Source organism: Mchenga conophoros, linkage group LG19 (assembly GCF_057382185.1).
Source record: "Mchenga conophoros isolate Kocher_MC1m ecotype Shallow Benthic linkage group LG19, M_conophoros_male_GT1.1, whole genome shotgun sequence".
Lineage (NCBI taxonomy): Eukaryota > Metazoa > Chordata > Actinopteri > Cichliformes > Cichlidae > Mchenga > Mchenga conophoros.
In genome coordinates this window covers 31327453-31399541 of record NC_140544.1, presented here as the reverse complement: position 1 = coordinate 31399541, position 72089 = coordinate 31327453, and the positions used below count along the sequence as shown (strand labels likewise).

The 72089-nt window shown below is 41.9% G+C and overlaps 3 protein-coding genes and 1 pseudogene across 3 annotated transcripts; all 4 read right to left on the bottom strand.

Annotated features, from left to right (window-relative positions):
* Nucleotides 1–27393: 27393 nt before the first annotated feature.
* On the bottom strand, nt 27394–30516 carry LOC146552656 (cytochrome P450 1B1 pseudogene; annotated as a pseudogene).
* A 957-nt stretch (nt 30517–31473) lies between these two features.
* cyp1c1 (cytochrome P450, family 1, subfamily C, polypeptide 1) lies at nt 31474–34391 on the bottom strand. The gene has a single exon (XM_085256309.1). The coding sequence runs from the start codon at nt 34178–34180 to the stop codon at nt 32600–32602; it is 1581 nt and encodes a 526-aa protein (XP_085112435.1). The 5' UTR covers nt 34181–34391; the 3' UTR covers nt 31474–32599.
* A 31329-nt stretch (nt 34392–65720) lies between these two features.
* On the bottom strand, nt 65721–68009 carry LOC146552654 (adhesion G protein-coupled receptor G2-like). The gene is made up of 8 exons (XM_085257051.1): nt 67879–68009; nt 67738–67792; nt 67475–67572; nt 67279–67400; nt 66938–67203; nt 66758–66848; nt 66393–66673; nt 65721–66311 (listed from the first exon to the last, which is right to left on the bottom strand). The coding sequence occupies exons 1-8, from the start codon at nt 67939–67941 to the stop codon at nt 66193–66195; spliced, it is 1095 nt and encodes a 364-aa protein (XP_085113177.1). The 5' UTR covers nt 67942–68009; the 3' UTR covers nt 65721–66192.
* Nucleotides 68010–68718: 709 nt separating this feature from the next.
* LOC146552653 (uncharacterized) lies at nt 68719–69930 on the bottom strand. The gene is made up of 7 exons (XM_085256737.1): nt 69861–69930; nt 69703–69780; nt 69551–69619; nt 69263–69439; nt 69117–69152; nt 68957–69019; nt 68719–68840 (listed from the first exon to the last, which is right to left on the bottom strand). The coding sequence occupies exons 1-7, from the start codon at nt 69928–69930 to the stop codon at nt 68719–68721; spliced, it is 615 nt and encodes a 204-aa protein (XP_085112863.1).
* Between the last annotated feature and the right edge of the window lie 2159 nt (nt 69931–72089).

The following is a 72089-nucleotide window of genomic DNA, read 5'->3' as shown; positions in this document are numbered from 1 at the left end:
CTACAGAAAGGCCGGTTAAGTACCCAGACTCTTGTAATAAATGCATGGTTAAGCATTATCTTGCTGAAATAAAGCCTGGCCTGAAAAGTATATCAACTGGATGGGAGCACATGTTGCTCTAAAACCTGTTTATACCGTTCACTTGCCTTTTCAGATATGTAAGTTGCCAGTTCCATAGGCACTAATGCGCCCCTATGCTATCAGGATCCTGTCATGTTTCGGCTGTGTGGCAGGCAGGGACTGGACCCAAACGCAAACTCACTGGAGACAGGATTGAACTCAAAAGGGCAGCTTTTATTGCTGAACACAAAAACGCTACAAAATCTAAACTGGGAAGACTAACAAAACACACAGCATGAGGGAGACTACAACACTGACAAAGCGCAACACAGGGCTTAAATACACAGAGGGATAACGAGGGAACGAGACACAGAAGGAGAGCACAGCTGGGAGTAATCAGGCTGGACGAGACAAGGGAAGCAAAACTAGAAACACTGACATGAGACACGGACCTTCAAAGTAAAACAGGAAACACACTGACTGAATTCTAAACATGCAAACTTAACAGCAACTGGGGAGACAGAACATAGGAACCTGAAACATGGTACAAAAACGTCACAGTGGACATAACATGGAACACAGGGAAGCCATATGACAAAGCCAAAGAACTAAACCTATGATAAGCATAACTGAAATCTAGGGAAACAAGAAACAGTACAACAAAGGACTCAAAACATAATCCATAATATAAAAACGAGATCTCTTCAAAATAAAATAGGAAACATAATGAGACGCAGACATGACAACCAGAACTTGACAACGTAAGACACAGACATGAAACACATGAAGAGCAGGGGAGACTTAACATGGGTTGGAAACACAAGGGGGAACTAATAAGCAAATGAACATAGGAGGCCTAATGAGCTTAAACATACTATAAACATCAAAATGAACTAAAACTCAAAACACTGTGTAACAGTAGCTATTGTAATGCAGTGTATCACCACATGGCGGCGCCTCCTGTCTCACGACTGGTGTCACCCCCTTTTTGTTCTTCTTCGCACTCCTCCTGTAATGGATGCTCCCGTGTGTACGCGGACTAGTGTGCTCTTTAGTAATGTGTGGTAGAGGTAGCACTTTTATTTTTGATATTGTAAATAAATGAGTACTTTTTGGAAAGTCAGAAGCTGTTGCTCATTCGCTATCCACCTGCACACCTCCGCGGCTGGCTTCATCTCCACCGCACGTTACAACTGGGTCATAAGACCCAGGATCGTGACAGATCCAAGCTTTTGAACTGCAACTTCTGACCACAGAACAGTTTTCTACTTTGCGTCAGCACATTTTAAATGAGCTTTGGCCCAGAGAAGACAGAAAGGCCTCTGGATTCAAATGTGGCTTTCTCTTTGCAATGATAAAACTTGCATTTGTGCATGGCATGGCAAATTGTGTTTACCATGCCATCGGAGCTCATACAGTAATTTCTGTGACAGACTCTTATCTGTTTTTAATGGAGTACCCCCTGAGGGCCCAAAGATCACGGGTATGCAATATTGATTTTTGGCCCATGCTCACAGACATTTCTCCAGGTTCTCCAAATATTTTGATCATATTATGTCCTTAAGAAACTCTTCTATTCTACAATGCTCTTTAGATACTTAATCGTCAATGTACTGACCTGTTACCATTTAACCAAAGTAGCTGAAAAATGTTTCTGCAACTGTTTCTTTTTGCTTCTTTTTGCTTATCCTACCTTTTGTTTTTCACCCTGCCCCAACTTTGCTAAGATGCGTTGGTGCAATTAATTTCAAAACAGGCAAAAACTTTCATGAAATGGTAAAATGTCTCTCTTTAAACATTTGATTGGTTTTCTTTGCTCTGCTGTGGTAGATACTAAAGTAGTCTTTAATATTATAGTCTGCGATCAACATTACAATAAGAGAACAACTTAAATAGATGTGTCCTCTACTTGCCCTGGCTACACAGGAAGAAAGACAACGCCAGACAATGAGAGAAGATGATGTGACAATGATGTCATGGTATTTCTCATTCTGATCAAGGCCAAACGTCTTAAGGGATTTTCTTGCTGTACGTGATGTCCATCATCCTTCACATGAGAAACAAAATTTTCAGATGTGGAGCTGCAGGTGTGGAATTCAAATCATGTAAAAAATAAAAACAAAAAACCCCACAAACGCAAACTCCACCAGCAACTAGCTATTACCAGGATCATTGCAAAACACCACTTTGCCACACAATGACAATAAATTACCATCTGGCACCATGATTTTATTGTCTTGTTTTGACAGATTACAAGTAAAATCCATTGATAGATCACATCCTGGGTCCCATCATTTAACACGTTTACTGGGTTTGGGGTACTTTAAAGCTGATCTGACTATCGTGAGTAAGTCAGTGGGATTTCTTGGAAACAGACAGAATGTAGACACACACATACAGGCACACACACAGACTGTCATGGTTTTACAAGATGATAGATGAAGCTGAAGGCAGAAAGTCACATTCTTAAATGTAGTGTGGTTGTGATGGTTGCTGTGGTCCCAGACCAATAGCTCACTGACACTTATCTAATTCATAATTTGCTGCTTTATTGCAACCTTCAGCTGAAGCACAAAGTCACAAGGGAAACAGGGACAGCAAAAACACACACACACACTCACATGAAAAAATATACTGTGTGGCTCGTATGTTCTGTCTCCGTCTCTCACTTGATTAAACTGAGTGGGAGGTTGAGTAATGAGGCTTGACATGTAATCCAGGCCTCTTTTTCTTATCTTTGGTTGTTCCCTCATACTCCTTCATCCCACCTCTAACCACTTCAGGGAAAAGTCTGGTTTGTCTTCAGCACTCCTTTGTGCACTTTAAACCACACACTGCATTCCACAACAGTCAGCTCTTCCTCAAGTCTGACCAGCAGTGTCTGTCATTTTATCTTAGTGCTGAGATTGAGATTGAGAGAAAGCGTCTGCTACACAATGAAATTCCACAGTGGAACGGGAAATATAGTGCACATGGCAAAGGCAGTTTTTAAATACCTATTAAAATGGGAGCAGTGAGTGAACAAGAGGGGATTTGGCAAAACCACTGGTGTCGTAAACGTCTGATAGCTTCTATGCTGAGGAGCAAGTGAACATTTTGTACTTGAAGTTGATGTGTTAGAAGCAGAAAAAATGGGCACGCATGAGGATTTGAGCAAGTTTGACAAGGGCCAAACTGTGATGGCTAGATGACTGAGTCAGTGCACCTCCAAAACTGCAGCTCTTGTGGAGTGTTCCTGATCTGCAGTGGTCGAGATCTTTCAAAAGTGGTCCAAAGAAGGAACAGCCCATATAGCAACTGACTTCTGGCATGGTAAGTGGGATATCATCCAGATATGGCCCAGATCTGGCCCACACAATGTGCTTACACATGGTCCACATACCGCAAAGAATGACGGCCCTTTGGTGGCCCAGATCTGGTTTGCCAGAGGTGGCCCACACATGGGCCAGCACAAGGCCAGTTGCAGACACACTGCTGGCCCAGAACAGTTTCAGGTCTGGCCTCAGATGCCAGCCTAATGTGTACCTTAATCAAGCCATGTAACAACATTCTTTGTGCTCCGCGCGGACAGAACGGCAGAGTCGAACAAAACCAAAGGTGGGGGAGTGTGTTTCATGATAAACAGAAAGTGGTGTGATGCCAGGAGCATTTCTACTCTCTCCAGCGGCTGCTCGCCACATCTGGAGTTCCTGAGCATTAAGTGCCGCCCTTTCTATCTGCCCCGTGAGTTCACCTCAGTCATCGCCACGGCGGTCTACATCCCACCCCAAGCGGACACAGGTATGGCTTTGTCCGAATTACATGATGTGCTGAGCTCGCTTCAAAACAAGGACCCGGGCGCAGCCCTCATTGTAGCAGGAGACTTTAACAAAGCGAACCTCAGACAAGTCATGCCAAACTTTTACCAGCATGTCTCGTGTCCAACGAGAGGGGATCGGATTTTGGATCACTGCTACACGCCATACAAGCAGGGCTACAAAGCGGTCTCACACCCGGCTTTTGGGAAGTCTGACCACAACGCCATCTTCCTCATCCCCCAGTATAAACAAAGCATACGGAGGGAAGACGTGACCACGAGGGAGGTAAAACGGTGGACTGCCCAATCAGAAGCTACGCTACAGGACGCACTCAACGACGTAGACTGGGACATGTTCAGAGCATGCGCAGTCGACATCAACGAGTTTACGGAAGTAGCAGTATGCTTCGTCAACATGCTAGCGGAGGAGATTATCCCCACTGCGAGAGTCACCACATTCCCAAACCAGAAACCGTGGATGGACAGATCGATCCGCACTGCAGTAAACGCCAGGACCGCCTCCTACAACGCGGGTCTCGCCACTGGCGATATGAGCGCCTACAAAGTGGCCTCATACGGCGTGCGGCGCGCGGTGAGAGATGCCAAACGCAGGTACCGGGAACGTGTGGAGTCCCGCTTCCACCAGGGCGACACACGGAGTATGTGGCACGGACTACGCACCATTACGGACTACAAAGCCAGGGACACTGCGCCGATCAACGCCGACTCTGCATTCACCAACGAGCTGAATCGGTTCTACGCCCGTTTCGAGGTTAGCCAGGCGGCTAATGCTATCTACCGCCTGACTACCGAGGACAGTGACGTCATCAGCGAGAGACCGGTGACCAGCATCGCGGAGCATGACGTCCGAGCGGCACTGAGGAGAGTGAACACAAGGAAAGCGGCGGGGCCAGACGGCATCACCGGCCGTCTGCTGCGCTGCTGTGCTGACCAGCTAGCAGGTGTGTTCACTTACATCTTCAACGAGTCCCTGGCGAAGTCTGTGGTCCCCACATGCTTCAAAAGATCCACCATCATCCCTGTGCCCAAGAACAGTAAACCCTCATCCCTGAACGATTACCGGCCAGTTGCACTGACCTCGGTAGTAATGAAGGTGTTTGAGAGGCTGCTGAAGAACATCATCTCCTCCTCCATCCCAGACACCACAGATCCGCTGCAGTTCGCCTACAGATCCAACAGATCCACAGAGGATGCCATCGCCCACGTCCTACACACCACTCTCAGCCACGTGGACAAGAAACAGGGTAACTATGTGCGAATGCTGTTTGTTGATTACAGTTCAGCGTTTAACACAATAGTGCCCTGCAGACTGTTCACAAAGCTGAGGGATCTGGGACTTAACAGCCGTCTGTGTGCATGGGTGTTGGACTTCCTCACTGGCAGAACTCAGGTGGTGAGGGTGGGCAGGTGCTTCTCCAACAGCATCACCATCAACACAGGAGCACCTCAGGGATGTGTCCTCTCGCCACTGCTCTACTCCCTCTACGCTTCAGACTGTGTGGCCACCCACGGCTCCAACACCATTGTGAAGTTTGCTGACGACACAGTGGTGTTGGGTGCCATCTCCAACAACGATGAGGCGGCCTACATGGATGAAGTGAAGAATCTGGCATCGTGGTGCCAGGACAACCACCTCCAGCTGAACGTCAGCAAGACCAAGGAGCTGGTGGTGGACTTCAGAAGGAGTCAGCACAGAGACTACAAGCCCATCATCATCAATGGAGCTCCAGTGGAGAGGGTGCAGTCCTTCAAGTATCTTGGTGTCCACATCTCCTCAGACCTGACATGGGCTGCCCACATTCAGGTCCAGACCAAAAAGGCTAGGCAGCGCCTGTATCACCTACGACAACTGAGGAAGTTCAGGGTCTCTCCAAAGATCCTCAGGATTTTCTATACAGGCGCTGTGGAGAGCATCCTCACACAGAACATGACATCGTGGTTTGGGAACAGCTGTGTGAAGGACAAAAAAGCTCTCCAGAGAGTGATCCGTACAGCAGAACGCTGCTGCAGGATTGCTCTCCCCCCGCTTCAGGACACCTACACCAGGAGATGCCGGACTAGAGCAGCGCAGATACTGAAGGACCCGTTCCATCCTGGCAACAAACTGTTGCAACTTCTGCAATCTGGTAGAAGGTTCCGCATCTTCCAGGCAAGGACAGAGAGACTCAAGAGGAGCTTCTATCCCCAAGCCATCCGTGCCCTAAACACACACACCCGCCCTCTCACATCATCTATAATTGACTGAGACAGGGCTCTTCCAGACACTAAACCAAGGCACAATGTACATTTCAATTCCTTTAATTTTAAATATGTTTATATTGTCTATCCTGTAAAATAGTCAGATGTCTATTCATATTAATGTACAGAATTCACCTGCTTGCTGCTACTACTGCACATTCACCCAGTGTATATACTATATATATATATATATATATATATATATAATGTTCTTCCTCTACCCCCCCCCCCCAATTTTTGCACATGTCGAGGAGCGTGTCAGGCTACATTTCACTGTATGTTATACTTGTATAACTATGCATGTGACAAATAAAGAACCTTGAACATGTGCCGGAACAGGACGAAACTCTGTTGAGCCAGTGAAGGGACTGATTCTTATGCAGCACTTTTCTGCTCTCCCAAATCACTCTATACAACATTCGCCCAATCACACAGTTTCTCTAAACTCAGCGCTTCCTAACTACATTCATACACTCTTGCAGACTGGAGGAGCCAGGGATCGAACCACTAACCGTCCGATCAGTAGGCGACCTGCTCTACCTCCTGTGCTACAGCCACCTGGTGGTAAATATGAGTAAACCCTCAAAAGGTTTTGGATAAAGTGTACACTCACAAACCTGTCAAGCCTGCATTTGAAACGTTGGCTACCATAGCAGTATAACTAAACTAAAGTAGAAAAATAGGAACATAAATAGTGCCATCACTGCCAGACCTGACATCGGGTTGACACACACCCTGTCATGACACCAGTCGGTCAGAAGTGCCAGCTTGATGCCGGATCTGGGCCAGACCTGTTTTCTGTGAGCTTGGGCCACATAAACCAAACCAAAACCGAGCCAGATATGGCATGCCATCACATAAACTGTACCATCCTTCAACAGGCCTGGCCCATATCTGGATGACATACCACTTAGCATGCCAGAAGTCAGCCAGCAGTGCCGGCTTGACAGCAGATCAGGGCCAGACCCGTCTGCTATGTGGGAGTGATGAACCATTGACAGAGTCATGGGCTGCCATTGTCACTGATGCCTCCTGTCCACTGTCGAAAGGACCAACAATGGGTGCGTGAGCATCAGAACTGGAACATGGAGCATTGTAGGCAATGGAAGAAGAACCTGCATGGATAGCCGGATGATTTGCCGAAAAGCAGAAATGGTTCAGGAACGGTTTGAGGAACTCCACAACGAGTTTGAGGTGGCCCAGCTCTCAATCCAATTAAGCATCTAAGAAAAGCTCTGGACAAACAAGATCAATCCATGGAGGACCTACCTTGCAACTTACAGGACTTTAAGGATCTATTGCTAACGTGCCAGATACCACAGGACATCTTCAGGGGTGTACGGGGGTCCATGCCTCGATGGGTTAGGGATGTTCTGGCAGCAGAAAGGGGACCAGCAAAAAATAAGGAGGGGCTCATAATGTGTAAATTAGCATATTTGATCCCAAACCAGATCGTCACCTTAAAGAAATACTTTTAAGTGCATAAAACTAATCAGTGGGATAAAGTGAAAGTAACAAAAACAAGTGCCACAGTTGGACGCTTGTGTGTATCTCTATGACAACAGAAACAGCATCTGATGGATAATCGGTATTTGACACCATGGGAGGACAGATTAAAGAATCATAGCGAGTCACTTGAGGTGGTTCATTGCTTTATTCATTTTTCCTATAATCAGAGAGTCATTTATTACACTTAGACAGCAACTTTGTTAGCACTCACAGCTGTGGACATCACATGGGTGTTCCTTCTACGCTGGGACACAGGGGATGACAGAGGTAGGAGGATAGAAAATCCGCCTAATTATTTCCAGTATCAGACTTTAAATGAGGCACATTGTGGTATCTGAGTTTCTGTTTAGCAACTCTAGTCATCTGGCCAAGATATAGACTTTTTGCAGTTTGCCAAGCTGAACATGTCATGCACTGTAAAGTAAAACCAGTCAAATTGTCCCGTTTAATCAGAGAAATTGGGAAAAATAATTCAACATATACCTGCTCTGTCATCTAACCACAGTCTGGGGATGTCTTTCTGCTTAGTCGAACCACGATTTACTCATCTGTATATATTGCTTTGGCATTGATTTCCCCAGTGCCTCAGTGCCAAGACAGGATACTAAAACAGTTGACAAAGATGTGTTCAAGATGACCTCAGAAAGATTAGTACACTGTGTTATTCTCTTTCGTGCTGAGTTTTCCTGTGGAGTTCCAGGAAAGAGGAGCTTGTCTGGGAGCAGTTGTACCGCTGACTCAAAGCCACAGAGGCTCCCCTTTCCCCTCTCTGCGTCCCTCCATCCCATTGCCTCCCTGCCTTCATTCAATCCTTCCTCTCCTTCTAACCCGACTCTCCATTTCTCTGCCTGCATCCATTCTTGCCATTTTTAATCCCCCTCCCTCACATCACTGCTTTCATGGGCTGCTTCCCATCTCCCCCCTTTTGTCTCAGTGCGCACTCCAAATGCACCAGCCTGGGGTGAGGAGCTGTTTCTTATTCCATGTCAGAGTGATTCCAACTGGGCCACAGCCTAATGAATCATTTCCTGAAAGATACAGTGAGAAAATCACTTTCAGAGTTTGGAGAGAGAGCAATCGATGCAACATGAATCTCATATGCCCCGCTCCTTTCTTTATCCCCATGACTCTGTGGTGGAACCAGGCACAGTCTGCACACACGTGTGCGCACAATGGGTCACACACGCACACAGCACACGCAGGGCCGCTGTGCGCCTCTTGCTTTATTCTTTATTTTACAGGCCGCTACTTAGGCTCCACGAAGCCACAAGCTTGATTAAAATGGTTTTAGCCAAATGAACATATGGATATCAGATGCTCTGCCCTCTGCGTCTCACTGCATCGTCTTTCCCATCCTTCCCCTGTTCCACAGGAACAAACTCATTCGCATAATTAATTCTCAATCCGCACTGCCACTCATCATATATTTGTATACCTTTATGCAAGCTTGCAGACCTTTTCAAGAGTGTTCACACGCACACACACTACGCATAAAATCTACTTTGGCTGCTCCAGTCTGATACACATTCGTACATAGCCTGCTCTCTGTCACGTACCATCTCCCTGTGGGTTTCTGGACCTCCTTGCTGCTCAAGCTGTGCGACTTGGCAGCAAATACCGCTGCACAGAAAATGGCACCCAGGAGGCTGAGTGTGTGTCTATAAGCGAGAAAGAGGAGAAAGGCAGCAACAGATGTAACGCATGCACTGCCGGACGCCGTGTATACAGTATGTTTTCACACAAGGGTGAATGCGGGAGCATGTTTTCTTTTTTCAAGAAGATGGTAAGCACCATTAAACAGGATGCTTAATATCCCTGTGCAACCAGACTCTGATCCCCTGCTCAAAGGAAACACTCCTACAACTCAAATGTTCCCTCTTGGCTTTTCAGATTTTCATTTCTGTGCTGCATGGCACGTCTCGCCTTGTCTCATCTACCTTCTATATACTTCATTTGACCCTCTTTCCCCTCTGCTACTATGGTTTCCCCTTTGCCCCCTTGGGTTGTTTGGCTTGGCCGCTCGCCCAGATTAGTACACATTCTGTCCCTCAGCCATCACAGTCATTTGGAAGGACTATTTTCCTTCATGCATGTTCAGCGTTCCCCTCTAAAGTGTTTACTCCCCCTTCTACTCCTTGTACCACTCCATTAAACAGAGGTCTCTGGCAGCTTGGAAAAGGAATGAGCCAAAAAAAGAACATGCCACATGGAAAGCTTTATCTGTATACTCCCAACACTTATCTGAGGGGGATGTCACAAGCTCATCCAGAAAACTGGGAAAGAGCGGCAGCTCCCTCCTTTCCCACATCAGTGACATTTAGGATAAAGCAGTGGTTCTGTTTTGTTTTGGCCCAAAATTCCTATTTTAAATGCTAATGTTGGATAATTGCACACAATATTTTCATTTTGAGCTATTTGACCACATCAGATGGCATGTGATAGCTAAGAGCGCCATCCAAGAGATCCTGAATCTCAGGCCAAATGCAAAGAAAATGCCAGAAAAAGAAAATCTTGTCGACTTCAGTGCCAGATTCTTGAAAACCATGCACATTTTTCTGCTGGTTTGTCATTTTAATTTTACCAAGGTGAGGAGATGCCAAACTGAAATATGCCTCACCATTTATCTTTTCTCGCTTCACCCGTTCCTGTGAGTTACTCCCGTGTCCTATTCCAGTGACTCCTGCCCACTCAATCAACATTTTTGGCTGCACATATTCTTGCACTGGCATCGAGCTGCTGTTGTGTTTAGCTGTTTCTACATACAGTGATGAATGTCCTTGGCCTTTGTGGAATTTCATCAGTCCAGCTTGGCCATTTCTTCTGTGTGAGAGTGCCATTTTCTCCATGTTATAGTTGGCGTACGGACCAACGTGGTCTGCTTACATCTAATTAGTGCTCTGACAAATTAACACTCCTTGTGCTAAACAAATGTCTGCTTTATTTCCAATCACAGCACGAATGAGCACAATTCCCCGAAATGCACTGTGCTCAGAACAGTGCTGGCACTCCCAACACGTATCCTCTCTTCGTTCTAGCCTTTTCTCTGGAAAAATGCACAGTCATAAAAGACTGCATTATCTCCACCAAATACATCCAGCTTTGACAGATGTGCTCTACAGATCCAAGTGTCCTGAAGCAAGCAGGCTGTTTGTAATCCAGCAGAGTGTTAGTAAAGACAGTTGATCCTGGTCATCAGCCAATTACATCTGATCTCAGTGCCATCCCAAGTCAGCTGATAGCTTGGGTGGTAAGCTTCTGTGGAGAGTGCACTATTGGAGTTTCTGCTACTCCTGAAAGCCACTTTGCAACCCTCCTGCACTCAAGCTCCACCTTTTTATGCTGTTCCTGACAGATCGGTGTCATGTCTGCTCTCTTTTGCTATCATTGCCTCAGGCTTTCAGTGTATTCTCGAGTGCTGGGAGTAGAGAGCAAATACAAAATTATACTCTGATTACTGTTTAGTAGTTAGAGAGTAACACAAATTCCCCAGAGTATGGTTTGAAAAACAGTGAATGTTTTTCCCATTTACACACTTATTATTTCTAAAGGCTTGACTGCATTTATATTTAAAAAAACAAACATTGATCAAGACCTTTATTTAGTTACATGATTACAGTTTGTTGCTGATTTAGTGCATTTGCATTGCATTAGACTATAGTGTAAGCATTTATGCAGTGCTTTAAGAGCATATTAACAATGTCTGAAAAAATGCTGAAGTTTATTATACTTATTATTATACTTATCCTGTTCTTAACGCATGTCTTTGACTACATAATAGAGTGTTTCACAAGAGCACTCTCAGCTTTAATGTCAGTGACCATTTATAAAGGCAAATCACCATAAAAATCGCCTCGAGACATTTTTTATTGCCAGGCAAAGATCTACAATAATACAGATTGAGAACTCCAACAATCAGATGAACCCTTGTAAGCAACTGCTTGGTGACAGTGGGAAGAAAAAACTCCAGCAGAACCAGGCTCAGCCATCTGCTATGACCAGTTGGGGATGAGTGGATCCCCAACTGGGTGAGGGTGTCTCTTCCGAATCCAAACTGGGAGCTGGTTCCACAGAAGAGGGGCCTGAAAGCTGAAGGCTCTGCCTCCCATTCTATGTTTGAATATAGAAACCACGAGTAAACCAGCAGTCTGAGAGTGAAGTGCTCTATTGGGATGATGCAATACTATGGGGTCTTCACAGGGCACCAGTGAAGAGAAGCCAATATGGGAGAAAAATGTTTTAGCCCTTGTTAGTATTCTCGCTGCTATCAGGTCTAGCTAATCCCCATTTGCTTTGCATCAACACTTCCCGTCCTGGAAACAGGGCTGATGAGAGCAGTGAGACTAAACCAAAAAGTACATTTGTGGGTGGGAAAGAAATGCTGTGCGCAGCTGAAGGGGGCCCGTGGAGCCAGGTGATAAGTCTCTACTCACCAAATGACTAAATTCATATTGAACATACTGTACACATGTCATCATAGTTATTGTAACTGCATTGATAGGTGCAGCTTTGTGTATTTAATATTTACTTATTCACTGTTGTTCAAAGTTAGCAGAGCATAAAATAATAACTTGGAGTGGTATAAGATCCAGCACACAAGTTTCTTCCGTCATGTTCTCCTGAGTTTTCAAAAGCTCATGCTTGTTGTACTTTATGTACACCAAAAAGCATTTCCCATGCTATCCATTTACATGATGGAATTAAATAGGACTGAGTTGTGCTAAGTATGCTTTTCCCTGTGAAATCGCCTGATAATCCATGTCTGTGATTGATTGATTGCTTTTTTTTCAAGTGCTGTGGAGTGTGTAGCGACAAGTGTTTTCTCAGCTGGTCCCCTCAGGAGGATGCAGTCAGCCATCCATTTGCACTCAAGTGTCGTCACGTTTGCACTGGACCTAAAATGCAGATGTGGCCATTACAGTCAGTGAACATTTGTGCTTCAGTACATTTAGGTTCATCTGCCCCAGTATTAGTGACCTATACCACAAGTACAAAGACAGATGTCATTTACTCGTACGTCTGTAAGCAAGCACCAGTTTGCTTTATGTCCTGACTTCATAGAAGCTGTCAAATATGTAGGAGCTTTTAGATCTTTTATTAGAAGCCCTCATGTAAAAGTTTTGCAGACATTTAAAGACATGATGTTGTGCTAATTATAGGTTAGGGCTAGATGATATAATGTTTTAAAAGCTAAAATGATGAACCGTTAGCATTGCAGGCCATCCAGCTTTTTCCTTACAGCAAATCCCGTGGACAGTAATGACATTACCGTGGTCAAAGGAGCTTGCAAAGAAAAGCGTCTGGACTTCTTTAAGTTACTTGAAGACGTTTCATCCGAGAAGCTTCGTCAGTTCTAAGGTCAAATGGTGGAGAGTCCCAGATATAAACCTAGTGGGAGTGACCCCCCACAGAGGGACAAAAGGACCCCCTGATGATCCTCTAATCGCCTGAGCCAAGGTTTAGAGGATCATCAGGGGGTCCTTTTGTGCTGTTTTTGTTCTTTTGAAACCCTTGTAATGATTCCTAAAAAGAGTAGAGCCAATACTGAAAAGAATTAGAAAATCCTGTTGTTATTTTAAAAAGAGGTGGCTTAGGGTTTGGGGGATTTGGAACAGTGTTAAAAATAGACTTGAGTTAAGATTAGGGTAAGGATTTCTGTAGAGTTTCTGAGTTTTATGGTTACGGTTTGCACCCGGGGTTGCAGCAAGAGCATCTGCCAAGAGAATAAGACTCGGAGTCCAAGTACTTTTTATGCAAATATTTTTGTTTGCTTTACTCTTTTTTTAATGAACTATGCCCCAGATATTGGCTGGTTCTCTTTTGAAAGTGCAATCCTGGGCTGGCTCTTAAACACGGACAAGTCCAGATGCTCTACAGACCATATAATCCTCAATTTCCAACCGAAGAACAATAAACGCAACAAGATGTTTGCTCCAGTTTGTACATAGAAACCTATCTGAGGCAGCAGACTTTACCTTTCTATCTGGCACGTCCATACTTCCATAAATTGCTCTGAGCAAGTTTCATTTAGAGCCACTGGGGGAAAAGGGGCCAAAGCAGAGTGTAGCTGTTGGCAGCAGCTCCAGGCGAGGAGACGGGATGGGGAGGTGGGATGAAGAGAAGACAAGAGGGAGAGAGCAGAATGTCTTATTTTTGCTGGCAGTTAGAGAAGTGCTACCTTGGAGGCGTTTCTCTGCAAAGGGCTATGCATCTTAGTTCCTGGCAGCTAGCAGGGGGTGGGAGTGCGCGTGGGAGGAGTAAAAGGAAGAGTTGATGTGGGTTATGTGTGGGGGGTGGTGGTAGAGTATGATGAGGGGGCCTGTGCTTCTGGGGAGTCATCCAAAGTCCAGACTTGTTTAATGGATTCTCCTCCATTATGTGATTGTAGTTCGGAGAATTGAAGCAGACACCCAGGCTCCTGCCTCCCTTTCTCTGCCTACTGCAGCGGGGCTTGACTGCGGATGGTGGTGGACGGGTGTTTGAGCTGAACGCTGGTGGATACTCATCTCGCTCTTAGTCACAGAAAAGGAACTGGTTGGCAAAACTGTGCCCTCCTGTGTGCGTGCACAATAATCTGAGTCACCGTCTGTCAGTCCTGCCACAAACCCCTCATTCCTCTGAGTCATCAAATGGCACTCTATAGATTTCATCTCAAGTCTGACTGCATTTCCAGCAAGACGAAAGTGCTTTTGATTCAGTTTTAGATCAGACATTTCATAGTTGGTTAAACAGATTCCTGTCTAAAAATGTATTACTGTAGATTTTTATTTTATAGGTCTTTATTTCCATAGCTTTCTACTTTTTCTTATATTTTGCTACTCCTTTGCTAGTTAACAATCGTTTACCACTAAAGTAAATAATATTTATTATCAAACTCTTCTCCAATCCCCAATTAAGACATAGGATGATAAAGTATTCATCCCCTGCCTGATTGTCTCCTCAAAGGGAAGGCGTATGCAGCCAGTTATGTTTGTTTGTTCATCTGTCAGTATTAACAGTCTAGCATCAAAAGTATTCACATTTTGTGTAATGATGTATCCTAGTAACAGCTCAAGCTGATTTAATTTTGGTGAGAATCAGGTCGGTAAAACTTCAAAATGTACAATATTAAACTAGGCCTTGGGGAACACGAGCACCTGGCTAAGTATTTGACCTTGGCATGGGGAGAGCTGTCATTGGTTTCATTTTGCAAAAGAATGACCTAGGATGTCCCAGTAACACACAAACATTGTGATAAAAAAGGGTAATTTTAGCATTTTGTAAGAAAAACATCATAAAACCTCAAAGTTTTCATATGACCCTTGTCCTTTTGGAGGGAGTTGCGCTCTATTAGTTCTTGTGTTTCCTATTTTTTGCATATTTGTCACACTGACATAGTTCAGCTCATCAAACACATTTTAATATTAATCAGAGATAACCTGTTTATGTCATGGTGAAGCTTATTTTTCTTTGTTTCTCTAACTTTTGTACTGTTAGTCTCAGGTGGAGATGCGGGCTGGGTCCTCTCGCTAAGACTGGCAAACATTAGGCCACCTTTGTTTCCCGTGTTTTGTGATTCCTTGCCATACAATTCCCATCTTTTTATTAAATGCTGTGTTAGTTTTATTCCAGATGTAAAGGGACTGAAACCTTTTGCCTCATTAGTCCACTGAATATTTTCCCCAAAGTTTTGAGAGTCATCCAGAAGTTTTTTTTTTGGCAAATGCGAGAGGAAGCTTAGCGTTCTGTTTTTGGTTTTCACCTTGGAATTCTCCCATGGATGATATTTTTTGCTCATTTTCCCTCTGACCTTCTGGGGTCTTTTGTGACCTCCTGGATAAGTCTTTGATGCGATCTTGGAGTAATTTTAGTAAACTGGCCACTACTGGAAAGGTGTTCCAAGTTTTCTTCATTGTGGTTTGCTGGAATCCCAAAGCCCTAGAAATGGCTTTGCAACCATTTCCGGACTAATGTCTATGAGTTTTTTTTCAGCTGTCCATAAATATTTTTTTAGATCGTGGTATCATTTGTTGCTTTTTGAGATCTTTTAGCCTACTTAACTTTGTTCTGTTTAAGCGAACAATTCTGTGTTCAAGAAATTGAAGTCAGATTTCTAAAAATATGGATAATCGCAGTAAATTAATGATTATAAGGGGGTCAATAACTTTTTCTAATATTGCCTTGCCATTTGAAAAAAAAATCACGAGAAGCGAACAAATACTTTTTCACAGTACTGTACATTTTAAGATTTAAGTGTCAGTATCAGATATTTCTGAAGTTATATTTATCAAGTATAAATAATATACTACTTAGAATAATAAATAAAGTTGGATATAGGGAGTCCACCAACCAGTTTTTTGTAGGATCATCTATGTTAAAATTCATGGACATATTCTAAAACTTTAGAAATGATATATCGTGTGATGAAAAAGAATATTCCAATTTGTATTTTAAGGATGTTTCATCTAAGAGATGGAAAATATGATTTGAGGGGGTCTTATAAGTTTGAAATGCCTAAAGTGTGAACCAATGTTAAGTATGTGTGTCAGTTTTGGGAGTGAAATTATGGAACGGACTTAATGATGAACTGAAGATGTGTTTTTCTTTGTCATTCTTCAGGAAGATTTTAAAAATTAGTATTATACAAGGTTATAGAAATTTGGTTTGTTAACATTTTTTTGTGTTGATTTAATTTCTTGATTTATCATTGATTTCTTTTCAAACTGTTATACAACTTATTTATCAATGCTATTTATTTTCTTGGTTAAGGATTTGATTATTTCTATGGGGGTGAGGGATAGGATAAGTATAAGCCATAAGGCTTCAGCCTATTCCTTTTTCGGTTTCTGTTTGAGTACTTTTGTGTAAAATTAGAATCTGTTGTTGTTGACTGAAATAAAAATTTCAATTCCAAGTAAGACAGTGGGCACACTTGCATGGACCTCTTATTGTATCTGAAGTTGAACTGCAGGCCCGCACAGCCAGTAAAGTTCAAACAGAGTTACCTCACTGCATATGTATTAACTCCTTCTGCTCTCGATTTATGTAATGAACAGGAGCTGCTGTGACAATGCAGAAGTTTAATCTTTTAACCTGCTTACGTTTTGTTGTCCCATCAGCATAAAAAACTGCAAATATTTCAAAAACAGTTACTACCAGCCAGCCACTTTTAAAAGGCTTGGCTCGGGATTGTTCCCGGAGAAATCAACTTCAGCAAGTTCAACCAACTATTTCCAAGTATGGCAGGCAGAGTAGGGAGCTGCGTGCTCAGCTGCATGCACCTGAATCTCTCCTCTGCACTCTGCTTTGGGGTCTGGCACAGGCGCCGCCGTCTTACATAATGCTCTGAGATCACTCGCCAAACGTTTAATGGTGTAACACATATTTGTTGACAACAGTTTACTTTACTTTACTTTGCACGCCAGTTAGCTTAACAGCTTTCCCCAAATACCTATTCATGTGTGATTTAGTAATGATGCACTGGTATGCAGAATGTTATCGCATTTTTGCTAAAAATCTAAAATGCTGCCAAACCATGACACTGACATCTAGGCAGATTAATATCTCTCTGGAAATCAGCATTTACACAAACAGCCTGGACGCAGTTGGCTCCTGTGTTTCTTCTGGTTTTTCCTCTCTGTTAGATCAAACATGGCTGCTCACCCTGGAGACGGAGATGAACGGCTTGCCAAGTTGTCTAATGCTGGCAGGCTGAGTAAACGGTGTCTCCGGAACTTTGTGTTAGCCGCAGCATTTCAATAAGCGCCCATCATCCTCTCTCTTTTACTCTTCATAATTCAGACCTCCACTGCAGCTAAGCCAGTCTTCCGGGACCTCTCTTGCACCCATGCTGCCCGTATGACGCTTTGAATATGGGCCGCAGAGACAATTGCGCTCAAGCCTCCAGCAGATGCATTGTCCTGCACACTAGCATGATGAAAACCTTACGTAGTTAAAACATCAGCACTCACACATGTGACAGCCTGTGGACATCTGTCTTCTAGGAAATGTTGGACGCTCATCCAGCTGAATATCGGTGACGCTTGTTGTGCGTCCCTAAGAACTAGGCTTTAGACGGTCAGTGAAATTATCAAAATCTGTTTGGCTCTGATTAAAGTGTTATGCTTAATTTCCAGCTCCAGTTTTTTGCAGGAATAAATGCCCACCAACACTGACAGTGAGGAAGAGAGCAGCTTCAGGGAGAAAGGAAAAGATGTAGGTATGACACACAGATAGGCAGGAGATGAAAATTGTCCGCTGCAATCGTCCAGAAACTGTGCACAACACCTTGGTAGCTTGTGTGCTCTAGGAAAACTATTGAGTGATGAATAAAGCACCGGGCATGCCGCACATCTATGCACCGATATGAACTTCAGGTAGTTACTCCTATGGATTTGCCAGCTACATCATTTATTGTCATTTGCAGAAGTTTTCATCCAATTGTCCAATTCTGGGCTGAGCTTGGGCCCATCCCAGCTGTTGTAGGGCAAGATGCCTCCCTGGACAGATCATCAGTCAGGCCAACACACAGAAATAGCTCATGGGCAATTTCAGTATCACTAATTAACCTAACCCGTGTTTTTGGATCGCAGGAGGAAGCATGCAAACTCCACACAGAAAGGCCCTCTGCTAGATTTGAACCCAGCACCTTAGGCATCTTAGGCAACAGTGCTAAACACCACACCACGGTGCTGATGAAAGGGCGCGAAACCAAAAAGTGAAAAAATACTGCTTGTCTAAGACCAAGTAGCATTCCTAAAAATGTCAAAATGTTGATTTAAAATAAGCTTTCTGTTGATTGTGCAGTGCACATTTTTCAGCCAATAATTACCATCGAAATTGGCACCGCACATAGGCTGTGTGAAATTGTCATTTAGGATAACAGGAACTGAAATATAACATCTCACACTGTTAACAAGCCTGCACGTTCCAAGCGCAGAGCGTTCCAAGTCTTATTAGAGCTATGTATTTCCAGTGTAGTGGTCGGCTCCAGGAAACCGTTTGCTCTTTCAGTGAGTGGGGACACTCTGACAGGCAATCAAAGCCCACTACAAAAAAGGGAATGTAAAAACAACTGAAAATGAATCCCTATGAACACAAATAGCGTGTTGCTAAATTGTTTTGGTCTGGCATTAAGCATTGCCAAAAAGCAGGCTTGAAGTGGGATGGCATGAAAGCCGGGGATGGAGGGGGGGGGGCTCCACAACAGCAGCAGCAGCAAAGAGAGGAATTCTGGGTAGCTTGTTTGACACGGGACGATGTGACATGTTTTTATTTTTATTTTTTTTCAGTGGGATGATTAAAATATTATTTCAATGAGTTAGACTTTCTCATGTAGACACCATAAAACCCCAGATCATGGTAAATGGACTGGTACTTACATAACACTTCTTAACACAAACTGAGCACTCAAAGCACCTTTTTACTACAAGCCTCACTCACCTAATCACACACACACATTTATACAAGGCGCTTGTCTAACATTGACACTCGGGGACACTCGGGGTTCAGTATCTTGACCTCCTTATCGGTTGATGACCCTTGCCCCAAAATGATGACAGCACAAGGCTCATTGCTCCTTCCTCATTCACCTTAAATCATAATTACAGAAATATTTTTTCTGATTCTTCCATTATATTCTAATCTATTCTCTCAGGTTTAGCATCATTATGTAATATTACACACTCACTCTGGATTCTGTAGCTACAGGACCTTTATGTTTGACAGATTAGTCCATCTTCGAACAGTAGGACCTGGAGTCCATTCTTTTCCACATTAAGTGCTGTGTAGAGAATGTGACAGTGACTAAAACCATCTGGGTTTTTCCTAAACGAAAACCTTGGATGACAAATAAAGTACAGGTGCTGATCAGAACTGAGTCATCAGGCTGAGGGACAGTTCTCAGCACTGCCATGGCCACCCTGAGGAGGGCCATCAAACAGGCCAAGTAGGCCTACAGGAGGAGGATATAGCCCTTTTCCATTAGTACCTACTTGGATCGACTCAACTTGGATAGAATGGTTTTCCATCACAAAACAGTACTGTGAGTGGCTGTCGTCATAGCAACACGTCCAAGCATCCCGTGATGTAATTAATATGTGATACGAACAACAAAGGTCGACTTCGAGGCAGGAATATGCCCGCTGCTCGCATTTTGTCAGACAGGGCGTTGTTTTGTAGCCATTTCTGTCATTTCCAGGTTTCAAAAATGGTGGTTTTGATCTTTGTGAACGAGACGCTCTCATGATTCATCAAGTGACACTACTGACCAGCCAATCTGCAGCCAATGCAGTCTGATGATGTCAAATCTTAGTACCTGTTTGGATTGCTTGGAACTGGTACCAGGTACGATGACCTAATGGAAACCGTGAAAACTGTGGCGAACCTTACCGAGTTGATCTGAGTAGGTACTAATGGAAAAGGGGCTATAGAGAGCTTACTGTCCACCCCCCTCCCTCGACCCGCGCCAGTTTGCTTACAGGGCAAATCGGTCCACGGTGGATGCCCTCAACATCACCCTTCACAGAGAGCTGAGCCATCTGGAGAACAGGAAGAGCTATATGAGGATGATGTTTGTGGACTACAGTTCAGCATTTAACACCATAATTCCAGAAATCCTCACCACCAAACTGGACCTCCATCACATCCCCCCTGCAGGGCTGCACTCTCAGACCCCTACTGTACAGCCTGCACACCTATGACTTCAGACCAACCCACCTAACCAAAGTCTCTGTGAAGTATTCTGCTGACATCACTGTTAAGACAGCGTACAGAGCAGAGGTAGAGAACTTGTCCTACTGATGCTCAGAAATTAACCTGAAGCTGAACATCCTGAACTTGAGGAGGTGTAGACAGAGCCAACCCTCACTCATTATAAATGGTGAACAGCTGGATTGTGTCTCCACCTCCAGGTTTCTGGCACCCACATTTCCACCAATCTCACCTGAACCCACAACAACAACGCCCTGGTAAAGGAGGGGACTTCCTCTGTGTCCTGAGGAAGAATAACCTGGACCAGAAGCTGCTGCTACATGCAGCAAGTCTTTTCTTTGCACTACTTCCAAGCACTTTACAACTTTTTCCAATTTTTTATTTTTTTCCTACACAGTTAGTGTGGAGCACCCACAACTTCATTGTATATGTACAATGACAATGAAGGGCTATTCTATTCTTATTCTATTCTATTGTATTCTATTCAGATGATTGCTGAGACATGCTGGCACAGGCTAATGATGTTGATTTTGTGTTACACAACATACAGCCAGCAGTCTCTGCCTACTTGTATTTATTCCTGCGTTGGGGCTGAAATAAATGGAAATCTTAACGCTATAACATGGAGGGATTTTAGAATTTGTGGCAATGGATTGGAGCCTTTTCTTTCCCCCGTTTTCCTTTCCAATATGACAAAGTAAGTCCTAAGTACATTTCTGAGTTTGATGTTGAAGAACTTGACGTTCGTGCACAGTGCCTCACACTCTGTCCAAAACCTTTGAGCCAAAGATCTCTTTGCCAGGGTCCAAAGTCTTGTGAACAGCCTCTCTGTGGTGTGTAGGTGTCCGCATCAAATTTCCCCCTTTTCACTGCGGTTATTGCAATTGTGGGTGCCTGTCACAATCACGTCGTCCGTCATGAATTCAAGAAAAGGTTAAGTATGCTTCATATTATAATAAGTTCACTTAAAGAAAAATTTTGACATTTTAAGTGATTCATTTATTTGCTTTGTGGTGAAGATTTAAGTGGGGCAGCCTTTGCTCTCTGGAAACAGAAATTCAGCTAACTTTAGTTTTCTCATATGTTTTCAGCAGAACCAGGCATGGGGTCACCTTATCCAGCCATAACTCTGAGCTACATCATAAAGGAAAGTTTGAAGCCTAATCTTAAAAGTAGAGAGAGTGTTTTTCTCCCCATCAGAGTTTGGTGGATTTTGTTTGTTTCCTTTCCATTTTGATTGTCTGTCCCATCCATCTTTGGTTTGATTTCCATGTAGTTTCCAAGTTTGAACAGTTTTTCTGCTCGTCCACTTGTGGTTTTCTGTGTTTATGCCCTGTGTTTGCTGCCAGCTCCAGTGCCAAGGTTCCTCATCCCTACTTTGGTTGTCTTGTGGTACACCTCACTGAGTTCTGTGTTTTCTTGGACTCCTTGCCTCCCTGCCACTTTGCCCTGCATTTGGGTAATCCTTTGAACTCTAACATGTCACTTTTTTACAAATCTTCTGCATTTGCAGTAACACTCTGTGTCTCTCCGAGCACAGGCAAGAGTCTGATTGGTATCATATATGTTACTAGAAAGTGTTTTGATTGTAGATTAGACAGCATTTGGAGACCTGGAGATTTAACCTACCACTGGCTTATTATACCTCTGCTAATTAAAACTTTAAGGTTAAATATAATTTAAACAGGCAACCTTTATGAAAATCTAAACCCTACAAGGTTGTAATGAAAGGGGAAATTATGTTTAGAGAGCTAAAACATTTTTGTTCCATGCTGTAACACGTTCATTTCTTCTGTAAATTTGGGAGTTTTAATATTTACTTACTTGTGATGCGAGCTTTAAGTGGCCATTAAAAGAACTGCAGTTTTTTGGCACCTATGCACTGGTGCTTTGCCAAGATGTGGCGAAAATATGCCTCATCCCGGCTGCTTTATCTCTTTTCTTTACCCACAGACAACATTAAGCAACATAAAGATCTGTTTAAGAAAAAATCTTTATAGTAAAAAATCTTCAGAGTGAGTTTAAGCCAACAAAAGAAAGACAGTTCAAGTGAATAACAGTGATCAAGACACCAAAGTGCTGTAACAATAGCAGTCAATGTGGGTTCTGTTCTGGTGCCTAACTCAAGGAATAACCCAGTGTTGTGTCTACACATGACAGACAATTGAGCAAAGAACCAGTTTTAAATTAGATCCTTAGGTACATTTTACAGGCAGACGGTGACAAAAACTCCTAATTTGTTTCCCTTTCTTTAGTTGAATCTAAAAAAAAAAAGGATTTTGACAGGCAAAAAATTGTATTTTTGCAACAAGAAGGTGATTCCCAAAAAACTGAAAACTTGGCAAATGTCAGCATCGTGTGCAAAAGACAGGAAAAGAAATACCCCCCAAAGACCGGACACAGGACCTGAGAGACGCATCTGGCTCTTCAGCGGACCATTTACTGTTAAAAAAGGGTCTCAGTGGAAGGGTGGCTGTCAAGAAGCCATTCTTAAGGAGGGGAAACGGGGAGAAAAGGCTGAGGTGTGCCAAATTACACAAGAACTGGACTGAAAATCAGTGAGAGAGCGATGCATGTTTTTGGTTCAAATCATCATCGGTTTGTACACAGAAGGTCAGGGCAGAGGTGCTGCAAATTACAAGAAATCTGCCTAAGAGAGTTCAGGCTCTGTTGAAGAATAAAGGTGGTCTGACCAAATATTGACGTTCAAGCTCATTAAACTGCACAAACTCTGTTCTTGCCTTATGTGCTGTATTTGTTTGCTCATGTTTAAAAAAACTGCAAGTATTTCCTATTTTCTTAACAAAATATAAAGAAATGGGGGGGGGGGGGGGGGGGGGCTTGAAGCTTTGCACAGTTCAGATATACAACAGTTACTTCCTGATCCCACCGTCCCTGTTGCCATGGTGCGAGAAAATACACTCCACACGCGAGAGAGTGAGACAGATTGTGTTTAGTTTTAGTTTCCTTTTCCTACATTAATTCCTACTAATCCCATCTATTCTGCTAAATTAATCAAAGTCATGTCTTTTTAAACTACTTTCGAGAAGCTCTCATGTGCGCCCCTTTTTTATTTACTCTCAGTTCTTCCACCCACTCGTGTATGGGATATCTCTCTGCCGAGCGTTTCCAAAGCTTTTGTGTTACTTGAAAAAATACACAAAGCAATAATCTGATTTATTTCCTCCGTTTTCAAAAACAAATCAGATATGCGTGCTCCTCAGGGGGAGCTTTTTGTGCCTCTTGAAGAAGTTCCAGTCTGGGTTGCAAAACAGTTCTCCAGTGGTTTGTTATTGTAGAAGGAGACACCGCTATCTCTGACACTGCACAAGATTGATGGCCTCTTGAAGGCGCTGGACCTACAGGAAAGTACCAGAAACTTTCTCAGTGGGTCTGAGGAGAATGGCTTTATCGGGAGACAAATGAGGTCATGAGCTATTTGCAGGAGACATACTATAATGAATAATCTAATATGCTTTCTAGCTTTGGCAAATGAAAAGGGAGTTTTTATTTTTGCTTGAGTGAAATCTTGCCAAGTCCTGTTGTCATTCATAGAAAGTAAAGAGGTGCAGCTGTTTAGACGATGAGGAATGTGCATGGTGAAAATGGGGTCTCCTCTTATTTCAACCTTACTATGAACAATTTTCACAACATATATTTTTAAAACATCATGAGAAACCAACAATAACATGCACAAACATGAGATTATAATATAATGAAGGCAAATCTAGACAAAACATGCATTAATCAATATAGATGCACATAATTAGGATGCTATATGGTCTATGGTCTCCAAAGTGCGGTCTGCAGCCTCTTTGTGGTCCGTGAAGGTACTGCAAGTAAGTTTTCTTGTTATTTTTGAAATTTAATATTTACTATTAGTATTAATTTATTCGAGTTAAAGTGGTGCCCATCCAAGGAAAGCCATCCATTGTCTTCCGCTTATTCCTATCAGGGTCGCCTAACCCATCTGTCATAGGGCGAGATGTGGGGTATCACCCAGACAGACAACCATCTACACCTATGGGCATTTTAGTATCACGATTTAACCTAACCCCAATAACTGCATGTCTTTGGACTGTGGGAGGAAGCCGGAGTACCTGAACAAAATCCTCGCAGAAATCGGAAGAACATGCAAAGTCCACGCAGAGAGGCCCCGGCCAAAAGGTGGGGTTAAACCCAGTCGAATGGTCTTGCTGGTAATGTGATAAATATGTGATATAAAATGAAAGCTTTTATGAAAATCAACCTAAACAAAACAACAATCAGAAGAGCAAAAAGAGGTCAGTGACAACAAACAGATCCTAGTCTTGAGTGTATGAAACTTACTTCTGGAGCCTACATTGAGGAGCAAAACTTGAAGACTTGAGCATGAGCAACCAGAAGTTCTTCAGCATTCCTTCAGCAGCCTAGCAGAGTGCTAGTTTGTTCAGGCTTCTGTTTGGGAGCGATAAAAAAACACATCAGGTTTTCCAACAGAAGTCTCTCCAAATTTGTGAGCTAATGAGGACTGTATTTCCCAGGCATTAGGCCACATATTTGGAGTAATTTCCTCATCTGGTTTACCCAGCATCATAGTTCTCATTCAGTGATGCGATGCCATGTAAGAGTTCTGTTTAATATTACTCACCACCTTCCACCGTCACCTGGAGGAAGTTTTGCAACATCAGCCTCCAGGTCAGCATGTCTCGATGATGGAACACTGCAGACTACTTCTCCACCACACTCTCATCCACACCCACAGGGGTTTTTTGGCAGTCAGTTTAGCCATTTAACATAAAAACCTAAACCTTAGAAGGCAGCGTCGCTCAGTTTCCACACGTAACAAAACTGACCACTTAAATCCACTTAACGTGAGTGACCGTGTCAGAGCGTGATGTAAACTCCCATCCATGAACAAAAACCACATGCTTTGCTGTGTCTCACGCTCTTCCACTTCCTGAAAATAATAATTGTTTATTATATGAAAAGAAATGCGCCAAATGGAACAGCTCATTGTGTTATTTTATATCAAAGACCTTTCGCTTCGCCACTGTTCCAAAACATAATCCCAGCACAGAGAAAACAACAAGAACTAGCTGTTCCACCCTATAATAATGAGTTGGGTAATTGTTTATAGAAAGGGGGTCACTTGACATGTCTTTATGATGGTTGCATGAGGCTGTAGCCCAAAACATAGGGAAGGGTCGCTAGCTGTTAAACTCTGTCAGCAATGTGTTAAGATGCAGAGACTACAGCAGGATCCCAAAGTTTAAGGTGGCACGGCTTGATTATAATGTTAACCAGACCATAATTATAAGTCCTGCTCAGTGTTTATGCCTATGACATAATTCCAAAGAGCGTTCAAAGGAGAGGAAACGCTGAACATCAAACAAAAATCCTCTGGTGGATGTGACACTGGCTCGAAATGCAAATTGCAGCTCTTTTCTTGTTTTCAGGAGACAAATCGATTCACAATGAGAGTCGTTTAAAAGATGGAGCACCAGTTTAGAAAGAAATCAGGATTATTAATGTGGCAGGCGGCCTGTGCGCTTTCATGGAGTGGAGGAAATTTGGTGTAAATCTGTCACAAATACACCACGGTTAATAGAAATAGCACAGCTCAGTGTTTGAGCAGGGTCGTGAGTTTCTGGGACATCTTCAGAGGAGGTGGAGGTAGGACACATCAAAGTATTTAGTTTAGTTGGAAAGAAATGTGCATGCAAAAGCCAGGATGTTATATCACGTGATAGGATATGAATATGTGGGAAATGCCTTTGATTACTTTACTCCTTGGAAATGCTACCTTTGTCACTTTTGATTTATAGTTTGTAGTTGTTGTTTGTTTGTTTTTTATCCCAGAGACTTATTTGTTCTTGTTATTGAAAGAAAAATATTTGCTTGGTTACTTTATTCGATTTTTTTTTTGCCCTTGCTGCAGAATGATAAATGCTCTCTTCACATTTTTTAATACTTTGGGTTAGCTCCGACTACCACGCAGAGAATTACAGTCACAGTGCTTGTTTGCCACTTTTTGGATGCAGAGTGTATCTGTGGTCAGTGCGCTGGTGTTGAGGGCGGCTGAATAGGAAAGATTGGCTAAACAAGAACATGAGTCTTTTCCTAGTCAATGCTTAAACACAATGTTCCGCTGTGTTCCTGCGGATTTTTTTTTCTTCTGGAGAATGGGATATGGTCTATTCCAAGTAATACTACCTCACCATGTCATCTACCAAACAGTGACTGCACTTTGCATGTCAAAACCCTCGCAGTGTGGAGGGGCGTCTTTGGATGGAGCCCTGAGCTGTGGGAGGTCACTCTGTGGCTCTCTGTGTACGTGCAGAATGTGAATAACCTCAGAGCTGAACAACTATCCGCCTGTACGCGTTTTCTTTTTTTTTTTGTTTTCCTTCAAGGAGTGAAACTCGTCAGGTTCGAGGGCTGCGGGGTGTGCGCGGAGCGGGTGACTCAGGGTGAAAGGGAGGCTTTCAGCTGGACACATTTCATGGATGTTTTGGGAAGCAGTGATGGAAACAGGGGAGGTCAGGCAGCCCATTCCTTCCTCTGGGGTCCTTGCGGTGTCAGAGCAAAAAACAGAAGAAGGAGAGCTTGCAACAGTACAGAATGTCTTCAGCCTCGTCTGATTTTAACCCAAGTGGAAACAAGTTCAGCCACACTTCTTCTCCTGCAGGTAGACTCGAGACCATTGACTGAGGCCAGTGCTCCCATGAGACATCCCAAGGGAGATAAAAAAAAGGAATGAAAATTATAAGCTGCTACCCACACTTAGACTAATATTTACAAACTATACTTACAGCAAGAGTAAATGTTGAACATGGGGGCGGTTCTGGTTTTCCCAAAAATAAGCCAGTCAGTCTGGAGGGAGGGAGGAATTCAGGAGGGGATGCTGAATGTGTTGGAACTGATACAAAACTTGCGTAGTTGCTGCTTTAAATCCCACGACAGTACAAGTGACATACAGGTGCTGATATAAACACAGGTGGGTCTGATCCTAAAGAACGGCAGTAAACAGTGCTCGCTGTTTATTTGATGAAAATAGGAAATAACTAATAATCAGCAAAAACAGATACTTTATTGGACACTTATATATGACACAACTCGGTTGGGAGCATTTTATCGTTGAAGATGGCTTGAAACGAGCAAATAAGAAACGAGCCTGTGTAGTTAGAGCACTATATATGCAGTGTAAGTACAGACTTCTTAGAAGGGATCGGGCTTGCTTCCACTAAACCAAAAGTGTCTTTTTTCACCTATGATGTCAGCCTAATAAATGAAAAGCATCTCAGTCTATTTGCTTAAAAAAAGAAGAAGAAGAAGAAGAAAGAAAAACTAGTCGCACACTAGTCAAAAGTACGGCGCGATCCAGGTTAAATATTGATGAGGGCAGCTTGTGGCTGCTTACTGTTGCCTGTACAAATTTACTGAGTCACTGCCTGCATGTTAAGTTTATACAACAAGGCACGCAGGGCCTGTAACCCATATTAATCTTTCACCACAACACTGAGCCTAGACATCAGCTTCTATTATTATCTCTTTGACCTCTCTGGCCCCTGTGATACCCAGCACTCCTCTCCGATACACCCCAAAGAATCAGAAATCAGTAGGAAATGTTTATTGTACATTAAAGGCACTGTAGAACACAGACTGGATCATGTTGATTATGACAGCATTATGTTGCAATTCAAAAGAGTCTGGCTTATTATTCAGACAGTAGCGTGGTATGCACACATGTGGTATATTGTGTGTACAGAAGAAAACAGCATGAGGAACAATGAAATCAATGGCTTTTATACATTACATGAGTACTTATCAGAATACATCAGCACTATATGTGATTTATGAGCGCACAAATGCACATGGCTTGCATTCTGGATTTGTAATAACTTCGATCATTCAGTACATACAAAGATAAATAGTTCTCTGGGTGAATAACTGTTCAAATGAGACCACACAACGGGCATGTCAGCGAAAAAAAAACAGTCTAGAGGGAAATTTCTTTTTCACCACCAGTTTATATTGCAATTCAGCGTGACTCCCACTAAATACCCTCATATAAATACCAATACGTACTTAAGATTTATTATGGTATGTGGTTTTTGAGGAGCCCACATCAAAGTTGTCATTATATCTTGTTCCATTTTTAGGCCTTCTTGTCTAAGTCGCAGTTTTTCAGAACTGAAGGGCAAAACTGCATTTGAGTTCGCATTTTGCTCCCAATGCCAATTTCAGACTTCTCTTTAAAAAAGCACGTCAGCCGTTGCAAATATTTTTGCATTTGTGTGAACCGATAGCTTTTGCTTTAGTCACAAATATATTCTTTGTCATCTTAAAAGGGTGCACAATCTATTTGATGCAGACACAACTCCTCTTTAAGGGTGCATACTTTACATAGCAATGCTCCCTTTTATTTTCAGAACCCATTCTCACACATCTTTTCACTGGCCTTTCAGTGATTCTCCCCTGAGTTTGGCGGTGATCTTGTAATTTAAAGGCTTCAGTGTTAAGCCATAGGAAGAGTTTAAAGAGAAGTCCTCATTTGGGCATTTTTCAAAGCTGCACTGGTGCAGAAGAATCGCAAAGAACACAAATATCTCAACTTTGGCTATCTGGTCCCCAATGCATCTTCTCTTCCCTGCTGAGAAGATCATCACATTGTTTGTGAAGTCTTTGTTTAGGGAGCCGTTTTCATCAATGAAGCGCGAGGGGTCAAAGATGTGTGGGTCTTTCCACATCAGGGGGTCGTGATTGACGGACCACTGATTAATGAATACCACTGTGTCCTTGGGGATGGTGAGACCGCTGACAGTGACGTCTGAGGTTGTGGAGTGGGGGATGGTGACAGGAACAAAGCTGGTGTACCGCATGGTCTCATATATGAAGGCGTCCAGGTAAGCGAGGTGTTGTCTGTCCTCGACAGATGGCAGCCGGTTTCGCCCCACCACGTTGTCAATGAGTTCATGGAGTGTGGTTTGAATTTCAGGGTGTTTGGCCAACAGAAGGACAATCCAGTGAAGAGCAGTGGAGACGGTATCCAGACCTGCACCAATCAAGTCTGCCACAGTTGCCTCTGTGTAGCCTACAGTGAGCTCCTCGCCTTTCTCTGACTCATTAAGGACACCAATGATGGCATCGCTTATGTCCCTGGTCACCTCTGGATCAAAGGTCTCCCTATGCTTCTCCACTTTGTTCTTGATGAATGCAAAGAAGTCCTGATTCAAGCTTTTGAAATTTCTGAAGACAGTGCGGACTGGATTAGGGAAAGACTGAAGCCAGGGCATCACGTCAACCAAGCTGCCAGCCCCTACTGTCTGTCCAAACTTATCCACCTTGTGCAACAAGGCTCTAAACTCCATATCATCATGTCCGTAACGCTTCCCAAAGCACAAGGCACAAATCACATTAGCAGCAGCAACTGTCAACTCTTGAGCCGGGTTGAAATATTGGCCCTGAGCACTGAGCTTGAGGAAACTCTCAACTAGCTCTGTGGCTTCAGCCACAATCTGCTGCTCAAAGGCTTTCTTGGTCTGACTGTTGGCAGATGAGAAAGCTCTGATTGTAGATTGAGCAATTTTCCTGTGCATCTTCCACTGTTTGCTGTAATTTGTAAAAGTCATGCTTTTCCCCCCGGAAACGAATTGAAAAGATACAAAGTTGGGTCTACCTGCAAACTCTGTGCTGTGCTGTATCAGGGCCTGACGAATAACCTGGCCTCCATTCAGGACCACAACGTCACTGCAGCCCAGTCGTATCTGATACACTTCACCATACTTTTTCGCTAGTTTCGTGAAGGTGATGTGAGGCATCTGGCCCAGCTGCAAGGCATTGCCCACCACAGGCCATGCGAACGGTCCCGGCAGTCTTCTCCTGAGCTTGAGGTTCTTGACCCAGAGACAGGCTTCCAAACAGAAGAGGAAAACAAATGATACGACCAGAGCAGGCTGTACCTGTCCGCTCCATTCTCTGATGATGCTGCTGCTGCTCTTCACACCAAACTCTGCATCTGTTTGAGCCATTGCTGTTCTATCATCCACTGCATCTAATAAAGATTTCACTCAAAATTGAAAACAATTTCCTCTTTTTCTGGTCTTTAATATATTGAAATATTTGAGTGGAGAAAAAAAGTAGAGGGTTGCCTCTCAGGTGATTGAGAGTAGCTCGATCAGGTTGAGTAGTTAGCAGTGTAGCAGTGCGTCTTCAGACGACCACTTAAGAGGAATGCAGATTCAAGCCTTAACACTTCGCTTATATGTATCTCTACGGTGGGAGGGTTCAGCGGCTCAGGTTTTTTATTATCTCTCCCCTCCCATTTTGACCTTAGTCCTATTCCCACTCAGGACTGCTTCCAGCAGCGTCCCTTGTAGGATGATGTTGGAAAAGGAGAGCAGCTACTTAATTGACAATGTTGCCACAAAGCACAGAATTACTGTTTTTGCGGCCAAAATGTACAAGAGAATGGCACATAATTAAAAAATAAACAACTTTCACATACCATGTGTGGCCAAAAATGAATGACCACAAAATATCGAAAATGAATTTATCGTTGTGAGAGTTTATTCAAGGAGGTATGTATTGTAATATATAAGACGAGGAGTTCGATATTTTCAGTTTCCTTTGTTCTTTTCACTTTCCTACAACTTTCTGAGACCATTTTAAACGTGACTTGGTTTTGGCTATTTACAGCAAAGCTGTTAATTACAACCATGCAGGGAAAAGGCCTCTGGGATACCATCATGAAAGCTAGAGGTTTCAAACTCCAAACACTGAACCAGCACAATTTATTATGCTCTATAAAATATATAGACAATGTTATTGTTGGCATAATAGACCTTTATGCAAAGCTCTCTGAGATAATGTCACTCTTAGGCTTGTGGTTGCATTAAAATAGTCTGAAACAGAATGCAAACAGCTGTAAATCTGCTTATGTGGGTGCTTGTGCAACAAGGAGATTCCAAAAAAAAGCATCAGTTTGGGTTTTATTGATATCCAACCACAATTCAAATATTCCATATTGCTCTATTTATGGAAAAAAAACAAAGCGTCATGCTGCTGATATCATTAACAGGGGCTAAAAATCCTTTGAAACTGAGATATACACCTTCATTAGTGAGCAGTGTTAAGATAAGTTATTTAGCATAACTTTCAAGACTAAATAAAAATACAGATTGAGCTTTGAAAATTCACTTTTATTCATTTCAGATACAGCTTATTTTTGCATTACATAGAGCCTCTGCAGGTCTTGAATGAAACATTATCACAAAAACAACACCTTAACAGCCTACTCGTGTTTATTTCATTTTTATCTTTGCCCCGATGCAGATAGAGAAACACATCCCTTGGGCATCGCAACATCGATTCCTGAATACAGTGGCTTTAAGAGAGTGCAGTGACATCCATGTAGCTTTGTAAAAGTTACTGTAAACAAACATGTCTATGCAAATTTGCTGCACATGTGTTTCATCGTACTGGGGAGACATGCATTTGGCATGGGTAGTGCTGGAGTGCTTGTACAGTAAAAAGTTAAATCTGGGTCCATGAAGTTTGTGAAGTTCATTCTCCACTGCAGCATCACTTCTTCATCCTTTGAAAAAGGGATGTTCGCTTCTTGATGAAAGACTCCGGCTCGGCTGCCCAGCTTCATAAACATGCCATTTTTGTCTCCTTTGATCAACACACTCTGTTTATTTTGTTCTTTCTGTGAGTACAGTAGATAGTCAAACAGCTTAAATTTAAATTCCTGAAAAAACAAAATTATATATACATATATATATATATATATAAACATTTTTATGTGACTTTGTGTGGCAATGGTTAAATACATCTATTTTACATATTACAAGTTACAACAATAAGTCAGCTAGTGACTTGATGACATTCACAAGCATTCAATACAGTTATAATAGTTTAAACTGACTTTGAAAGGTTTAGCTAATTTTTCCACTCACATGCTTAATAGGCATAAGACAAACGCACGGCCCAGAAATATGTACAAAAATGATCAAGTATAGTGTGAAACAAACATCTATTACCTTTACACTGTATCACAAGAGTCCACAAGCATGCTTTTTGACCTTTTGCAGCTAACGATACATCTTTAAAATCATGTCCTCAGCCCTGCACTGACAATAATTCAAATACAGAACATGTTACAATATGAATTAAATATCACTGTTAAATATGATAATCATACAACCATACTATTTAGTGCAGGTATATGGATAGCCTACTCTCATCTAAATGTCACAGGTGGGAAAGTATTTGCTGGAGTCTCAGTATTTGGGGGCAAGCTGTTCATGCTGGGGAAACTAAGCCAAGCAGCTTTCCTCTCAGCTTGGTGCTGACACGGAATGGAAGGGGCTTCAGTGCGAGCCCATAAGAGCAGTCGAGAGTGACGGGCTCAGAGGGGTTGCTCTCAAAACTGCACTGGTGTAGCAGGACTGCTGTAAATATAAATACCTCTACCTTTGCGACCTGGTTACCGATGCAGCGTCTTTTTCCTGTTGAAAAAATCATCACGCTGTTGGCTTTGTCTTTGTCGAGGGCCCCGCTTTCGTCGAGGAAGCGTGAGGGGTCGAACATGTGATGGTCCTTCCACTTCAGAGGGTCGTGGTTGACGGACCACTGATTGACGAACACCACCGTGTCTTTGGGGATGTGGAGCCCTTCGATGGTGACGTCTGAGGTTGTGGAGTGTGGGATGGTGAGGGGGACGAAGCTGATGAAGCGCATGGTCTCATAGATGAAGGCGTCCAGGTACGCCAGGCTGCTTCTGTCTTCAATCGATGGGAGTCTGTCTCGGCCGACTATTTTGTCTATGAGCTCCTGCAGTTTGGCTTGTATGTCTGGGTATTTGACCAGGAGGAGGACAATCCACTGCATGAAAGTTGAAACTGTGTCTTGACCTGCTCCAATCAGATCTGTGACTGTTGCCTCAACAAACTCTTTGGTCAGCCTGCTGTCTTCTCCGTGCTCAATCACACTGATGATGGCATCGCTCATGTCCCTCGTCACCTGAGGATTGAAGGACTCTCTGTGTTGCATCACTTTGTCTTTCACAAAACCAAAAAACTCTTCATTGATGTTCTTGAAGTTTTCATAGACACTACGGACTGGGTTAGGGAAGGACTGAAGCCAGGGCATGACATCTACCAAGCTACCAGCACCCACTGTCTCCCCAAACTTGTCCATTCTTTTTAGCAAGGTCCTGAACTCTAGGTCATCGTGTCCATACCTCCTCCCAAAGCAGAGAGCACACATGATGTTAGCAGAAGCTACTGTAAATTCATGAACAAGATCAGAATACCGTCCATCAGTGCTCTGACGCAATAATGCCTGCACCAGCTCCATGGCCTCGGCTGTAACGTGCTGCTCAAAGGCTTTTTTGGTCTGACTGTTTGCAGAGGAAAATGCTCTGAGGCTGGACTGTGCAACTTTCTTGTGTGCTTTCCACTGTTTGCTGTAATTAGTAAATGTCAAACTCCTGCCTCCCGAGATCATCTGGAAAGAGAGAAAGTTCGGTCTGCCTGCAAACTCGGTGCTGTGCTGTATCAGAGCCTGGCGGATTGCTCTCTCTCCATTCAAAACCACAACATCACTGCAGCCCAGCCGGATCTGGTACACGTTGCCATATTTTTTGGCCAGCCTGGCGAAGGTGATGTGAGGCATCTGGCCCAGCTGCATTGCATTGCCGACCACGGGCCAGGCGAAAGGTCCCGGCAGTCTTCTCTTCAGCCTGAGGTTCCTGACCCAGAGGCAGGCTTCCACACAGAAGAGGAAAACAAAGGTGGCAACCAGAGCAGGATGGACCTGTCCGCTCCATTCTCTGATGATGCTGCTGCTGCTCTTCACACCAAACTCAGGGTCCAGTGCCATTGTGACAAGCTTCCTGCACACTTGCTTCTCAAAAATGATTTAAAAAATAGTTTCAAAGTTAGTAGAGCTGCTGACTATGTGGGGAAAATATAAATCACTTATATATCCATAGCATCTAAAAAAAATAATATTTTAGATGTTACTGAAATGACAGTGAGGTTATTTTGATAATGAACAAAGTTTTTTTTCTCCCTCAGAGTCTTTTCATCAAGATCAGGCTGATTTTTTGCTTCACTCCAGTGTCTTATATGTTTTGCAGTTGGTGGGCAGGGCTCGGGATAACTTTCATACTCCTCCCATTGTGGTAGCCCCGCAGACCCCGCTATATTTTCTCTCCGCTTGCCGGTCGCTGTTGGAGGCGCGCACTTGAGAGAGCCGAGGGACACCGTGAGCGAGCAGCGTGAACGACCGCCTACGGAGGAGAGGGGAAAAAAAGACGTAGCAACTGGTGACCGATTAACTAGGACAGTTTGTTTAACTGTCCTAGTTAGTGGGAGAACTTGCATAGTTTGCACATTTTGAAGTGCGTCTTTTGTGTGTGTGCGCTTTTTTCTTTCTTTCTTTCTTTCTTTCTTTCTTTTCTTCTTCTTTTTTTTACATTATTTCTTTTTTTAAGGCTCAGCGGGGAAAATTTGGCTTTTAAAAAGGTGTTTGCATTCGGTTTACGAATTATGCAAAAATATATTCGGGGGAAAATGATTTTCATACTTTCACGTGTATCTATTTTCATGCTTGAGAATTTGCGAGAAACAAGCGCAGCTTTTTGGGAAAGTTGCAGCTGCTGAGTTCAACCTGATGTAATCTCTGTGCACTAACTTGTATTTAATGTAAGGCTCAGCCTAACTGTAAGAACCAATGTTGTGACTTTAATAGTTTATTCTTTTTTCCGGGAAGTCCTTTGAGTTTTTTGTATAACAAAGAAACGTTGTGCACCACTCTGAAGCGCATCTTTCACAGCTTCTTTTTTTTCAAGTCTTTATACAGCTTTATTGCAGAAATGTGTGCCTGTTTTTTTTACAGTGACTCTTAACATTATAAAAACTTGCATTAAAATACTCATCATATATGTCATTTGCATTGTGTTAATTAGTGAGAAAGAAAGAAATATCACACAGAATATTAGATAAAACATTACAAGGTTTCTTATTTCTTCCATTATTCGTCTTAGCACCGCAAAGAGGTAGATTAGTTAGACTGAATCTTTACACAACAATCTTGCACAATAATTCAGCGTGGACAACGCCATGAAATATTCATACTTGGGTTTCCTACAACAGCTTGTTTTCTCCAACACACAAACTGCGCTTCTGCATGAGACAGCGGGTTACATCATAGCACAGGAAACTTCAGGTGCCCCCCCCCCCCAGTGATTGCAAAAGCAAATGCGAGGCTACTTCATTGTCGCAGTCCACCTTTATTCTCTTCTCTCCCTTTTAAGTAGGAAAGAGAAGCTCCGCACTTTCCCGTGGGTTTTCTCTTTAGATCGAGTTGCATTATTGGACAATCATATTCCCGTTAATTATTTTATTATAGCATCATGTGGTTATTTCCCAAAGCAAAACATTTTCCTCAAGCTGTGTGGAAGATAAAAAAAAAAAGTGTTTCTTGTTTTCCCACCAGCTGTTAAGTTTATTTTTGCAGGAGGTAATGACCCTCATTAAAGGTACTAAAACATTTCCAAAGTAAGTCACTAAGTGAGAGGGACAGAAACTTTGCTACCCCACAGGCGCACTCTGTCTTTATCAACAGGACAGGAGCAGAGGAGTGTGGGTGGTAGAGAATGACAGCAGATGCTGAAAATATTTTTTAAGAGGGAAAAGATAATATGTTACTCTACAGATAGATCATACAAGAAACATTTCTTATTGGTCAAATTTATTATTATTATTATTATTAAAAACATTTTTTAAAAAGTTCATTTCACCACAAAGTTTATCTCACAGATTATGTGACAGCACCTACAAAGTAAACCAGTCACTGCTCTGACCCATACACATTATTTTTATTGTCACCCATTTCCATACTAACCATATCTCCACAGACTGTAGTGCATAACACTCTGATTACATAAACACATAAAAACAGAAGTTCTTATGTGCACAGCATATTTAAATTATGAGTGCAAACACAAAGGTAACAATAAAAGTCAGTGAAGTGTTTCATGCGTCGTTCTTTCATGATAATGGACCTTTGAGAGCCTTTTGCAGATGTCGAGCGTTTTTGGAGCTCTGCCTGAGAGCTGTTTGTCTTGAGAAATGTGGTGTGGCTGAGCACCAAATCCTCTAGAATGATTTCTTGGTTAACCAGAGACATTGCAATGTCTTCAAAATACTGCCTGCATTGGGGGATGACTGTTTCTTCTCTGTTCCTATAAGGGCGGAATCCCCCCTCACCTCCACCAACACCACCGACACCCCTACCTCCTCCTCCTCCTCCACCTCCCTGAGCCTGGTCCTCATATGTGGCCACTCGCATCCCCATAATGCTAATTAGAGCCAGGTTTGTGGCTGACGAAGGGGAGGGGGTGCTTGGGTGGCAGGATGGTGGAGGGGGGTCTAGTTTGCGTGCATGTGTACGGGAGGTGCAGATGACTGGGTCTGCGGGAGAGGGGTGTCATGTGTGCATTTTGCGTGTGGTTGCCGTGTTTGCTTGTGATTGCTCCTTGTAACCTGGCTGTGAAAGGTTGGCCCTGACCCTGTGTTGACTCTGGCTGAGGGGGTGGATTAGTCGGAGGGAGGTTTGGGGTGGAGGCAGGGATGGGGTCTATGTGCCGCTGGATGTCATGTGCTGGCGGGTGGGTGCTTTCTGTGTGGAGACAGGACCAATGGTAGGCCAGGCTGCCTCGTCTCTGGAGCTAATCATTGTTTACTAGTCTCATTTCCACTTTTCAGTGAGCTACTGTCACGCACAGCACCGACAGGGAGGAAGGAAGAGGGAAGGGGGTAGGGGGCTTGGTGAGGTGGTGAGGCAGGGAGGAGAGGAAAGTCAGCGGTCCAACAGGCAGTTGGGGAGCTGGTGGAACTTAGGAAAAGGGAAGGGGAGAGTGAATACAGCACTTGAGAGAACAAAAGTGAGCCAAGACTAAAAAAAAAAAGTGGTTAGAAGCAACCAAGACAAATCAGCAAACAAACCAACAAAAACATCTTCTGGGCTAGCTCCATCTCCGGGAGCCGCGAGGTAACCACCGGACGTTGCTAGTTGGGATGGTGAAGTTTGAAATGACAGTGTTTTCTGCTGCCAGACCACAATATGAGGAAAGAGACACTGGGAAAAATTGTCACTGTCTGACCCAATTGCTGTCTTAGTGAAAAGACCTGACGAATGACAAGCACCCCTTTTTTGTCCATACCAGACAAACAGAGATAGCCTGTTTCAGACTCATTTTCTCTTCTGGAAAGACTGTTTGGATCAGATGAAGGTGCTGTTTGTTCAGAGTGTCTAGGGAGCAGGAGACAATTACCTGTGGTATTCTCGCATGGGTAAAAAATATCATTATTTGAACTCTGTTCCAGACAGCTGACGGGGTAAAGACTGTTTAATGGCTTATTGTGTTGTCACATATCTCCACTGGGTAGTGTGTATTTATTGATTCTCAGTGCTACCCAATTCTTGTTCATGTATACCAGTCAGGCATAATATTATGACCACCTGCCTAACATTATGTTGGTCCCTCTTTTGCTGCCAGTCCTGACTCACTGAGGCATGGACTCCACTAGACCCCTGAAGGTGTGCTGTGGTATCTGGCACCAAGATGTTTGCAAAAGATCCTTTAAATCCTGTAATGTGCAAGGTGGAGCCACTGTGGATTGGATTTGTTTTTACACCACATCCCACAGATGCTCAGTTGTATTGAGATCTGGGGATTTGGTGGTCAAATCAACACCTCAAACTTGTTGTGCCCTTCAAACCTTTCCTGAACCCGTTTTGTTTTGTGGCGGGGTGCATTATCCCGCCGAAAGAGGCCACAGCCATCAGGAAATATCATTTCCATCAAAGAGTGTTCATGGTCTGCAATAATGCTTAGCAACAAAGCATCACACTGCCACCACTGGCTGGCCTTCTTCCTATAGTACATCCTGGTGCCAGGTGTTCCACAGGTAAGCGATGCACGTCCATCCGGACATCCACATGATGTGAAAGAAAAGGAGAATCATCCGACCAGGTCACCTGCTTCCATTACCCCATGGTTCAGTTCTGATGGTCACATGCACATTGTTGGCACCTTTGGCAGTGGACAGGGCATGGGCACCCTGACTAGTCTTTGCCTATGCAGCCCCATAAGAAAATAAATTGCGATGCAATGTGTATTCTAAAAATGTTCTGTTGGGACCAGCATCAACTTTTCCATTAACTTTTTCTGAGCTACAGTAGCTGGTCAGTTTGATTAGACCAGCCTTCACTCCCTATGTGTCTCTGGTTCACAACAATCCCTTCCTTGGATCCTTTTGATAGATGCTCGTCTAGCCATCTCAGTTTGGTCCTTGCCAAACTCGCTCAGATCCTCACACTTACCCATTTCTTCTGCTTCTAACACTTCCTGCTTCTTTGAGAACAAAATGTTCACTTGCTCCCTAATCTATCCCACCCACCACACTGATTTGCACTTTCACTTCATATATATTGTACATTACTAATTTATGTTTCTTATGTAAAAAATAATTGTCTTTTTTACTTTTCACATTTCTGAAACAATGAATGAAACAAAGGTGTTGTCACCAGAAGCCCCGCCCCCTGGGAAGGGATGCTGGAGGGATGCTATTTTTTCCCTCTGGAAAATTTCTGTGGTCTGGAGTTCTACACTTTACATGTGTAGATGTTTTTTGTTTGTATTTTTATATAGGATGGTTGTCCAGCTGGTTATGTAAGGCAAATGTAAGGCTTCAGTTAGCTAACATTAACTGTCTGCAAATGATAAGACAACAAAATCAGCAGTAATGAAGTATAGTGTGAGCTAAGTTTGATTTAATGTTTTATTTTTCTGTGTACATTAGCAAGGTAACAAAGTTGTATCACTGTCTGTAGTAAGCGGAGTAGTAAGATTTAGTTCACATGTTTTTTTGTTGCAAATCTTTACTGTTGGTTTGGCTGCTCTGTTAGAAGTGTGTGACCAGTTACATTACCAGCACAAAGCCATAGCCACTGTAAAAGTGCATACTAACACATTGATGTAGCTACTATAATATGCCATGTACACACTGAGCTGCAGTGATTAAGAAAGTCATCGTGGTTTGGTGCATGGATTTAACCTTCCTTTTATTTTGTGGGCTTGTAAAAGACACATAACAAAAACATTTGGAAAGCTGTTATACTAAAATTTTGACCTGTTCAAATGGCAGGCAGTTCACAGGGGCTGTGGCTATGTGCTGGAAACGTTACTTCTCTCACAAGAGAAAGTCACTCACTTCTTACAAAAATGTGATAGTAACTATGCTGTAAGTCAGTTTCACAAATACAAATATGTAACATATGCATGTGTTTAATTGAAAATTTAGTTAACCATTATTTTAAGAGAAATCTGTGTAAATATAAGTACCATTAAAAGGTCAAAGGTTTGATGAGTGCTTTCCTTTGACTGATCTGCGTAGGATCTTCGTATTTGGTGAGTATACCTCAGACGTCTTCACACTTTTCTTTAAAGTCATTTGCATTTACATTAAAACATTTTGATGAGCTGCCTGAATAAAAGAATTTTGGTCAAAAACTGAATTTTATGCAAACGCTTAATCTATTAATTCATAACTATCTGTAGTTCTAGTATCTGTATTAGTTCCCTTTGCTGATGCTTTTTTTTTTTAATGTAATACCATCTATACACGTGCATAAGTGTGCACGTGAGCCTGAAAGTCACATCCAAGTATGCCAGTGTATTTAATTCTAATGAAGAATTCAGCTCTAAACTACACCAATAAGCATTTTCGACTCCACCCCCCCCCCCCCCCCCTAAATATAATACATGAAAAAGGAAAATAATGCGTCAAAGGAAAGTTCAAGAAAGTTTTCTAGCGTGTTGCCAAAAGTCCCAGAGTTGATCTATTATTAATAAAATAACTTATTAGGATAACGGGCATGTTGTAATTCACCTTACTTCTAATTTTTTTGTTCTATAAATCTCCTCTCTTAACTGTGAGCAGGCTGCGTGATAGATTTTCTCCTAATGTGGCACCCACCGACAGGAGCCATGTATTATGTACAGTATAAGGATTTTTGTTTCTAATCCTGTTGAGTTTTTGCGTGCTAGGAGAGCGGAGCGGGGATGAGCTTGCGTGCCATGCCGACCTGGCATGCGCGGAGCTAGTTCACTGAACTACGGCTTCCCCGGGGAGCGGGGAGAGGAGGGGAGGGTGATGCGAGGCTGCGCTGGGAGATTAAAATGAGACGAGGGAGAAAGCACCGGTAGAAATGGCTTCCAGATGACCCCGACTCGGCGTAGATAGCCAGCAGACAGTTTGTTATGCAAGTCTTAAAGAAAGGGGCATGCCACTGTCCAGAAATAATTTTTTTCGAATAGTATAGACTACAGAAAGATTAAATGGAACAAGAAAATTGGAATGTGGCAAGGTAGGGATATTAGTCCAATTTGGCCTATACAGCTTAAAATAATTGCCAGTCGGAAGCTGTGGTACTGTCTTTTGCACCTTTGTCTCAGTCATCAGTTTAGCTTTGTACAGTGAAAATTAAGGGAGACATAATTGTTAAGCTCAAGAAAACTTTTGCAAAATCTTGCTCAACTACAATTTAATTTTATACTAAGATCCCATCCCTTAGGCCAGCGGTCCCCAACCTTTTTTGCGCCACGGACCGGTTTTGTGTCCGACAATATTTTCACGGACCGGCCTTTTACGGTGTCGCGGATTAATATAACAAAACAAAACCAGTACCAAAAAAGAAGACTTATTGATAACACACAGGAAAAGACCAACGGGAACCGAGTTAATGATAAAAACGATAAAAAACCCCGAAAAATAATTTTCACACCCGAGCCTCAACTGTCTCGGCCCGGTACCAAACGACTCACGGCAAGGGTGTTTAGGACGCTGCCTTAGGCTATGTGCTGACTTTATAGTTATGGTATTTATCACAGGATTTAAATTTAAATCTAAAATGAAGGATTTCCATGTATTTTAAAAAATGACTTTAATCATAAGATAAGATAACCGGGTTTTATCTGTCATCCAGGAAACATTAAAATTAATCTCAACATGAATAAAAGATGAAGAAGATGGGCGGCATTACTATTAATACAAAAATCTGACATTTTATTCACTGGGACTGTACCAGTGAAACACCCCCTCCCCTTCTCCCCTTTATATTTTATATATTTCTAATATAAAATCTAAGATTTTATATACACTTAAGATTATTTATCATGTTTTAAGTGCTGGGATAATACCCAAAGCATTAGTATAACACATAACAGAACTGCCTTTACCACAGCTTCAGTGAAATACTGCTCATTGAATGACAATCATTACTTGCCAGAATTTTATTTAATTTTTTTCACATTTTTGTTCTTTTTACTGACTCTGCAGCACATGGAAGGCTTTAAAATATCATCTTTGGGGTCCTTCCAAAGACAGTCTGAGCAGAAATCCACCTTGAAAAATAAATTACTTGCACATGGAGAAATTCCTTGAAACGCTTGAAAACTACAAGACAACACCTGCTGATTGTTTTCTAAAGATGGCTCAGGGATGTGAGGAGAATCCTGCTGAAGTTAATTTGGCAGAGTAAATATTTATTTTAAAAAAAAGAATCAGAAGTATGTTTTCCTTTTTTATTTCGTAATTAGGCGGAAAACAAAAGAAGATGTTCTTAACAAAGACGGACAGATTTTGGCATTCCTCGGACGTGCCAAAATCATGTATATAGAACTTACCAGAGGTTTGGACAAATTGGCTGATGGGTTAAAAGTAGCAGGAGACAGACTGAGACCTCAAGCTTCAGCTCGTGTAGGTGTGATTATGTTTTCCCAGGTTGAAAATCCAAGCCAACATATTTGGAAGCTACTGGGTTTATTTTTCCAGCTCTTTTACAGTCTCCTAAAGACAAAGAACTCCAATTGATTTTCCAGAGTTTTGGTTAGCTTCACTCTCCTTTCACATTGTTCTAGCTGACATTCCTCATTCAGAATTGTTTGAACTTCAGTAATGATCATGCAACTTTTACCAACTGGATTATTACAGCATTTTACTAACAAAACCCAGTGTATATTGTATCTATGTTATACTGTATATTCTCTGTACAAAGTACTTATTGTTGTTTGTCTAGAGAGGTTCTTATGAAAATTATTGGCATGTTCTCTTCTTTCACCGTTAGATGCCAAAACATTTCACCATGACAGCATTTTGTCTTTTGAAATAATCTCTGCTCTGTTTTGCAGTTTAATAAAAAAAGTAACTTTTTTCTCTTAGGATATGAAACAGAATGTTCCTGGGTTTTTTCTCTATTCTTTTTACTGGCTCACATATTTATGAGCTGCTTTGTCTCTGGCTCTCTTTGAGACAGCCTGTCCCAGGCTGGGATCACTGCAGGTGGGGAGGTTGAACTGGTCAGATTGCGGCTGAGGCAGCCAATGGCTCATCCACAGGCTCACTGAACATTATGTGCAGTATGGATCTTACCAGTGAGTTGCTCTTCTCATTGTGTAATTGGGCGGATAATGTTCCGTGATTCCCTCTTTTTTGCACCTCATATGTTCCGCCTGAGTAGCTCGGTTCATTTTAGTATCCTGAAAATGGAGCCGGGTCAGCAAGCGGTCAGGTTACCCCCTTCAGTGCTCCAGTTCTGCTGATGAGCCGGTCGGTATTACTGCAGCAGTGGGACAGATTCCTCTGAGGTTATTATTCATCAACTGTTTTAGACCCAGAAGAGCCCGGCTGTAGTGACGCTGGTGCACATGCAACTTACTCTCTGTCAAATTTTGCTTATACTCCAATTGTTTAGCATTAGGAGAGTGAGAATGTAACTATGAAACTAATCTTTGCAATGAAATCAGATATATATTAGAAGCAAATCAAGTCTTTTTATTGTGCTGAAGTGGGAACAAACGCAGCTCTGGTAGAACAAAATAGGTTTGTGTGGATGGGCTTTTGTGCTTTATGTACCACATGCCCACTTGCATGCCATTGCTTTGTGTTTCTGGAGCTGTAAACTGTGACGCAATTACCATGGAGAAACTTTACTATGACTTTACTTGACTTAATTTTAATTATGTTCCACTTTGGTCACTTACCTGTGAAAACCTCTCTCTCTTCACTGTTGGGGTGCATGGTGTATTAACGTTTTGTATGAAGCCTTAAAAAGCTTCTTTTTTGGGTACTTTTTCATATTTTTGAATACTGGTTGGGATGGGTTTAGTAAGGAAAGTCGTTTTGACTTTTAATGCGTATCTTTAAATTATTAGCAACTCAATGATAAGAGGTCAGGGACAATAGTTTGGGATTTTTTTTGCCCACTTACTGAAAAGAATAGGGAAAATAGGGAACTTGTGTGGCTGAATTGTTTATAATAGTGTTGCTGAGCACAGACAGAGTGATTACAGCTCTTAGTGCAAACTGATCAAAAGCAAAACTGTGATAATTGGAGATGATAAAACTCTTACCCTGTGGTGTCCCTCAGAAAGGAGAGTCGTCATATTGGGTGACAGATGGCTCATGGCTGCGTTTCATTTCTAGGGGCTTAGCTCTAGTCTGTGTCAGAGAATGTCTTTATGCTTCAGAGAAAATAATAGTGCGGTTACCAGATGAATGAATGACATTTATCAGCAGTTTAAACCCTCTGTTCTGACAACATCCTCTAATTTACACGTAGCAAATTAATCCCAGATATTTAATGTGTTCTGACTTTTCTGTGTGATGTCGTTAATGTTGTTACTTCTCTCTCTTGACTTCTCTGCCTTTTCTCTACTTGAGAAAAATAACCCAGAATTAAAGCTGACATCGCAGCTTCAGTCTCAATGACCCAGCACAGACATTTTTATACCTCTTAGTCTGATAATATTTTGGAATTCATGCAAATTTGAGATACTCGAAGAGTGAGCCAGCAGCTCCATTTACTTACTAAATGCAGTGCTGCTAACAGGTGGATCCTGTAGCATAGTTTCATGTAAATCACCTCACAGCTTCTCGGATTTAGCTCATTCTGGCACGTTCGGCAGTCCCAGCTGCAATCGTCCTCTCTGTCAAGACTGCAGCACGCTGGAACTGCTGACCTGCTCAGCTGTTTGACTGAAACAAGCTGCACAGACATGCATGTTCACTGTTTTTGCAATCTGTTTGCATAAGGAACATTTACCAGATTCACCTATGTGTTTGTGTAGCAAGATCTGCTGTCATGATCAAGCACATTTTGAATTTTATAATTCCGTTCTGCGCATATATATATATATATATATATATATATATATATATATATATATATATATATATATGCACTGCTTTTATCTTGGTGGTATTTAGGATTGAGACAAGATCAAATGGATTTTGTCTATATAGGGCATGATCTTTTCAGTGCTGCAGTCATTTGTGGGGGAATGTAAACACATAGCTGTCAGCAGGGTAATGACCATTAGCAGTGATATCGTTTAGAGAGAGTGTTTAAATGGTGTCCATCGTTGGGTTTGATAGAGTAATGCTGATTTTTGCACCAGATGAATAGAAGCACTGTTGGTTTATTCTCATATTTGGTCTAAAAAAAAAGCCAATTTATCATTTTACTCTTTTTTTATTGGAGTAGTCAAGCTTAGAGTGTTTTTTAGCCTTTTAAAACTGTTGTTGTGAGAAGCTTTTGCAGCCATGCACAGCGACACTGACCTCGTGTTTTATGTTGGATGATATGTCTTTTCCTCCCATTCGACATGCTTTGTCAATTCATTATTATGTAGAGCTCAGTGAGAAACAATGCTTGAGTCAGATGTGAGGATATCACATGTCACATTATTCTTGAGCAATGCAGTTCCTTTAGCTCTTGGCTACACGCAAGATACGTTTTCTTTCTTTAAGTAGCACTCCTCACATGACTTTATGAATGGTGTAATTTGAGACACGAGCTCTACCAGGCTTCCCATGGTGGCTGACTTAGACACAAACAGTGGCACGTTTCTCAATCACGCAGTTTCTGCAGGGGGGAAAAAAGCTAAGGTTGCCTCACAAACTAATGAGCTCAAGAGAGAACAGTGTCAAAGTAGTCCCTTATGGACGATATATTCCATATGCTTACTCGGAGGCCAAGAGGCACCCTATACCTCACATCTGGCACAGACCACCAATAGCTGACATATTCTTCCTCTGACCATCGAACCTCTAAGACAGAGGCTGCTCCTTTCTTTTTTTCCCTTAGTGCAGAACAAGATTAGAAACATTATCTATAATCTGGGACACGGATGTGATTATTTTATTACCAAAGCCATTAGCTCGATCATTTAATATAAATACATGGAAATTGTGGATTTCTTGTTCCTGCCAAATATGAGTATCACGGTCTTTGACTACCTGCAATTCTGTGTAGGGCAGGCTGTATTTAACAGCGTTTTAAACTTGAACCTTTATCTGACAACATAGAAAGACAGCTTTTAGTATTTTTTTGTGTTTGGGCAAACCTGAATATTAGAATCAGAGCTGCTAAAATTCTTCCTTTCCGCAGTAACTTTTGGTAAAATCAATGGGAAGAGATGCTGCCATATTTCTCAATATGTCTTTCATGGAAGGTTAACTGAGGACATGTGTGTGTGGCTGACTGCAGACAGCCTTTCCACTGTGGGGTGTAGTGAGGCTACCAGAGTTGTTTTGTAAGACTTTTCTAAAAGGTGAGCAATATATCCTCCCTCTCACTTTTATACACTCTGAGGACAAGGAGGGGATTGCTTCGCTCCTCTCATTCTCCTTCTCTGCTCCTTCGCTTTATTACTTCCGTCAGCCCTAATTTGGGTTGATGGGGTGGCTGTTGCATGACAAGACACATGTCTGGGCCCCTGCGTGAGAAGGCTGGCTGGCTCTTGCTGAGCTTGTTTTCTTTGCGTGACCATGTCCCTCCCTCTGTCACTCCTGGAACCTCCCAGCAAGGCCCCCCCTGACCCTGTTCATGCCCTCGTTAGCTGGCATGTGGCTGGTTTATTTGCTTTGGCCAGCTGCCCGTGTGAAAGGCAAATTTTGACTATGCTCCGGGAGGGGCTATCTTTAGAGCGGAGCAATGGTAGAGGTGTTTGGTGGAGGTGGTGTGTGTATGTGTGTGCAGATAATGCAGGTGGGGTGTCAGGATGAGCAGCAGGAAGAACTCAGCGCTTTGTTTGTGCATAGCAATGTGCAGTTGGTATATTTTAATGTGTGACCTGCGTGCCTGGTCAAAGAGAAATTTGCCCCACTGTAACTGCTTTTGAAGAATGACATGCAAAGACAGGTCACCCAGAGTTTACCGTCCCAGTTGCAGTCCACAGAGGGTGCTGGAGAAAAAAGGAGCATGAGGATCAGGGCAGTGTATGCAAAGTTCACTTGTTCCCACTGATGTAATGTATCGAAATGCTCACGCTAACATGCATGTTTCTGCATATACTCTCTCCTGCCAAACTTCCCCTATAGTTTTCTAACTGGGTGTACAGATTTACATATTGAGCCAGAGAGACAGAAGGATGCAATGAAACCCTTTCAAAGGGTTTCCAAAGCACCGTGTGATCATACAGCTGGGAGTAAAACTTGTGTGAACACTAAAAACAACTTTAACTTTGAGGTCACTTCATCACACTGCAAACACCTGCAAAAGTGGGTCATTTTGGGTATGCTGCTATGAGCAGAACAGCAGCTTTACTTTGAACATCAGCCAGATACAAAACTTTTGTTTTAGAAAGTCTTGTATCATGCAGTCTTTTTGTTGTTTCCTTCTTCCACTTTCAACACGAGGGTAGTGAAATTAATCAAACAAAGCTGAATAATTTGAAATAGTTGGTGTCCGATCTATTTGGAAGTGAGAGAAAAATGACACTGAACCAAACAGTTTTTTGGCTTCTACTAATCTATCTTATTGTGGATTAATTAAATTAGGTTAATTTTATCTTTAGTCATATAGTGCCAAATTACAACAACAGTTGTGTCAAAACACTTGTAGGGTAAAAACCCCTATAAGAATACAGAGGAAACCCCAACAAAGCAAAGTAAAAGTACATCAAAAATTTGACTTCAACCACTTGTTACGCTACCAAAACCCACCCAGCCTCCAAATGCAAGCTTCCACACCTCCGAATTTAAGCAGTTAAGCTACAGTAGCCAAAGAATGACTAGTGTGTACCTTTGTGACCTTTGAATTTTGCACTATCTATAGATAAAGATAAGATCCTCGCTGCCTGAATGCATTTCCACTGGTTGTGTTGATTGTACCATTTGTCTATTATAATTTGACAGAGGTTACAGGTTAAAGCACATGTACCCCTATGCAGCTGACATCACTTCCTCCTAATCCTGTAATTCAGTGAAGTGATAGAGTGAACAGCAGCAAGATGACGGACCGTAAATCAGAATACAATGTCAGAAAAGCAGGATAGTACAACCCCACAGAGTCACAAGTATGTTCCAGATTAACCTCTGCCGCCCCGTCACTCAATACCTCTGCTGGGATGGAATCACTTGAAGCCGTCTAGGTCTGCACGCTGGAAGTTATGCTTTGGCTGTAAACACAATACAATAGGAAGGAGACATCACAGCTCCCTATAACTTGCAGAGAGTTGTGAAATTTTCATTTGAAGATTTTTAAACATGTTATTAGTAATTACTGCATCAAATATATTTAATAGACAAAATCAAAGTGGTGTGGGAAGAAAATTTATTTGCTCCAAATGAACGTTCATCAAGCCTACATTTTGTGGTTTGTCCAATACCATTTTGTGCAAGAGCTGGACCACATACTGGGGCAATACACAAATTACTTTGAAGACCCACATCCTTATGTTCTGAGACTCATAAATGACAAACAAGACACATTAAGAATGCGCCATGGAGAAAATGAAGAAAAAAAAGCTTCCACTGCTGTTCCAGGAAACAAACTTTTCTGGTGGTCCTTCACATTAAACTGCCACTAACCCAAATGCAAACACACAGATACAAACAACATTTGATTAGGACTGGCACAAAAGTGGATGCTTTCCGAATTTGTCTCCTCATGTGATCTTAGCTCATTTATTTACACAGAAGAATATATACTTACTCTTGGATGTCTTGTGGGTAAGATGATTAGGAGCTCCCTACGGAATTAGACACAGGAAGTAGAATTTATAATGCTAAAGCAAGAATGTGGCTAAGCTAAAATCAGATCCACATTTACCAAGATACATATGTACATATTGATAGCAAAAGTATTTACTGCATGCTGTGTAATACTAGAGGGCAGTACATAGGAAGTACATGCAAATCTGTGAACTTTGAAAGAAGGTAGAATTTCCAGCTTTAAGATTGATTTAGAGTTCTTTGGGAAAGCTGTCTTAAGTTATGATGTAATCTTTAACTCTATGCCGTAACTTTCCACTTAACCTGATGTGTACTAAGGTTGGGCGATTTGTAAACATTTTCCAACCAACAATCATCAGTACAATAACCGATGATGGCGATATATTTGCACATGTGCAGACTTTTTGATGGGCGGAGCAATGTAATCATGCACGGATTGATTTGCGCGTTTACAACACAGAAGTCCGAACATGGATGAACTAGTTGCCAAAAAAATATAAAGTCGCCAATTTGGGATTTCTTTGGCTTTAAACCGGATGAAAAAGGTAAACCTAAGGATGTAACCAAAGCAGTGTGCCGCTTGTGCAGACGTAGAAGTGCGAGCAAAAGACTCAAACATGACTAACTTGCATGAGCATCCAAATGTCTTTTCCTGAACATAAGCTACTGGCTTTCTTTCTTTCTTTCTGTCATGAGTTTGAGTAAATGAATCGCTGCATTTGGGCACACACTGAGGAGGTGCATTTGTTCACAGATGAAAGAGGGTGTTGTTAAAACTGCTAAGACTGCTTCTATTCGCTGCATCATTATTAACAAACTTACTCATAGGCTGAGCCTGTTGTCTATTCGCCCAACCCTAATGTGTACTACATGTCAGGTCAACACAGCCTGGAACAGTTGCGTTGAGTCCACTTGGAGGATGTGTCCACACTTGGTGCATTGCATTGTACAGGGAGTGCAGAATTATTAGGCAAATGAGTATTTTGTCCACATCATCCTCTTCATGCATGTTGTCTTACTCCAAGCTGTATAGGCTCGAAAGCCTACTACCAATTAAGCATATTAGGTGATGTGCATCTCTGTAATGAGAAGGGGTGTGGTCTAATGACATCAACACCCTATATCAGGTGTGCATAATTATTAGGCAACGTCCTTTCCTTTGGCAAAATGGGTCAAAAGAAGGACTTGACAGGCTCAGAAAAGTCAAAAATAGTGAGATATCTTGCAGAGGGATGCAGCAGTCTCAAAATTGCAAAGCTTCTGAAGCGTGATCATCGAACAATCAAGCGTTTCATTCAAAACAGTCAACAGGGTCGCAAGAAGCGTGTGGAAAAACCAAGGCGCCAAATAACTGCCCATGAACTGAGAAAAGTCAAGCGTGCAGCTGCCAAGATGCCACTTGCCACCAGTTTGGCCATATTTCAGAGCTGCAACATCACTGGAGTGCCCAAAAGCACAAGGTGTGCAATACTCAGAGACATGGCCAAGGTAAGAAAGGCTGAAAGACGACCACCACTGAACAAGACACACAAGCTGAAACGTCAAGACTGGGCCAAGAAATATCTCAAGACTGGTTTTTCTAAGGTTTTATGGACTGATGAAATGAGAGTGAGTCTTGATGGGCCAGATGGATGGGCCCGTGGCTGGATTGGTAAAGGGCAGAGAGCTCCAGTCCCACTCAGACGCCAGCAAGGTGGAGGTGGAGTACTGGTTTGGGCTGGTATCATCAAAGATGAGCTTGTGGGGCCTTTTCGGGTTGAGGATGGAGTCAAGCTCAACTCCCAGTCCTACTGCCAGTTTCTGGAAGACACCTTCTTCAAGCAGTGGTACAGGAAGAAGTCTGCATCCTTCAAGAAAAACATGATTTTCATGCAGGACAATGCTCCATCACACGCGTCCAAGTACTCCACAGCGTGGCTGCAAGAAAGGGTATAAAAGAAGAAAAACGAATGACATGGCCTCCTTGTTCACCTGATCTGAACCCCATTGAGAACCTGTGGTCCATCATCAAATGTGAGATTTACAAGGAGGGAAAACAGTACACCTCTCTGAACAGTGTCTGGGAGGCTGTGGTTGCTGCTGCACGCAATGTTGATGGTGAACAGATCAAAACACTGACAGAATCCATGGATGGCAGGCTTTTGAGTGTCCTTGCAAAGAAAGGTGGCTATATTGGTCGCTGATTTGTTTTTGTTTTGTTTTTGAATGTCAGAAATGTATATTTGTTGTGTATTTTGGGTTATAACAGGATCCGTAGTGGGCATGCCCCGATGCATTATGGGAAATGATGCTTTTCGGCTGTTGCTCGGGCTAGCTCCATGTTAAGTTGCTCCGTTATAATAAATACCGCAAGTTACGTTGTGGTCCGAGTATCATTGTTATACTAGTAACCCGGAGTGAAGATATAACAAAAGTGGCGACGAGGACGTCTGGACCGACGCTGCAGTCCGCTTTGGAGTTTTACATTTTTTTTTCCTGCTGATGCCTCGCGCTAACCTGGTGTTAGACAGCGCCGGAGGTAGGACGACGCTACCGGTGTGCGAAGGTGGATGCCGTTTTTTTTTCTCAGCGAAACGGGGAGGAATGTACAGCGGACAGGACGACGAAGGCAGACTCCGTAAGTGACGTTAACCAAAACATAAACGGATAAAAGAGACGTTACGAAAAGGAACAGTTGTGAGGGGAAGAGTGCCATTCAACCAGGAGCCGAGTAATGGCTGGAGTTACTGGCCCTATCGGTCCCTTCGACGAAAGCACGGAGCAATGGAGCTCATATACGGAGCGTTTTGGATATTTCGTTGCGGCTAACGACATACAGGATGCTAAACTGGTGCCCATTTTTTTGAGTGTGATAGGCCCAAAGACTTTTACCCTGCTAAGGAGCCTGCTACAGCCAGCAAAGCCAGGCAGTAAAAGTTTCACAGAGATCGTGGACACACTGACCAAACACTTCTCGCCCAAGCCCCTCGTGATCGCTGAACGGTTCAAGTTTCACAAGCGAAACCAAGAAGAGGGTGAGTCTGTCACAATGTTCGTTGCATCGTTACGCAAATTAGCTGAACACTGTGAGTTTAAAGATGTTTTAAATGACACATTAAGAGACAGACTCGTGTGTGGTTTAAGAAATGAAGCTGCACAGAAGAAATTGCTCACGGAAAGTGATTTGACTCTTGAGAAGGCAATTAATATCAGTGTGACCATGGAAATGGCATCAAAAGAAGCCCATGCGCTACATGCTACAGACAGAGTACACAAACTAGACAATGGTAAAGCAAATGCACAGGGACCATGCTTCCGCTGTGGCAAGTTAGGACACCTTGCTAGTGATTGCTGGTGCAAAGAAATGGATTGCAACAACTGTGGAAAAAAAGGTCATGTAGCACGGGCATGCAGGAACAAAAGGTGCAAGGATAAGGGCTCAAAGCCTGGGAATAAAAGAGGCACTGCAAGATTCAAAAAAGAAAGACATGTTCACACAGTTAAGCTTCATGAGGATAGAGCAAATGACTCCTCAGATGAAGAAGTGTTGTCTGCAATAAATACTGTGCGAATACTGAAGGTGGACGAAACCTCAGACGGCTTTTGGGTCACGCCCAAACTGGAGGGACATGTTGTAAAAATGCAGATTGACACTGGGTCAAAAGCATCACTAGTGTCATATAATGTCTATAGGACATGTCTGAAGCACCTTCCACTCAAACCCTCCGACACAGTATTTAAAGGATATACTGGACATCGAGTGCCTATGAAAGGAATGGCAGAGGTGACTGTTCAATACAATGGCCAAACTGCTAAGCTGCCTGTGTATGTTACGCAGAAGAACTGCCCTGCTATAATGGGACGTGTGTGGCTCAAAACAATCAGACTCAACTGGCAAGAGGTGAGAAAGCTGTCGCATGGTTCCTCTCAGCTACAGGCCATACTGGGAAAACACCAGGAGGTTTTTCGTGAGGAACTGGGCAGCATGAAAAAAATTACAGTGAAGCTGCATCTCAAGCCTGACTCCAAGCCAGTCTTTATGAAGGCTAGACCTGTGCCGTACGCCATTCGGCCCAAGGTGGAGTCTAATTTAGACGCATTGGTCAAGAATGGTGTTCTGGAGCCGGTTACGACCAGCGAGTGGGCCACGCCCATCGTTCCAGTTCCCAAAAAGGACGGCGGAATCCGGATCTGCGGAGACTTCAAGGTATCCGTGAATCCTGTATTAACAGCAGAGCAGTATCCCCTTCCACTGATTGATGACTTATTTGCTGGTCTGAGTGGAGGACAAAAGTTCAGCAAAATAGATCTCAACCAAGCTTACCTGCAAATGCACGTTGAAGAGCAGTCACGTGACATGTTGACTATTAACACACATAAGGGACTTTTCAGATTTTGCAGGTTGCCTTTTGGCATCACATCAGCTCCAGCATTGTTTCAACGAGCGATTGATCAAATCCTGAGCGGATTACCTGGTGTGCAATGCTATCTGGATGATATCCTGTGTACAGGAGCAGATGATGAAGAGCATCTGCGCAACTTGGATGTGACCCTTCAGAGGCTGAAGGAATACGGATTGAGAGTCCATAAGGAGAAATGTGACTTTTTCCAGTCATCTGTGGAATATCTAGGGCACGTGATTGATGCAAATGGACTTCACACTGCACCTTCGAAGATCACAGCAATCGTGGATGCACCCCCACCACGAAATGTCAGTCAGTTAAAGTCTTTCTTAGGGCTGTTGAACTACTACGGACGGTTCATACCCAACTTGGCATCACTCCTGAAACCACTGCACAACCTGCTACGCAAGGAAGAAGCATGGGAGTGGACAGCAAGCTGCCAAGACGCCTTTCAAAAGGCAAAGGATTCACTGACTGCATCTGAGGTGCTAACCCACTTCAATCCCAAGTTCCCAATTCAGCTTGCTTGTGATGCTTCTCCCTATGGGGTGGGGGCAGTGATTTCCCACATTCTCCCAAATGGCGAAGAAAGGCCAATTGCATTCGCATCAAGGACATTAAACACAGCAGAGTCCAACTATGCTCAGCTGGAACGAGAGGCGCTGAGCATTGTATTCGGTGTTCGGAAATTCCACCAGTACCTGTACGGTAGGAAGTTTACACTGTTTACTGACCATAGGCCTCTCACAACCATCCTGGGACCCTATACAGGGATTCCATCTCTTGCTGCTTCACGTCTCCAGAGGTGGGCGTTGATATTGTCAGGACATTCTTATGACATCAAGTATCGCAAATCGGAGTCTCATTGCAATGCAGATGGGTTGTCCAGGTTACCCCTTCCTGTTAAAAAACCCCGTCTCTGACACAGTTGAGATCCTCTACTTCAGGGAGGTAGAGACAGCACCTGTTTCGGCTGTGCAGGTGAAAAAGGCGTCCAGAAATGACCCTGTGTTGGCAGCAGTGCTGGACTGGATCATTAAGGGTCTGCCTGCAAGTAAGGGTGTAGACCTGAAGGCTTTCCTGGGAAAGCGGGCGGAGCTTTCTGTTCAGGCGGGATGTTTGCTGTGGGGGAGGAGAGTCATCATTCCCATGTCACTGCGACCAAAACTGTTGAAGCAACTGCATGCAGGACATAGTGGAATAGTGAGAATGAAGGAAATAGCGAGAAGCTATTTTTGGTGGCCAAATATGGACAAACAGATCGAGGAGATTGCTAAGAACTGCTCTTCGTGTCAGATGGTCCGGAACAACCCACCACTTGCTCCTCTTCATCCCTGGGAGTTCCCACAGGAGCCATGGCATCGGGTACACATTGACTTTGCAGGTCCATACGAGGACAAAATGTTTCTTGTAGCTGTTGATGCACACAGTAAATGGCCTGAAGTGACCATCATGAAATCAGCCACCACTGAAAAGACCATAGAAGCTCTAGGAGAAATGTGCAGTAGGTTTGGATCTCCTACTCAGATAGTCTCTGACAATGGACCTCAACTGGTTTCACAGGAAATGGAGGCTTTCCTACAGGCTAATGGAGTGCAGCACATTACGTCAGCTCCATACCATCCTGCAACGAATGGTCTTGCAGAAAGGTTTGTTCAGACAATGAAACATGCACTGAAAACATCACAAGGCCAAGGAACACTGCATCAGAGACTGCACAAGTTTCTGCTTAACTACCGGAATAGTCCACATGCGACCACAAGGACATCTCCTGCCAACGCAATGTTCAAAAGAGATCTGCGCACTACCTTTGATCTTTTGAAACCCTCAACTGTGAAGGACACTGTACAAAAACAACAAGAGAAACAAATCATGTACAGGGGTCAAAAGGTCAAGGGCAGAGTCTTCAGCACCGGCGAGTCAGTGCAGGCCAGGAACTACCGAGGAGTACACAAGTGGGTTCCTGCAACTGTCATTGCTCAAACTGGTCCAGTTTCATATACAGTTCAGGTGGCCGATGGAGTCTGGAGAAGACACGTGGATCAGCTACTCCGGTCCGCACCAGTGTCTGCAGAAGGGTCTTGCGGAGATCTTGAAAATGTACTCATCGACTCGTCAGCCCCTTCACACACACAAGTAGAGAACTCCACCACATCAGGAACAGTGGTTCCACCTGTAAAGGAGACTGTAAGAGAGACTGAGACATCTTCGGTGTCAGGAACAAAGGCTCCACAAGAGAGCACACAGACTGACGTTACCACAGACCGCCGATACCCCAATAGAGAGCAGCGGCCTCCTGTTCGTCTGAGTTATTAGATGGCACCTGACCCAAATGAACGGGGCAGAATAATCCCCATGGGTCATGGGGGAGGTTGAGGTAGTCCACCCTCACTCCCCAAGATAGCAATTAAAAGAGTTGGTGTTGTAACCTTACAGTTAATAAGAGGTGAAATGTTTGTGAGGCTATTACTGTCATGTGCCAGTGAAGACTGAAGTTTGTGAGTAGATCACCTGTTTATTTCATAGTACATCCTTTGTAAGAGGGGAGGAGATGTTGTGTATTTTGGGTTATAACAGGATCCGTAGTGGGCATGCCCCGATGCATTATGGGAAATGATGCTTTTCGGCTGTTGCTCGGGCTAGCTCCATGTTAAGTTGCTCCGTTATAATAAATACCGCAAGTTACGTCGTGGTCATAGTATCATTGTTATACTAGTAACCCGGAGTGAAGATATAACAATATTTGTGAATGTGGAGATGTTATATTGGTTTCACTGGTAAAAATAAATAATTGAAATGGGTATATATTTGTTTTTTGTTAAGTTGCCTAATAATTATGCACAGTAATAGTCACCTGCACACACAGATATCCCCCTAAAATAGCTAAAACTAAAAACAAACTAAAAACTACTTCCAAAAACATTCAGCTTTGATATTAATGAGTTTTTTGGGTTCATTGAGAACATGGTTGTTGTTCAATAATAACATTATTCCTCAAAAATACAACTTGCCTAATAATTCTGCACTCCCTGTATGTCTTTTTGGTGAATAAGAAGAAAGGCTGCTCAGTACTTAACACTGTGTGGTAAGGTTTTACTCCACTAGCCCCATTGAGCTCAAGCCTTTCTTCTTCTTTATGAAAAAATAAATAAAATCTTGTCCCTCCCAAGTTGAAGGAAGTTGTTTTTTGTAAAAAGAAGTGGTGTCATCTGCATAGATGTTTATAACTAAGTTTGCATGAACTTGTGCAAATAAGCTGAAACCAAAACATTTTTACCCCCAACTTTGCAAAACATTACTCATTTGCATTCACAGCATTATCATGGGGTCATTTTTCTGTGTTCATCTGGCAGCAGGGTTTTTTTGTTTGTTTGTGGGTACAGTAAGTGTGTACATAATATGCTATAAAGCTTAGTGATGCAGGGAAATACTTGCTTGGTGAGAATCCTATGCAAATTCTTTTCTATTTGTAATACAAGCATACTGGGGAACTCAGCTAAAAAGTAATTTCTTATCTGCAGCTGCAATAGTCTGCAATAGTGTCCTTAAAAACGTAGAACCTGTTTAGCAACTAAAGTCTGCCTTTTATAAAGGTTTTTAAGTGTGCAGCATTAAACCAGGAAGTTAGTCCCTGTAGTAAAGGATTTGTGTGAAGCAAAATACCACAACTTCAACAAGTGTGAATTTTAAAGGCCCAAGCAGCAGCCAAGTCAATAGCAAGCAAACCAGGCATGAGCGAACCCAGAAGACTTTAGAGTCTTAACCATAGTTTTTTATGTTGGTAAAATGTGGTACCCAACTGGTGCTTATGAGGTCTGTTAAAACCCTGGTTTAATGAGGGAATTCTTCAGAGTGAGATGCTGGAAGCTGCTTTTAATGAAGGATGGTAAGGGTCAAAAAGTGGAAATCTAATGCAAGAATTATTATGGAATTATTATTGATTAATCGCATTTTCTATGCTGTTCCCCGTTATTTAACCTGCTTTAAAGTTTCTACAAGAACTGAAACACAACTTTTACAGCTGCCACTTTAACTTCCTTTGCTTGGAGTTTCACTCAAACATTCTATGTACGGTAGTAAGAAACAATACATTTCCACCTGTTTTCAGTTATTATTTGTCTGCTTTCATAGCTCACAAAAACATATCACAAAATTCCTTTTGCACTTTTTCATGCAAAATGTGCACAAAAAAACCTCAGACTTCAAGTGTCAACTGAATGATTGAGTAATTTTGATGAAGAGTGACATTTGATAGACAGATCAGAACATTCGAGGGTTTTTCAGTTCTCCAACTTTTCAGGCCTTGTGCATCACTAAGCTGTGAGTGATTGAAGAGACTGATGAGGAGTTGCTAAGGTCGTGGGGGGATAGGGGGAACCACGTTACGTGACATTAAAGGCAATGAACCTTCCTGGTGTTGCACATAACGTGAGAAGAGTGGACAGGAAAATATAGGGAGGAGAACCTTCAAATTTAGAGGTCAAGCATTCAATCTGAATGTTTCAAAAGGTTGCGCCCCTTAGACACCCCCTCCCTTTTTTCTTCTCCTCTTTCATGACCCCTCCACTTTCTCCATTCTCCCCGCAGCTGATGAAAGACGCTGATGAACAGCAAAGACAGCACTTAAACTGATTTCCAGGACTCGGGAAAGGCAGTTCATCTCAGTCAAATCCTCTGTGTGTGCGTGCGTCTGAAGCCATCTGGCCACCCCACCTGAATTATGGAAGGCAGTGTTCTATTTGGAAAGTTTTCCAAGTCATGGTCAGTAACCTGAAAGCACCTTTAATATTCCCCCTGCTCTCTCCCTGTTTTCCTGTAGGAAGAGGCCTCATTTTGTGCTCCCTGCAAAAAGTAACACAAATTCTCTGACACACCCATAATAAATCTGTACACTTAACTATGGGCATAAGTGCTTAGAGTCACACAGAAGTGGGGGTGCTCACAGGTGCCCCTCCACTAAGACTTATGGCTAGTCCTCCCCCACTCTGCAGTCACGCAAGCGCTGCCCTGCTCCTGGACCTCAGCCTGATTTTACTGCAGCCTGCGGAGAAACCAGACACTACAAAGGCCCTGGGTCCACATCAATTTCATGAGCAAAGTTACCAGGAAATAAATCATTTTCAGGATTCTTTTAAAAAGCAAGGAAAGGAGAAAGGGTCCTAGCTAGCGCGCTACCCAGACCCATTGAAAACAACATAGCAGGGTATGGGGCGCCGTTTGTAAAGTGAAACATGCTGAAATTAACGGCAACATTTTTCCACATTTAGCTCAAAACCTTACAAAAACATGTTTTTTCGAGTAATTTTTTACAACATTTAGTAAAATATTTGTAACTTTTCATCAAATGTTAAATATTAAATCTAAATGTTAAATGTTAAATATTAAACCAAAATAAAAGCTTCCCGAAAACCTCCGGTGCAAAATTGTGTCTGTTCTCCTCACTTCTCCCCGCCATGTGCTGCTTCACTTCTTGCCTACGAGCGTGCTGCAGCGATTGTGAAGTGGAGACTGCAGCTGCTAAGAGTGCACTACTGCTGAACCTTTGGATGGCCGACAAAACGGATCTTCCGATGTTTTCAGCTAAATCTCCTAAAACAGTCAGTGATCACTGTTGACCTGCCTCGGCTTTTATTACCGCTAATCATTTATTTAAGCTCAGTTTTTAAAACCTTAGGATGTAACTACAGCCCAGCCCATGCAGCAGTACATGAATGACTAACCTCGTATTGTGGATGGATTATCTCAGTTGTTCTCCTGGCTGAAGTTTGGTCCTTTTACAGCATCCTGCCATGCGATTACATTTGTTCCTGACCAGGGGCGGAGCGGGGGGGTGGCTTACGGGGCTTAAGCCCGGGTTGTTTTGTCAGAAGCCCGGGGTATTTTGGAGTGTAATTTTTTCATAGTTAGATGCCTGGCTGACAACTGTATAAAACAAAAAGTACACACAATATTCGAAGCACATAGTGCACACTGTGGGAATTTACGACTGTGCGTGAATCCCCCCCTGATATTGGTATGATCCAAGCTCAGGCACTAAGCGACTGAGCGAGGGGGCGGGGGGAGCTGCTGCCCGTGAGTCCGCTGTTGGAGAGACGGAGCCAGCCATACTAAGGAGAGCTTAAGTTTGAGCAGGTACCAAAGCAAATCATTCGTACCGTACAAATAATGTAAATATGACGGTGCATCACGAAAGATTGATATGAAACTGATCACTTGACCAATATTATTTTACTTGCTCTTCAAGTGAATCAACAAATGGCGAAATGAAAAGCCGAACAAATGCTATTTTTTAGAGAGTCTTAGCTTACGTGTGTTTATTTCATATTTTCAGTTCTTACCCTCCCCGACTAAATCGGTTTCAGTTATGTACTGAAATATAAGAATGGACATTAGAGGCTTCTTTCAAAGAAAAAACTCAGGTAAATGTTATTTTATATATTATGCTTTGTTGTTCAGTATATTTCTATGCAAAACAAGAGGGATTTCAGTACACAGCAGGATATTCACATTTGTAACCAGATATTTACATACACTTTAGGGAGAAAACATAAAACATTTTTACTGTACAACATCAATTTAGAGTAAACTTTTGTTTTAGATAAATATTGAAATATATTTTGAATTAGTTAAATGTCAGAATAAAGAGAGACAGAGCTGTCTATTTTTTATCACTTTCATTAAATTTAGGAGTACATGTACACTAAGTTTATTGTTAATTAATAAGAAAACTCCAGACGATTCCATTCTGAGCTGAAGAAGCTTCTGATAGGTTAGTAGAGTCCATGTGAGTAAATTGGTGGCACAGCTGTGGATGCATATAAGGCAAAACACAGAGCCTGTTTCTTTGAAATGGGAAAATTAAGAGATGTCAACCAAAACACCAGGAAAAGAACTGTGGAGCTCCATAAGTGTGGCTCAATTTGAATACAATTTGGTGCCATTTGCAATTAAAAAAACACAGACAGTTTCTCTCTTTACTCTTAAAGTTAACAAATATGTTTTTATATTTATCAATCTAAAAAAATAAACATTTAGTCTGATTTGATGTTACAATTAAAAAAGTGTTTGTGTTTTGATCTGAAGAGTTTGTAAATATCTGGTTTCAACTGTATATTTGATGATTGTCAGCACAAAGAGGGAGAGAGGAACAGAGAGGGAGAGAGGAGAATAAGGACAGAACAGAGATGAACAAGAGCAGGTGAGACACACATGTTAGTCAAATGGTTGCTTACTAAAAGTATCACTGTATCATAGGTACTCATGTATCTCGTACCTAGTGTTTCTTTTTAGGTTTGCTATTTTTCAAATTCTATATTTATTAAGTTCTGCAGGCTTGTTTGCAAAACAAGGCTAAATAATTATATAAACTTTTCTCAATCTAAATATTGTACTTTGGTAGAATTAAATAAATAAGTGTAGTGCAGGTCTATGATGATTTTTAGTGCTACTATCATCTAGTTCTGATTCTGGTTCTGTCTTGGTTAAGTCCTCAGTAATCCTGCTTTTGAACTGTTGTAGTCCTGTTTTAATTCTGGATCAGTTCTGGGTCTGGTTGAATTGGGGTTTAGTCCCTGTGTCTTGATACAGCCCCGACTTCGTTCTGTCTTGCTGCTCAATTAAAAAACTAGTTTAAGGTGTCCTGCATGTGTGATATATATATTTCCCTATATGAAGTCATTCTTTTTTGAACAAAACTCAAAACAGAGCCTATTAATCTTTCAGTCATTTCTACACCCCCCCCTCAAAAAAAAAAAAAAATCCCACATGCATACTACCCTTTAGGGCTAAGCCCCGGGTGTTTCAAATGTCTGGCTCCTCCTCTGTTCCTGACCACCGAGAACACTCACGTTAACTTTTATCGAGTGGAAAAAAAGTTAGCTTGTTTATATTATGCTAACATAGCTGTGTCGCTAGCGGTCACGTAGCACATCATTATATACCAGCTAGCCCAACTTCAGTAACCCTACAAACGTCCCTGCTGTTTAGTTTTCTGTCTTCATTTATGCTGGAAGTGATAGCAGAGCTGTACGTTTGAATTTGTTTCCAAAACCCCGCAGTCAGGACATGCTATATTGTATTTAGATAGAAGCTAGCGAGCTAACTCCCTGCTAACTTCTAACTCCGTTAAATGTCATAAATTCCGTTTTCATGGATGCCTGGATGTTAAACTCAATTGTTACACCTGGTAGAGCAGAATGCTGATCGTTTTATTAAAGATGAAAGACTTTAGAAAGTTTTTCAACTCTCAGTAATGCCACAGTGATCGTTTGATATATGGACCTGCAGCGGAGTTTAGGCCCAGACACGGCTAGTGACGTCAGACTGAACAATCGGATAGACGTTCCAGCCCTAAACCTAACCTTATCCCTAACTATAACCTTATTCTTAACCTTTACTAGCAGTTAAATGACGTAAAACAGTGTTTTCCAAAGTAGAAAATGAACGAACATGTGTAGATTGAGTCCAAACGGTTCTCATGTGCTCTCCTTTTCCCGATGCCGTCATTTATTTATTTATTTATTTTTTGCCTGTCCCGTTTGGCTCTTTTGCATCAGAATTGTTGTCTAAAGGCAAAGAAAGATGCCCAACGGATTTACTTTACCAAATTGACCATCCCAGCCTTGCCATAATGGTCCATTTGATTCACCTTTTATTGTTTATTTTATTTTCACTTACTGAATACGGGACAGACTTGACTGGAGGAAAGAAGGGGAGAAAGAAAGAGGGAAAGAGAAACAGCTGAGAAGAGGGACGGGGGAGAAGGGCAAAAAAACAAAAACCAACAGAATAAGCAGAGAAAAAAAAACATATATCAATCACCTGGATCACCTGCTGAGAAAGAAAAAAGAAAACAAGCAGAAGAGAACAAGAGTAATAGAATAAACAACATCACGATGATATATGGGAATATGACAGTAAATACTAAATATTAAACATTATTGTGCAGCACATAAGATCAACAGAACACAGTGTGCTTTGAGGTAGGAGCCAAAAAGGGTGTAGTTTGTGGGTGCGATCACCCGTGTGTACACCTGTGAGCATGGACGCGCTTGTTTTTAAAAGGTTCCTTCATGTAATGATCTGCTAGAGGGTGTGGGGGGGCCACAGCCCCGTCCTCCAGGGCATGAAGGTATGGAGGACATCAAAACTCCAGACATCCAGAGGCCCCCAGAACACAAGAGACCAAGGAAGACCAACAGAGGGGCAGCCGCGCCACTGTCCCAGAAAGAGCTGAGGAGAGTCCCAGATGAAGGCTCACTCAGCAGCCGCGGAGCAGAAGCCAGGGGGGGTTGCAGTGACGCGCCCGTGAGCTCCGCCGGCAGCCAGCCGTGCCTGAGTGACCGACCCCACCTCCGAAGTGGCCCGAGCGAGCCCCAGGCTCCAGGCCCCGATAAGCGGCCGCCAAGGAGTGAGCCGGTGTGTACCTGGACGCCCATCCCCGGACACAAAGAACCACCAACGCACCGATGTCTGAGGGAGTCCGCCACTGGCAGGGGAAGTGGTGGTGCCGTCATTTAGGAACGTGTTGGGTACCCAAAAGCATAAAATGTTGACAATTTGTCACCTAGTGAAAATTATTACGCTTAGGGAGTGAGAACGTGTCTGACCACTACCGGCACACTTTTGCACCGGAGGTTTTCGGAAAGCTTTTATTTTGGTATTTCCGCTGATCCGTGCAATAAATTTGCATGTTAGCCTAAACATTTAGATTTAACATTTAGATTTAACATTTAGATTTAACATTTAGATTTAAATATAATATTTAGATTTAACATTTAGATTTAGATTTAAATATAATATTTAGATTTAACATTTAAAATTCTGTTTTAAATATCAAAAGTTACAAATATTTTACTAAATGTTGTAAAAAATGACTTGTTTTGAGCTAAATGTGGAAAAATGTTGCCGTTAATTTCAGCACGTTTCACTTTACAAATGGCGCCCCATAGCAGGGGAGCAGAAAATGAAGTCGACCGTACGTTTCTAAGAGTCAACTTTGCTTTGTCACACATTTGCTAGCAAATAGAATTGATGTTGTGTCATCTCAAATTTGATAAAAGCCAGTGTTAACCAGTAACCGGGCAAATAAAAGATAATAATTTTTCCCTCTTTACACGCAAGTCTCCGGGAACAAGACCTCGGGTTTTATAGGTCATTTGAGATTGAAAATTTTGCTTTTACAGGCCAGGATTCAGTCTAGACTCCCTATAATAAAATGCATAAAAGCTCCTGCACACAGATTGTGGTAATAATGCATCCAGTCAGTCTGGTGATTGGAAACTTTAACTATTCTTATTCCACAGAAACTGAGGTTAGGACGACCTTTCTGGAGCAGATTTTGTATTTTATGCACTTTTTTCTGCCTATATTTCGATATAGAACCAAAATGTTTTCCAACTTTAACGTGCATGTTGATGCTAATGTCTTTCTCTGAGCCACTACTGTACATGTGGTATGACACTGAGAGCAATTAAAAAGCACTTTCTTAGTTCCCATCTACTAAGTGAAACACATTAACACGTGTTAAAATTTTATTTGGTTTTTCACTCTGGTAAGGGTTTTGTTGAATAGCGTGAAAATGTAACATTCCCTGTCATTTTCATTATGAAATCATCTAGACTGACGCACAAAACAACAATCTTCCCAGAACATTTCTCAGAGATGCCTTGATTTATGTTTTTAGGAAAGCAGTAAAACTCTGCTCCAAATCTGTGCGGGGACTTTTACATACTTTTGATTTAGTAAGTTAATGAATCAAAAGCAGTTGTTTTTTTCACCCTCACATTCTGGCCTATCAAATCTTTTGCTATTGAGATTAATGTTCACAACTGCTTACCACAGAGCTATGAGTTGTGATCCTGCATCTTAGCCTCTGCTTTTTAATTTTGCATGTTCTAACATAAGGACACACACAGGTATACCACAGAAGCCTGCTGTGCTTTGCGTAAAAGCCCTTCTTTTGGAGCAACACAAATCAGACATGCATGGCAGTAATTACCCCAGTTTTTGTCTGGCACGCTGTGGTCATTTAGGAGATTAATCAGTCGTAGATAAATAAACAGTCCTTCCTTTCTCAATGTCACTCATCGAGGCTCAAGTTCTGAATAAGGAAAAACTTTATTATTCATTTAAACAGCTCAGACTTTTATTTCAAGACTATGTTGTGTACATACAACAGTTTCTTTCACAAGACAATTTGCTTCTATGTATGAAAATCATATTTTGTCCTGATAAAATACAAAAAAGTTATTACGACATTTTAGTCAAATCATTTATTTTGTCAAATAAAAGCTTGACAAACTTCATATGATATAGAGTACATGCAAAGATTTGACTTTAAGGCTACTTTAATAAAACTGAGAAAAGCAAATCAGGTTCCCTCTAAATGAAAAAATAATATTTTTATTATACTACCTTAAAAAATATCATAAGTACTAACGAAATCCACAATTCCCAAAAACCACTAAACAAACAAAACAGTTTGCCAAGATACACTGCACTTATATATATGCTAGTGAAATACAGTAAACTTTAGAGAATAGTTTCAACATTCAAATACCCTCAGGGAGCTTATCACTATAGGTAGTCATGAGCTCATTTCTTGTTTGCCAGTTAAGCTTCCCGCACAGTGGATACTGGTCTCTCTGGACTCAGAGTAATTATCTGAAGGCACGCAACACACTAACTGGCGAGTTCAGCCCCGACACTGTGTAGGATATGTGAGACAAGCCTTCCTTTCACCTTGATTTTGCTATTTTTAATCACATTGAGAAGCACATCAGTCAAAAAAAATAAATGTTTAATTTCTTAAACGTTTAAACTCTGCATTCCACTCTATGACTGATTCAAGAGGTCTGTAATACAACCTTAGTCAATGATTTACAAAACCCATATTTTATTTACAATAGACCACAGAAAACATTTTTAAGTTTACTGGTAAACGTGAAAAATCTGCTTTTTAGCAACAAACTAAACAAATGACAGATTTGTCATAGAACCATTTAATGTGACAGTTACAGTGTCAGGATTGTTTTTGCTATGGGAGAAGCATGAAGCAAATTTCAATGGATAATATATACATATTTTTAAATGTTTAAATTCAGACTTTCTACTGTTTCATGAAAAATAACACTCGTTTTGAATTTGATGGCAGCAACATTGCTCAAAAGAAGTTGGAGGCGAGAAAAGGCTAGAGAAGTAAGTAGTACTGAAAAGAAACAGCTGGGGGAACATTTTTTAAATAGTTAGGTTAACTAGCAACAGTTCAATAACGGGACTGGATATTAAAGATAGGCAGAGGTTCACCAATCTGTCATTGTGTTCACACAGTTCACAGTGCCATCCAAAAATGGAGGTTAATGCTTTATCATGCAAAGAAGAAGCCATATGTGAGAATTATCTAGAAAAGTTGCTGTCTTCTATGGACCAAAGCCCATTTAAAATGAACACAGCCAAAGGGGAAACTGTTATTTGGTCAGACAATTCAAAATTTTAAGATTCTGCTTGGAAAAAATGGATGAGGATGGAAGAGAAGGAAAATCCAGCTTACCAAAATTCAATGACTATACATCTCTGATGGTATTGGGCTGTGGAATTGGAAGCCTGGGCATCTGGAAAGGCACCATCATTGCTCAGAGGTATATGCAGGTTTTGGATCAACATATTTTCCCATGCAGATAAAGTCTTGTTCAAGGAGTTGCTTGGATTTTTCAACAAGAGAATGCTGAACTGCACAGTGCATTCATTACAGCAGCTTGGCTTAATAGTGGAAGAGTCAGGTGCTGAAATGGCCAACCATATCACCAAATAAAAACGTTTGATGCATCATGATAATAACTCGGAAGACAACCCAGCTAGGATCCTATATCCAACAAGATGGAATGTTCTTCTACCAAACGTCCAGCAGCTCATCCCAGCAGATGTTTATGGATTTCTGTTTAAAGGAAGACAGGTGCTACACAGTTGTCAACATGTCCCTGTCCCAACTTTTTGAGAGGTGTTACTGCCATCAAATTGAAAATGTCCTTATGTCTTTGACATGTTTCACTTTCCCACTTTAACATTTTACACCTTAACATCCTGACATGTTTACAATTGTGGTTGCGTATTCTGACTGAATCACAGCCTTCTATGAATTATTTGGCGTGAGTAAGACAAGTTTGTCTGTTAAAATATAAAAGCATGGGAACAAACATAGAGTCGTGCTCTGAAATGACTTCCAGAGTACTGACTCGAGCTCTAGTCCACATGAGTATTTGCATCAAAGAAGGTAATCTGGGTTAGTGCTTTCATGTCAGAAAAGCCATTCAGCGGAGAGCACATGGGAAGAATGACCAAGTTGTTTCTACACAGAGCAACCTGCTGGAACTATATGAAATAAAATGCTGCCCTCTTGTGTCAAAATATGGTAAAACAGCAAGCCTTATGCATAAGGAGACGTTACAGCTGTGTTTGATGTAGCTGTGCTGCTACTTTGTGTGTGGATTTTGCCGTCTCCAATAATCTTGCTGGATTTATAATAGTAGATGAACAGGAAGAAACCTATACAAATAAAGAAGAAGGTTAAGGACTTTTAATCCAATAAAGAATGAAGTCAGCTCACTGTGACAGTTTTAGATTTACCTTGAAAGGAGTTGAGGATGGTAAAGATGTAGTAGGAAGCGATGAGCAAAGGTCCGTAGCTGAAGAAAGCAAAAGCCCAGGTGATGCCAAGAAGGAGGAACAGGCTCAGAATGGTGGAAGTGTTGCTCTTAATGGAACTATTGTCTTGGGCCTTTCCTGCTTTTGGCATTAGAACGATTTGCCTTACAGTTAGAATGAATACACTCAGAGTGAAGACGAACACTACAGCATAATAACCAATGTTGACCCCCTGGTGGATACCAGCATCAGAGATCCAGCACCTGAAAAAGGGAGTACAACGTGATCCTCTGATGAAGATGTTTGTGTTTTATCCAAGAAATCTATTATCAGATTTACAGACTTACATTGTTGCTGCTTTCCCCTCATTTGTATTAATATTAATAGAATTATATTTCTGGGAGGCAAGAAGAGCGATCACCACCACAGCCGGTATGACTAAAGAGAAGATTAGGAATATAAATTCTCCTGTGATTATTATTCATAATATGAGAGCATAAGTATCATTTTTGGCTCAGGTCTCTTACCCCATCCTGTGATGCAAATCTTCAGCATGTAATGTTTCACTTCAGTGCAGATTCGATGTAGACTGAGGTACAAGTGTAAAGCCTGCATGAAGAACCAGGTAAAAGTGGCCAACATCCCGTAGTGCAGAACTGCTGCTATTGCCACACATGCACCTTTGATACCCAGATTTGAAATGCTCTCATTGGTCAAGAAGGACAAGTTCAGGATCAACATGGCGACAAAGAGGTTCATCAGAATCTTTGTTGCTTCGCTTGCTTTCCTCTTTCTGTGGAGCAAATTAGTGTGCGTAAGAAAAAGGACTTTACTGAGGTAAAAATCCAAACTGCCTCGGATCTCTTACCTGACGAGAACGTGCATGAAGAGACCGACGATCAAGAAAAACAGCGACAGTCCACAACCGATTGAAGTGATGTAGGTCAGAGTATTAACATCAGAAGTGCTAATGTTTGCAGGTGTAGGTGACTAGGTTCAAATAGTTATGTGTCAGTATGTGCTGTAAAAAAAATAATTTCTTATTTCCTATACAGCTGTCTTACCATGAGTATGGCAAAAAAGGTTAGATGTGTGCACTGGCAGGTGATGCTGTTATTGGTCTCCACTGTTTGACAGCCATCTGTGATCCAGAGTGATTTCCCTGTTGGACAGCAGTAATACAAAGAAGTAACTGTTAAAGACAGCCTTTATCACAGTAATCAGCGTGTGTGCAAAATGTGAGTGAACACTTCAAAGGTCTATAATTCCTTGGTTTTCATATTAAAATTAGATATATATATAGAGAGATCTATTTGGGGTTTTTTACCATTTGCATCTGTGCTGTTTCCATCCCAAGACATGCAAGAAGCATTCGCTCCTTTCTTTATCAAAATAGAAAATGAAAATCAGAATAAGTTTTCCTCTGAACTTAAATTGATCATTATTTCTGTTATGACATCACACTTACCTTGTCCACATTACTGTACTGAATCTCGATGGGTTGTGAAAGGTTTTGTATTTTTGCCCCCATTTCTATTCCCACTATCTCACTGTTTAAATAGTATTTACTGCTGTCATCCTGTTAAGATTAAAAGATTGTTAATAGATCAGGTTTGGTCAATATGTTTATACATATGAAAAGTAAGTTTTTAGTTGAGCTGTACTATTACCGCATGCTGCTGTGGAAACAACAGAATTCCAAGAAATGATCCATTTCCCTCCACCGCCATTTTACTGGCCTCTTTAGGAATTTTCATTAAACGAAATGGGCCTGTAAAATTGCTGTTTCCTCCTTTAACAATCTTTCAAAATGAGAAATGTTTATCAGCAAAAACAATTATAAAATAATGATGTCATGCATATGTATTATACAAATTAAAACTAATATATGCAAATGAGCATTAAAGTATCTTTTGTATTTCATCAGAATGTTCAATAACCAGAGTAATTTTCACTGAACTCAGAAATATGATTTTTCTGGCAATTATTCCATGCCTCAGACATTAGAGAGTTAGTAATCCACAGTCTTAAAATTGTGTCACGCTCTTTTATCAAACACCTTACCTTCACGCCAGCGTTTTCTGTGAAGACAAAGTTCATGTTGGTTTGATTTTTCTGGGAGAGTTTGACAATCACTCCTGTGATGTTGCCCATCTTGATTGTTGCTGTGCCAAAATTACCCATCATTTCAAGGACAAAGGATAGATTTTTCATGACGTCTCTGTAACACGGAGACACAGTTAGTTTCTTAAAGTAGATTTCAAAAGTGCACAATATTGCAAAAATATTTCTATGAAAACTGAGATATCTACACTGGGTTAGGAATGGTATGGTTGATGGAAATGTCAATAGTGTCATTGTCATTGCTGGTGGTTGGTGTGGATGGGTTGCATGACACAGTCCATGTGTCATTATCACTCACGACATATTCTGTTTTATGTAAATGTACACAAAGTATGCAAACACACAAACACAAGCGGGCTGTTATTACACTTGCTAACATTAAATATTTGTTTTTAACTGATTTGATAAACAAATAATTATACCTGTGAGGTTTTCACGAAAGCTCCCTTTGCTCAGTTTCATATTCATACTCATATTCTTCATACCTTGAACACATAAAAGTATGAAATTAGAACTTGTGCACTGTCACTGCTGTCACATTGTTTCATGTAGAAATTAAGAGGAAAAGGTTTGTGAATTTACTTTCACTCAAGCAGCGGTTGATGTTACAAAAAAAACCTGCAACAAGATGGAAAGTGCATCAGATCATTGGTTGGAAACCTTTTCAAACTGATCAAATAAACTGAAAATTTGACCACTGTGCACTAACTCACTTCTTAGAGGCTTACCAGGGCTGCTTTTGTTGTAGAGCTGGGATGGCATACATGAATAATTATGCTCTGGATCCTTCATCACCACAATATCTTGCTTGGATAAAATCTCTTCAGTTAAATTTAGCCTGTATTTACCTTGACTATCTATTTTTACTTCAATATTGCAGTTGAAATCCGTGTCGTTACAACACTCTAAGAAAAATTTAAAGCACAAACACATTTAGCAAATAACCAAGACAAATGTTTTTCCCCAACAGCTTGAAAGCAAAAAAAAAAGAAAAGCTAAAAATTAGATAACTGTACCTGCACGTGTATTATTTGGTTGGATGTTGAAACAGAGTTTAGTTCCATTGTCCTCTTGGTAGATAGTTTCTAAATTAAAATATAAAACCCCAGATTACTAAGTTTGTCCTTTAACCTAATGATGATTTTTTCCTGTATTGTTTTTAACTTACTTGATGGAAAATATGAATCAGCTAGTGTTTTGGGACTGATAAAGAGGGTATTATTGGGTTTACTGTCTCCATTTGTGCCTAAAAAATTTCAACGTAAAAATATGAGAAAAATATTTTGAGAAATACTGGTTTCTTTTAAGCTAGATTTTGTTACTTACCTGTGCTGTACAACAGAAGCATTAGCTCCACGGCAAACATCAGGCAATGGTTTACAGCCAATGGTAACATTATCCTAAGGAGAAAAGGGAGCCTGCAAATGAAAATGGAGCAAGCTTACTTATCACAACCTAAAACTTAATAAGTTCCAGCTTCTATTTCCCAAATGAGAATATGTTCTGCGTTGTTGAGTTTCACAGCAACTTGAACTTACAGTCATTATTTTTGCTGACAAATATACCTTTGATATCTTCCTCTTTACTTTGACTTGCAAATAAACTGGTCCCCCTTTTTAAATTATATGTTTCCTCAGAAAAAACACTGCCAGAATGCTACTCCCCCCCCATGGGCTGGACTGTAGGTCTGAACATAAATGCTCCAGTAATACTTTATCCCTTGTACTGATATGAAATCTAAAGAATGTGCAGTTTTTAAAATGTATCTGTGCTCATTTCAGGTTGGATGGAAAACAGGAAGTCATCACTCTGATTGTGCTAAAACCTTCTAGGTATCCGCAGGTTTCTAAAGATGTGCAGTGTATAGGATTATTTACAGTTGTAGTCAGATGTTTACATACGTTCATCATGGGCTTGAATGTTTATGCAACAGACATCTTACTTTAAAATATAAGATTTGAGTGCACAAATTATGATTTTATTTTGGATTTTTTTCTAATCCACAAAATGTCAAAAGTATACATACATTCTAATATATGTACGTACGCCCAGTAATATTTGGTTTAATGTGACGTGGCAAGTTGCACCTCAGTGGCATGCTTTTGGTACCCATTAACCAACATTCTTCTTGGCAGTGTTGGCAGAGTTAGTTTAAATCTGTTGGTTCCCTGGCACGGGCCTGGCTTTTAAGCGTACAATGGTGTGAAAAAGTGTTTGCACTTTCCTGATTTCTTAGTTTTTCACATATTTGTCACACTTACATGTTTCAGATAATGAAACACATTTTAATATTAGACAAAGGTAAATAAATACAAAATGCATTTTTAAAATGATGATTTCATTGATTAAGGGAGAAAAGTTATACAAACCCATCCATCCATCCATCTTCATCCGTTTTATCCGAGGCCGGGTCGCGGGGGCAGCAGCCTAAGCAAAGAGGCCCAGACCTCCCTCTCCCCAGCCACCTCCTCCAGCTTATCCGGGGGAATACCAAGGCGTTCCCAGGCCAGCCGAGAGATATAATCTCTCCAGCGTGTCCTGGGTCTGCCCCGGGGCCTCCTCCCGGTGGGACATGCCTGGAACACCTCACCCAGGAGGCGCCCAGGGGGCATCCTTGTCAGGGGTCGCCACTTCAGCACGCAGTCAAGTTCTATACTCTTGCTAATGACCTACTAATTGTATTCAGGTGTGTTGCACCAGGGACACATGGAAAAGTTTCATGACACTGGCCCTTGAGGACTGGAGTTTGAGACCCCTGTCATATGGAATATGACAGGTGTGGTTGAACTGCATGAAGACTCTGAAGTTTCTCTTCTCTTCTGGCAGGACAGGAATGTGGCCTTGTCCTGTGAGCTACAGTAAGGATGTACTTAGAGTAGAACTGGACTGTCACCGGCCTCAGGCTCTTCACCCTTTTCAAAGACAAAGCAGTCATTTAGATAAAATATTAGATATTGTTTACCTGTAAATGCACAAAGAGAATTTAGAAATGTTATTATTGTCAAGAGTGAACAAGCACTGATAGTGTAATCTACAGCTGTGGCCAAACGTTTAGAGAATGAGAAGTGTTGTTTGCTTATTTACAAAGTTTGCTGTTTCAGTGATAGTTGTATATCATATTATATCACTTCAAACAGAGGTGATCCAGTAATGCTGCACTAATGAATTAGACTAACTATTCACTTTAGCTAAAGTTATTCAGTTAGCTAAAGAGTTGGGATGCTGTGTAAGATATAAATAGAGCTAAAATACAAAGGTTTGGACAGTTTTGCATGTTTCCCTACTGTAGGGGTCTCTGCAAGCATACAGAGGGGGTACTCTGAGAGGGTCCAAGATGACAACTTTGGAATTCTACTAGAAACAGTCGATCATATTTGTTGTCAAAGCTGAATTCAGGGCAAACTACGCTAAATTAGCGTTTTAGCTAACAGCTACAATAAGCATAAAAGTTACTTCCCGTCAGTAACACTTTCGGTCCGCTAGTAAAACGTAGTTCTATTAATCTGCACTTGAACCGGAACTGGATGTAAGTTCCAAAAAACTGAATTTTGGAAC

Bases quoted from the DNA above. Each gene is read 5' to 3' on its own strand.
- cyp1c1 (XM_085256309.1), bottom strand. From the start codon at position 34,180: ATGGCACTGGACCCTGAGTTTGGTGTGAAGAGCAGCAGCAGCATCATC.
- LOC146552654 (XM_085257051.1), bottom strand. From the start codon at position 67,941: ATGGGGGCAAAAATACAAAACCTTTCACAACCCATCGAGATTCAGTAC. The intron at 67,204-67,278 runs GTAAGAGATCCG...TTTGCTCCACAG, and splicing joins TTCATGCACGTTCTCGTCAG to AAAGAGGAAAGCAAGCGAAG. The intron at 66,849-66,937 runs GTAAGAGACCTG...TCTTCTCTTTAG, and splicing joins GATTTGCATCACAGGATGGG to TCATACCGGCTGTGGTGGTG.
- LOC146552653 (XM_085256737.1), bottom strand. From the start codon at position 69,930: ATGTTACCATTGGCTGTAAACCATTGCCTGATGTTTGCCGTGGAGCTA. The intron at 69,440-69,550 runs GTACAGTTATCT...AATTTTTCTTAG, and splicing joins ACCAAATAATACACGTGCAG to AGTGTTGTAACGACACGGAT. The intron at 69,020-69,116 runs GTAAATTCACAA...TATGTGTTCAAG, and splicing joins CAACCGCTGCTTGAGTGAAA to GTATGAAGAATATGAGTATG.